This window comes from Cibotium barometz, chromosome 44 (genome assembly GCF_041138505.1).
Source record: "Cibotium barometz isolate CiBa-2024 chromosome 44, ASM4113850v1, whole genome shotgun sequence".
In the NCBI taxonomy this organism is placed as follows: Eukaryota; Viridiplantae; Streptophyta; class Polypodiopsida; order Cyatheales; family Cibotiaceae; genus Cibotium; species Cibotium barometz.
The window spans coordinates 14,505,437-14,577,525 of record NC_141089.1 but is presented as its reverse complement, the minus strand read 5'-3'; the positions used below and the strand labels follow the sequence as shown (position 1 = coordinate 14,577,525).

General features: G+C 38.4%; 1 protein-coding gene across 3 annotated transcripts; it reads right to left on the bottom strand.

Moving 5' to 3' along the window:
- Nucleotides 1-45,831: 45,831 nt before the first annotated feature.
- LOC147612985 (S-type anion channel SLAH2-like) lies at nucleotides 45,832-50,906 on the bottom strand. Of its 3 annotated transcripts, XM_086782017.1 has the most exons (6): nucleotides 50,697-50,906; nucleotides 48,157-49,220; nucleotides 47,813-48,071; nucleotides 47,301-47,725; nucleotides 46,797-46,828; nucleotides 45,832-46,419 (listed from the first exon to the last, which is right to left on the bottom strand). In XM_086782017.1, the coding sequence occupies exons 2-6, from the start codon at nucleotides 49,207-49,209 to the stop codon at nucleotides 46,089-46,091; spliced, it is 2,100 nt and encodes a 699-aa protein (XP_086638143.1). In that variant the 5' UTR covers nucleotides 49,210-49,220; nucleotides 50,697-50,906; the 3' UTR covers nucleotides 45,832-46,088. The 3 variants fall into 3 exon arrangements, with proteins under 3 accessions (XP_086638143.1, XP_086638141.1, XP_086638142.1); XM_086782015.1 differs by having other exon boundaries at nucleotides 47,301-48,071; XM_086782016.1 differs by lacking the exon at nucleotides 50,697-50,906 and having other exon boundaries at nucleotides 47,301-48,071; nucleotides 48,157-49,698.
- Nucleotides 50,907-72,089: the final 21,183 nt, after the last annotated feature.

Sequence of the window (72,089 nt, the reverse complement as noted above, 5' to 3'; positions counted from 1 at the left end):
GAAGACCAAAACCTTGATATCCAAACACCGATTTTCACTTCTGAACTCATTGTTCTGAATCCCTAAAACAGGTGGGACTCCTGAGAAGTATTCTAGGAAAAGGGTCTTCCTTTTTTAAACAAAATCTTTCTTTTATTTTAGAGAGAGAATAATTATTTATAAGATAAAAAAGGAAGATTCTTACTCTTGTATACCTTGAAGGCTGGAGAGGAATCTTACATTCTATCCCACTTAAAAAAGTGCGAGATTTCCTCATCTCGCAAGGTAGAGGATAACTCTTTTTCTTAAGCTCCAATTTTATTCTGGGGTTCCTTATATTCTGGTTAACCCAACAGAATACTGGGATAAATATCCCTCATATAGAACTCATCATTAAATAATAATTCATTCAGATCATATCATTCATATCTTTAACATGATAATGGTCCATTAGACCAAAAAATTTTCTTTTGAACATTCCTCCCCCCAACCTTCGAGGTATACAGGAGTAAGAATCTGCTTTTCTGATCTTATAATTATTCCCTCTCTAAATAAAAGAAAGATTCTGTTTAAAAAGAGAAGACACTTTACCCAGAATACCTTCTCAGGAGCCCACCTATTTTAAAGATTCAGAACGATGAGTTCAGAAGTGAGAACCAGTGTTTTGGATGCCAAGGTTTTGACCATCAGTTAAAAGACTGCCTAACTCATACCATAAAAAGGACACAGGGAAGTCTAGAATCCAAATTAAGAGACAAACTCCTTCATACCAATCTAATCAGGACAAGATTGCTTAACTCCATTAACTAGGTCCGACCCATTGATTAGGGTCGAGATGACCAGTCAAATGCTTGGCGACTTAGAGAAACAGATGCAGGCAATTCATAAAGATATAAACGCTGCCCAGGATCGCCAGAGACAATATACAGATAAGAAGAGGACAGTCTGAGAATTCAAAGAAGTAGTTATAGTCTTCATTTGAATATGGACCAAAAGAATTTCTTTATCTCTAGGGGAGTATAAGTAGTTATCCCCCAGCTATTGTGGATCAAAGAAAGTGACTTAACCTAAGAACTTCTTTTATCTCCTCATCTCAAAGTTCTTAATACCTTCTATAGAAATATGTGCCAAACCCAAATCATGAAAAGACGGTAAAACTTTAGTGGCAAGATACCGTTGGCTTCTAGGTTACGCTAACTCCTTCCTTTATATAAGTCGTAACTTTTACTTATCGCTCACAGTAATCTTACTTCCATCGATCTCCCTTCTTCTGGCTTGGCAATAGGAATTAGTTTTATCCATGATGATTTCTCACCTTCAAGATGCAAGCGAGTCTGTGAAGAAGGATTTTTTAGAACAGTATGAGCGCTCACTTTTTCCTCACTTGGGAACTTCTGTAGCTCAGACCAAATGGCGGACCTATCAAGACATAACTAGGGTAACACCCTGGGGTCAGCAGCACTTTCGTAACAACGTTCGCTTGGCCATGGTTATTGAAGCTTTGGGTTTGTGTCCCTGATACTACTGCATCATGAGATCAAGACATCTTGGGTTTTCTGAGCGGGTCTTCTTACTGGCGTGTTTTCTTCCTCCTCAGAAGATATGCCTTTATCCCATTTTTGGCTTGCCTCTCAGAGGTCCTTTTGTTAGATCACCTCATACCACTGAGATAGGTGTGGCAATAACCAACAGAATTATTCCCATAGATGAGTTACCTTATACGTGCGCAGCTTGTGAGTGCTATTTTTGTGATCATATGATGGACGGGCTTATGGAAGTGTGAAGAGTTCTTCTATCCTTACTGTATATGTTCCAAGAATGAATAAAGTTTAAATCTTGTTCTTGTCTTGACCCTTACTCTCTTTGAGACTTTTTTAATTAGTGGTTGATCTTAATTAAATTTTTCTCTAAGTCTCATGTTCGTGCATTTTGCGAAATTATCCCAAGTTTGCGAGATGAGGACATCTCGCGTTTTTCAAGTGGGAGAGAATGTAAGATTCCTCCCCAGCCTCTCAAAATGTCCAGCATATTCCCCTGTAATCAATTCCCTCTTCAGAAATATAAGAGATCTTGTCTCTAACTGTTTTGGCATAGAGAGAGAAAATATTCTAGAGAGAGAATATTTAGATTTTTAATATTTTTAGATAGAAAATTATCTCATCTTATTAAAATAAGTTCCCCTAAAACAAAAATTCAAAAAGAACTTTCCAATGTGCAATTGGAATTAATTGAAAATGGGTATAAAGGACCTTAGCCTAAGGGTCTAGATTTTCAGAAATTTTTGGATTATGGTCCAATTAAGGTTTCTATGGGCCAATAGCATCAATCCATGTGTAGGAAGGAGATAAATCCAATTTGTAAAAGAAGATACCCAAAAATGAGTAAATGCTCACATAAGATGAAGAGTTGAAAATGTAGAAGGTTTATTAGTAAAAAACTATGAGCAATATAAAAAATATGAGATATTTTGGGTATCCAAAAATGAGTAAATGCTCACATAAGATGAAGAGTTGAAAATGTACAAGGTTTATTAGTAAAGAAACTATGAGTAATATTTAAAATATGAGATATTTTGGGTATAATGATTCCATTTTGACACATATGTAAGGAAGGGGAGTTCTTTAAAGGAGGTGCATACTTCACATAAGATGAAGAGTTGAAAATGTACAAGGTTTATTAGTAAAAAACTATAAGCAATATTAAAAATATGAGATATTTTGGGTATAATGATTCCATTTTGACACATATGTAAGGAAGGGACGTTTTTTAAAGGAGGTGCATATTTCACATGCTTGAATGAGTTTTAAACTCATAAAAATTGAGATATTTCATCTCTCCTCTCTCCTAATTCAAGTCTAGTTACAAAAAGTTAGCTCAACTGACCTAAAAATGGTCAAAAATTGACCAAACTGAGTTGGAAAATTCTAGAATCAGTTTGTTTGGTTAGGAACTCACTTTTTCCTATAAATAGAGGCCTTCCCCTTTGTTGAAACTCAACAATGTTTAATGCATTGTTACTCTACTTCACCTAAGCCAAGAACTGTGAATTCATAAAAATTCACTAGTTTTTGACACTTCCTTCTTTCTTCAATCCCCATTGGTGGCTCCATCAACATACTAAACCAATTGATTGGTTCGGGGCCTCTACCGTGAACAAAGAATCAAGCAATTTGTAAGGTAATTAGTGAATTTTGATCATTTTCTATAATTTCTCAATGTTTCTCTCTTCTCAACCCCTCTCAAGCTTGAGAAGCTTAATTGGAATGGTTTTTAAATGCTATTGAGGTTAATTGATTAATGATAGTTAAGAATTACATAAATTTCTATTTATGCTTAATTCAAAAGGTTTTTATGTAAATGCTCTCTCACTCAAGAAATGGTCATACTCATGACCCATTCTCAATCCAAATGAAGCTTTTCATAAAGCTTTTCCTTAATCCAAGATTAAGCTATGCTTGAGGCCAAATTAATAGCTTTTTTCTATGCTTTTAGTTTATGTATATTGATGATTCAATCCATTATGGATTAATGATCCAATTAGAGATCATTCTAATTAGTTCATTAATGATAAGCTTTATCCCTTACAAAAATTGAGATTTATCAGTCATAGTAGCGGAGCTATGGCAAAATTTTAATAAAAATTACGCATAAAATAATTTCATTCAAAGCATAAAAAGAGGACTTCCTACCATATTCTAGGAATTATCATCCTAAATTAATTGGAAGAATTTCATTATAATCATGGAGAAATTAAATTTTTATATTATGTATAAAGGATAAGTATTTATATCAAAAGTGTTACTTTTATCATTTTTATTTTCATGCATAGAAGTATGCATAATGGATAAATTTTTATATCAAAAGTGTTACTTTTATCATTTTTATTTTCATGCATAGAAGTATGCATAATGGATAAATTTTTATATCAAAAGTGTTACTTTTATCATTTTTATTTTCATGCATAGGAGTATGCATAATGGATAAATTTTTATATCAAAAGTGTTACTTTTATCATTTTTATTTTCATGCATAGGAGTATGCATAATGGATAAATTTTTATATCAAAAGTGTTACTTTTATCATTTTTATTTTCATGCATAGGAGTATGCATAATGGATAAATTTTTATATCAAAAGTGTTACTTTTATCATTTTTATTTTCATGCATAGAAGTATGCATAATGGATAAATTTTTATATCAAAAGTGTTACTTTTATCGTTTTTATTTTCATGCATAGAAGTATGCATACTGGATAAATTTCTATATCAAAAGTGTTACTTTTATCATTTTTATTTTCATGCATAGAAGTATGCATAATGGATAAATTTTTATATCAAAAGTGTTACTTTTATCATATTTGGATTTCATGCATAGAGGTATGCATAAAAGTTGATTATTTTATTATAAAAGTGTGACTTTTATCAAATTTGAAATTCATGCATAGAGGTATGCATAAAAGTTGATTATTTTATTTTAAAAGTGTGACTTTTATCATTTTTGAATTTCATGCATAGAGGTATACATAAAAGTTGATTATTTTATTGTAAAAGTGTTACTTTTATCATATTGGATTTCATGTATAGAGGTATGCATAAAAGATATTCTTTTTATACTAAAAGTGTGATTTTCATCATAAATGGATTTTATGCATAACTTAGATGCATAAGAGAAATTCTTTTATTCTAAAAATGTAATTCCTACCAAATTAAATTTATGCATAGGAAGATGCATAAAAGATTGAATTTTAAATTCAAAGTGTCATTCTCATCTAAATTGAATTTATGCATATAGGAAGATACATAAAAGAATGGAATTTCAATTCAAAAGTGTTATTCTCATCCAAATTGAATTTATGCATAGGAAGATGCATAAAAGATGGATTTTTAATTCAAAAGTGTCAATTCTCATCTAAATTGAGTTTATGCATAGGAAGATACATAAGAGATGGAATTTTAATTCAAAAGTATCATTTTTATTTAAAATGAATTTATGCATAGGAAGATGCATAAAAGATTGATTTTTTATTTCGAAAATGTTAGTCTCCTTAAATGGAATTTATGCATAAATAAATGTGTAGAGAAATCTTATATCAAATACAAGAATTCTCTTGTATTCTATAAAAAGATATGAAATGTGATAAGACGTGATAAGAGGTGTATGAGATGTGATAATATGTGATAAGATGCTTATGGGAAGTGATAAGATGTGATAAGAGGTGTATGAGATGTGATAAGATGTGTATGAGATGTGATAGGATATGATAAGATGTATATGGAATGTGTAGGGCGAGAATGGATGTAATATGGATGTATGGATGTAGGTACGGATATGTATGTATGAATGTGAATGTGGATGTGGATGTGTATGTATGAATGTGAATGTGGATGTGGATGTGGATGTATAGATATGAATGTGGATGTGGATGTATGGATGTATGGATGTAGATACGGATGTGGATGTATAGATATGGATGTGGATGTGGATGTATGGATGTAGATACGGATGTGGATGTATGTATGTGGAAGTGGATGTATGATTGAGGATGTGAAAATGGATGTGTATGTAGAATAATGAATGTGAATGTGTATGGGAAATAATGTGTCGTCGATATGAGTGAATGGATGATGATGAATACATATGAATGGGATGTGGAATAAGTAATGTGGACTAAGGAGGATAAAATGGAAAGACCAGAGTTTGATATAGAAACTTTATTTTGTGAAGTGTTTGTAAATGAATGTTTTATGTCAAGAATGCTAGGGAAGCATTTTGACCGTCTTGTAGATTAAGGTCAAGGAGACCTAACTGATAAAGTTGCAACTGCTGACGGAGAGTCAATGGAGGACGTCGCACGTAGCAAGGTCGGCCGAGGTCTTGATCAATTTAAATGGTGAGCTTCCGGTACGGTGGATTAGGGACCAAGGAAGCGGCCTATGAGTGAAGCGCTAGGTCACCTGCGAAGGATCCTAGAGAGTGCTGACCATACGGTGCTTGGGCTCTAGGTCACCGAAGATACCCACACGTGTGTCGTGGAAGATATTGGAACAAGGAGTAAGAGTTATTTTCTGAAACCGGGCATGGATCTAGTTGATTGACCTTGCTGGTCCTCAAACGGATGAGTCCATGGCTCTTTTATATGGATGTGTGGGCTGATCTTGCTAATCTTCCACGGAGATTCCATTCTGTTATATGAATATATTACCGGTTACTATGAGCTAGGAACTATGGAAAAGGCCCCTGAGTGAACAGGTGGTGAGTGTTCTGGTTGCCAATGATGCCATAAGTAAACTGATGAATGAATGACGGGAAATAAGGATTCAACCAGATACTTTGGGGATTGTCATCAGTGACATAATGGTTTCATTAAAGGATTATTTGAAAGTTAGTTGATGCTGAGAAAAAGGTAATTTCATATTGGGTGTGTAAGTGGTGTGACTAGTTCTATGTTTTGCATAAACTTCCGGCTAGGGGGCCTAGGAACTCTTTTCCCTGATACACCCGGGACAAAACCTAACCAAATTCTTAATTGGATCCCATCACTACAGTGGTTGGGCGGTTGGCTAACCCATGGGACTCGATGGGGTTAGGCTAGACTGATGGAGATGGATCCGTAAATCAAGATTTAATTTCTATATTTACGATAGATGAAGTAAATCCCAGATAGTAATTGTTCTATGGATAGGAATCAACGGCTGTGCGTCTTGATGGGGAAAAAGCGTTGATCCCAATGATCCAAGTGCAAGTTTCTTCCTTGATCTGACCAAGTACCGTTAGAGGTGCAGTCGGATCAGTTTGATCAGTAATGATCTTGACTACGTTAGAGTAAAGAGTTATCCTGGTGGAATCGCCTGTGCTTTCCGGGTAAAGGAAGTTTTTCGGGTTTCGGTTTTGGATAAACTGACGGATTAGTCTTTTGTCCGGATATCTGAGGGCGAGGCCCCGAGCGTGAGACCCCTGCCCCGCGCACGATGTGCTACTTCCACTGCTAGTACCCCGAATCCGTAGCGTGGTGGAGACCACTTACAACTAATGCAAAACATTAGTTCTATGTACCTTTAACATGCATCCTCGTGCATACTCCCATTCTTCCGCCGTGATATGCAGCCCCTCGTCGTTCTCTGCTCTTTCCATTTCCTCACGCAACCAATCAACATGGATATCATTCGGAAGTGTTGCTAGATGCTTAGGGTACGCCTTACGAGAGCCATGTTGCCTCCGAAAGGGAGCTCTTTCTGCTTGCCTTTTTGTCTTTGCATCCTCATAACTTGTAACCCATCTGCTCATCACATCACTATTAAGGATGCAAGTGAAATTGAGATCATCCATCAATGTTCTGTCAATTACTTTACTCTGTCCTCTTCCTTGAGGCACAATAGAGGTCATCCTCAAGTCCTCTTCATTGCTCCATAGTCGTGGCAAAGAGCTGTCCACCTGACCAAGAAATTCTGAAATATATACAAGAGACTCTTGTATCAACCAACCCTCGGCCATGCTTCCTTCAGGCCTTGCACTTTGCCTCACAAAGTCTTTTAAGGCCTTCATGAAGCGCTCTAGGAAGAACATCCAACGTGCATGCACAGTGCCACATAAAGCGATTTCGTCCACTAAATGCACAATGAGATGTAGTTGACTTGTGAGAATGGTTCGCGGAAAAGTCTCCTCTACCAAACAAACCACCTCCACTGCCATAACACGCGCATCATCCAACGTGGCTGGATCAATTGCTTTGGAACTAACATATCTGAAAAATAAAAAAATAGTACGTTATACCTCATGCACGTTCATTTTGCAAGATATAATGAAGGGTAATCTGACCTGGGTTTTACATACCTCACAAGCTCGCCTATCTTATAAATACATTTTTTCAAACTCTTATTTGCACAATGGTCGATGCTAGTAGGTAGTATGAACTGCGCACATAAGAGCACATGTATGTATGGTTTATGGCATTACAAAATTTAATTTCAACGTACAAGACTTGGAAAACACTTACTTGGAGCATCTTGTGCCAATCATGGGACTTCAACCCATATAGTTGCTCAACGCCTCTTTTCTTAGTGGTTGTAAAGGCTCCCTTCAATGATCTCATGCATCCAGTGGGAGTACGCAAAGTGGTGATGGCCTGCTTTACCTGCTTCTCCTCTTTCTTTGATATAATCCATGGTGCAGGCGGAAGACGAACGTGCCCACCCTCCTCTTGTGGCCAAGCTTGACGCATACGTCCTGCGACCTGCAAGTCCTCACATACGCTAACATTGTCTTGTTTACCAATAACATGTTCCCAAATACCAGATCCCACATTCTTGAAGATGTGCATGGGATCAAGAAGATGGTTGATCTTAAGATGGGTCCAATATGGTAGTCGAAAAAAAATGGAGTACCTACACAAGGGATTGCTCTATGTGACCTTTAATCCAATTAGAGACTACACAAAATAAGATTGAAAAACATTACTATACCTGTTCATGCCATCTGGAGGAAGAATATTTGTAGACTCTTCCATCTTTTGCACGAAGTGTTTGTGGAGGAATGTTACTCTTACTAGCAACATATTTAGGATGATCTGAGGGGAGAAATCGATGATGATTATTGAATATAGTCTTACACAAACCGTCAGCATACTCATGTACTAACGAAGGGCCACAAACAGGACATGCATGTTTACCCGATGTTTTCAAACCTATTAAAATATAAATAAAAGTTAGAATAATAAAGTCAATATTTATAATTAATATAGCCAATAGTATTAGAGTAGGGAGGTAATTAGAATTCTTACCAGAACAATCGTTGTATCCTGGAAAGTCATGCATTGTCCACATCAACATTGCTTTTAAGTCAAAGTGTCGAGAGGAGGGAGGCCTACTAATGTCCACCACCGCAACACCTCTCCATAGTTCCTCCAACTCATCAATAAACGGTTCGAGATAAACATCCATATGCTTGACTTTATGTTTCCCTGGAATTAGAAGGGATAACATAAGATGTCCCTTCTTGATCGCCATTGATGGTGGAAGGTTGTAATTCACCAACACAACTGGCCACACGCTGTATGTGGTGCTTTTGAAACCAAATGGATTCACTCTATCCATACCTAGGCCAAGTCTCAAGTTTCTGGGCTCTGTTTTAAAGCTGGGCTACTCATCTTCAATATGCTTCCAAGCAGGAGTGTCTGCGGGAATTCTCCACATGCCATCATCCGCCGATCGATGTGAGGAATGCCATGACATGAGCTCTGCTATGGATTTGCACTTGAACATGTGTTTGATGCGAGGAATTATAGGAAAGTGTCGCAAGACTTTACGAGGTACATCAAAACTCTTCACATCTGTTCTATACCTTGCTTCACCACAAGTGGGACAATGTCGAGCCTCCTTATGCGTCCCACGAAAGAGAATGCAATCATTGACGCATGCATGTATGTGATCATAATCCAATCCTCCAAGAGATGTCACATAGCGCCTCGCTATGTCTCTTGAGGGTGGGTAGTCTATTTTCCTTTGGAAGCATGTTTGATAATAGCCTGCATCCAATATCATCAATTAGTCCTAAATCCTAAACCTTAAACCACTAATTCAAATTTGCAAGTTAGAATGCTTACTTCAATAATGCGTCAAGACTTGCATTGCTCCATCCATAACATGTTTGTATATTGAGTAGTTAAAGTGAAGCACGTAAAATAGAGAATGTGCACCCTTCAAAAACCGGTGTCGATGAAGCCTTGTAAAGATGCTCTTGTTCCATATCATCGTCGTCCATACCTTTGGGATCATCCTTAAAAAGATTCCACACCATATCATCAAACACTTCCTCTTCCATAACTTCGTGGGGTGTAGGGCTATTGTCATCCCTTTTCCACTCATCTCTGACAATAGATCCCGAAGCTCCAGCATCATCTCGTTCGACGCTTTGCGTGCTCTCGCCGTGCGTAGGGCACCATGTTAGGGTGTGGTACTGCATCCTGCTTCAATTAGAGTTTATATATTACAACTCCATTAATTTAATTTGGATACCGTGAGTCATTTCAATTTACATCTACTCACCTCTAAACCTGTTTGATTCCATTCTCCATACATGGAGATGTGATTCAAGGTAATTCGACGTGCTCGTACAATACATCCTTGACATCGATTACACATACATTTGATCCGTTGTCCCAACCACACATCGCGATTACGATGACGCATTGTCTCATCTTCCCCAGAATTGCTTGAGGAGGTTGATGATATCCTATGTACAAACCAGAAAACACAAAATCATAATATGTTTTTAATGAAAGTATAAAAATCGCGTGTATTAACACGGCTATTTCCTAAAAATTGCATGTATTAACGCGGCTATTTCCTTAAAATCGTGTGTATTAACGCGGGTACTTCTTGAAAATCACGTGTATAAACGCGGCTAGATCTTTAAAATCGCGTGTATAAACGCGGCTAATTTATCATACACGCAAAAATACACGCGTTTTTACATGCGACGGCCTATTTAAACTAAAAATAACCCGCCTTCCCCAAATAAACATTTTGAACTAACATATCTGCTCTCTTTCGTTTTCGCCTCTTTCAACAGACACTAAACCTAAGTGCAAGGAGTGAGCAAAGAAGGAGCACACAAACACGGGTGAAGGAAACCGACCAAGAAAGAAGACTCACTTTTTCAGAGGTGAGTCAGTTTGTCCTTTGCCTTGTCTCCTTCCTCAGATTTGTTTATGCTATTTTCTCTTTGCTTTTTGGGTTTGTCTCCGTCCTTTTGCTTGTCTGGTTGCGATTTTGGGTGAACAATTCTGATAGGGGCGACAGTGGGCCTTTTATAAGGACACATTTTCGGAGGTCGGTATATCTGTGTATATCCTGTCTACACAGACTGTTCACGCGGATATACACGCATTTTATGACGGGTGTATACACGCGTTTTTCGATGGGTGTATACACGCGTTTCTAGACGGTGTATACACGGGTTTCTGGATGGGTGTATACACGAGACTGTGTTTCCTGTTTCTATGGTTTGCAGGCTGATAGGTGACTTGGATGATGATATTTGTGTGAGTCAAGAGACTGCCCTTGATGTACATGAGGATTATTTTTTCAAATTCTTTATGGATATTCCAGGTTCTTCATCCGATCCATTTGCGTACAGCAATTGGCTGATGGAGATGCTAAATCATTTTGGGCGCCATCCTGGTCCAGTTGAGCTTACAGAGTACATGTATGCCCATCCCCCTCCTTCCATGCCTGGTGTCTATACCCCTACCGCGAGTGTCACGTAAGGGCTCACAGCCACCGTCACGTAGACAATCCCCCAGTCATGACTCCACCCCGCAGCAGTAGGAAGAGTGGGAGTGGAGGATGCGGCGGGTGCTTTGGTGGGGGAGGTAGTAGGGCACGCGGTGAGAGAGGAGATAGAGGGAGAAGAGTTAGAGGAGACAGTTCGGCGGAAGAGGAGGAGATGAGAGAGGTGGAGGGAGTGATCTGCTATGATGTGACGGATAGGGGCAGGATAGTGATGGATGCGAGGGGGAAAGAGGTAATGGAGTACATGCGTGGGGTAGTATCAAACTTGTATAGAAATTATTTTATTAAATTTAAAGATCAAAATAGCCGATTAGTTGGGGAGGTGATAGAGGCTGTACATAGTCGGTACCCCAATCCCCCACATGCTACATTCTCGGATGTATGGGGAAGGACGCGAATAAGGGAGATCTTAAGTAATAAAAGATCTCACCTTAAAAAACTCGCGTACGATGATGGGCTAAATGTAGCTGCGGGTGGCTATCCTGCCGAGAAACCTGCCACCACCACTGCGCACAAACGCGAGTGAAAGGAGGCAAAGAAACGAGCAGAGGGTGGCGTGAAGAGCAGGCAGCATGTGGAGGCACGACGGATCCAGATGGAGACCATTGGATCTTCGCATTTCGGATCTGGCGGCGTCGAGTCATGGGAGGCAGAGTTCGTAAGTATCTTGCCACTTTATTTGATTGTTTACTTAATTCATTGATTCTATGATTGTTTTAATCTTACAAATTGTGTTGATTATGATACAGCGACGGGGCGGCGGGGTGGAAGCCCACAACCCACGATACTGCGTATGCTTGCCGGCATAGCAGACGTGACACGTGGGCCATCTTCAAAGCCAAGGGACGTATTACGGACGTGTAGTTTGAGATGGCCATGAGACCATACGGTCGACAGGTACTTGAAAACTCTAAACGAATGATTTTGGTTTATTGAATTACATATATATATATACTTATATACTATATATTACTTGAACAGGCACAAGCTGCTGATGATCCACCCGCTGCCACTAGAGAGGGTGGACATGAGCACTACTCATCGGACATTCCGACCGATGTGAGCTCATTTGAGCATGGAGGGAGCACCAAGTCATCATCTGGGTCTGAGTAGTACTCAGACTTATAGTATCACATTCCATATTAAGGATGTGGTTGTATATATTTTTTTGTAAACTGAAGCCATGGGCTACTTCGACATATGGACTCCCTTGTATATATGTGTGAAATTTTGATAGTAATATTGAATCGTGAATCGATAGTATTGCATTCATGTCTATCTTGAATCGTGTATTGAATCGTGAATCCATAGTATTGCATTCATGTCTATCTTGAATCGTGTATTGACAATGTATGCATTCATGTCGTTCTTGTCTTAATCTTCCTCATGGATATGTTCTTCGTGGATGGTCTAATGCACAAAAAAAATAATCCAGAGAGTGTTATTAGGTGCTGGAATGCTGGAACAGCAACAGCATTCAGATACCAAATAGCACTCTCTGGATTATTTTGTTGCTCTCTGTTCGCGTGTATAAACGCGTCAAAAATGCAAAAAGTCGCGTGTATATACGCGGACAATCTGTAAAACACGCGTGTATAAACGCGTCAAATCTGAGAAATACGCGTGTATAAGTGCATCTAAAGTCACAAAACGCATGTATAGACGCTTGTATCAGCGCGTCTATACAGTCCTATACACGCGCTTTTACACGCATGTCTCTGGCCGCGATGATACACGCGCTGATACACGGGCCCGCTACTTTTTTTCACGTCATTTTTAGCGGCTAGGAGTACGGGTATGAGCCCGATCCCTTGTAGTGAGTGAAGATATGTCGGTGCCCAGCTACCAAACCCGCTAGTGATGTAAATGTTGAACGGTCATGCAAGTGACTCGTGAGTGTCAACTCATATTAAGCTTGACATCTCAACAGCTATACATAAATCCCTTAATTATAAAGGATTCATACAATATGCCCTCTATGCATAAGCCATTCTCGATAGACGCTTAAGCCATAATACACATGCAGAATGCATTAAGGATCTATGCACAAAGGCTTCATGCAAAGATCCATAGTGTGAAAGCAAGAATTGGTGTCATTTTTGTGTGGTTTTAAGCATTAAAAAACAAGAACCTAATCAAAGGTATGGAAGTTATAAGTATAAAGTGAGTTTAAAGTATAAAGCAAGTTTACAATATTTACATAAAAACTACATTTAAAAAATCCTTTGTTTATTCACGTTTCAAGTTATGATTAGGAGTGGTGGGTAAGGCGAGTCGAAGTGTGGTGGGTAAGACAAGTCGGAGTGGTGGGTTGTAATTGAATTGCTAGTCAAATGAATTGATTTTCTTTGTATAGTTTGGACCCTTGTGTGCAATCGCTCTACATTCCTTGTCTCCTTGCCTATCCTCACCATACTTGGCCAGCTGTGTAGGCTTGTCTCTAATCAGCCCAACTGTGTAGGCATGTCTCTACTTTGTGTAGCCTCCATCTACTTCATCCCCTTCTGAAGGAGAAATCTTGTATCTACTTTATCCCCTTCCCTACAAGCAAGCTTGTATCTGTTTTATCCCCTTCCGAGCTAGTAAAACAAGTAGCTAGGTGCCATGCTAGAGACACCACCTCATATAAAGGTGAGGGTAAGGTGGGGTTTGAGCCACCAATCGAAGGTTGGTTGATGCTTCACATACTTTGTAAACACATATATTACAATGTTGTAAAGCACCAATAGACTCTGCAAAAACATATGTATCATACTCCATGTGCTGTGAATGTATTATGTTGTGCTTGATAGAGCATGTGCTTTAAGCTCTATTGTGCCTGATATAATTATCTGTATGCTTTCGAGAACAAGATGAGAGTGCATGAAGCATCTACATTATGATATAAAGCATTTTATGTGTCTTATTTGCTTTTTATAAAATGAATTTTAGTTTATAGCATGTGTTTAAAATGTTTTATGCTTCCTACCCACAACTAATGTGCTTGAAAGCACAGGTGTATGGTATAAAACACTCATGTGGAACTTGTGTTTTTTCTATTTGTGCATCTTTCTTGTATACAGTTATGATGTAAAGCATAATACGTGCTCTTAAATCATGACAATATTGTGTGGTTGATCTTTTTCTTGGGTCCACAAACTACCTACAGAGTATCATGAGTCTTATACTTATACTAGCTATTTATTATCGTAATTAAACTTGTAAATACCTAAATTACAAAGAAGAGGTAGACTTTTCAAGTATTTGTTTGCTTCTAAAGGACATGGTTGAACACGGGAACCTTTGTGATCCTCATGCACTCCCTCCAATTTACTGAGTTGGTACATGATACATGGTAACAATAGGTGGCTATGAAGCCTATATTGGTTGTGGGTTCACTTTTTATACAGGAGTGTTGCAATGCTTCTCTCTACCTTGTGGTCATGTCTGCCACTACCTATGCTTTGTGTTATTGTGCTCTCGGTTTGTTGAGTGTAGAAGGCATGGGATTCGAAAAAGGTTTCAGCAATATCTACCAAATTTCCTACCGATTGGGTCCTACTTTCCTACGGTCTAGAAGGTGCCCTAGACCCTATGGCACTGTCTATATGACGTCCCCGACCGCAAGTGCATAAGGTCAAATTTTTAGTTTTTTTTTAAAAAAAATCCAAAATTTTTCAAGTTGGTTCAAACTTTGCCAGAACCCATTTTGACCCCCCTCGAACACGTTAGGCCAAAAAAATAGCATATTTTTAGGATAAAAAATCGCCTAAAATTTACCAGTTTCCCATACTGAACTCACTATGGGAAAATGGTTCCGGGACCAAAATTTTGATGATGGGTGTTTTCTAACTCCTCTCGGAAAGTAAGAAAACCTCCCAATTTTTTGCGACAAAAAATGAAAATTTTTCCAGACTCTTTTTTTTTGCACCTCTTTATCCTGTGCACTGGCAGTCTTTATGGTGCGGCAGGCTATGCTGAGATCCAAGAAAGTTCCTACTACTTCAAAGAATGTAGTCCAAAATTTCGATGTGAATTTGGGATCTCGGTCACTTACTATCCTCCTGGGTAAACTATGCAATCTGAAGATCTCCTTAAGGAAAACTTTGGCAACATCCACTGTAGAGTATGTTTCTTTCACTGGAATCAGATGGGTAACTTTGGTTAGCCTGTCAAACTACCACAAAAATGGAGTTGTAACCTGATTGCACTGAAGGTAATCTAGTGACAAAGTCCATACTGATGCATTCCCGCTTCATCTATGGAACGTCTAGAGGCTGCAATTTCCCTGGCATCTTGACTCTCTCTGCCCGCCTTGACTCTTTGGCACATTAAGCATTTTCTTACATGATCAAGTACATCCTTTTTGAGTCCTGGCCAGAAGAAGCTTTTCTTCACAGACATATAGGTTTTTATAGACCCTGGATGTCCAGCTATCAAGCTATCATGGGCTTCTCTTAGAATTCTTCCCTTTATTCCCGCATCATTGGGGATACATATCCGATTATTATAATACATGCATCCTTCATCCAGTTTGTATCCAAGAACTCGACTCATTTCTTGAGGAGTCTTGCTTTCCTGCATCAGAAGGGTAGCAATAGGGGCAAAGAATTTGTCCTGCATGATTTTCTCCTTTACTTCATTGATCAATGGATTTGACACCACTGTATTTGCAAGCAAGGAGGCTTTTCTGCTGAGCGCATCTGCAACCACATTTTCTTTCCCCAATCGATACTTTATTTCGAAATCAAATTCCTATAGGGTCTGCATCCATCTCCTTTGACACTTGTTGAGATCCCTTTGGGTGAAGATCCACTTCAAACTTTGATGATCTATCATCAAGGTGAATCTTTGTCCCAAAAGATAATGTCTCCACCACAACTTCAGAGCATACACTACGGAGAGTAACTCCAAGTCATGGATGGCATAACTCCTCTCATGTGTTCTGAGTTTTTTGGATTCATAGGCCACTACATGACTTCCTGAATTAGAGCACTGCCTAAGGCAAATCCACTAGCATCAGTAATACCTCAAAGGGATTGGTAAAATCTGGCAATTTAAGCATAGGGTTGGTTACTAAGGCTGCCTTCAGCTTATCAAAGGCACTCTGACACATTGCAGTCCATTGGAAAAGTGTACTTTTCTTGAGAAGGTTAGTTAAAGGGGATGCTATCTGAGCATACCTAGGTATAAAGATCTTATACCATCCGGTTAACCCTAGGAATCCTTTGAATTTCTTTACTGACTTGGGTTCTGGCCATTCAACTACTCCCTAGATCTTTGCGGGGTCAGGAGAAATCCCATCCTTTGACACTACCTGGTCAACAGAGAAGGAACACTTGCTCTTCTTTGCAAAGAGTTAGTGTTTCCTTAGGATTTCCAGGACTTTACGCACATGGTCTTCATGGTCTACAACATTCTTTGAGTATACTAAGATTGGCATCAAAGAAGACAAGAACAAAATCATCCAAGTATTCTCTGAGAATATCTTGCATAAGATGATTGAATGTCGTCGGGGCATTAGTTAATCCAAACGGCATGACTGTGAACTCATAATGCCCAAGCGAGTATTGAATGTTGTCTTTGGGATGTCTTGCTCCTTGATTATGATCTGGTAGTACCCGGATTTGGCATCTATCTTTGTAAACATTTGGGTACCGCTTAACCGATCCAGAAGTTCATTAATCCTAGGAATAGGATACTTATTCTTAATTGTTAATTGATTCCGTCCTCTGTAGTCAATATAGAGTCTTAACATTCCATATTTCTTCTTTTGAAAGAGAATGGGCGCTCCCCAAGGTGAGACACTGTGGGGTGTGACGAATCCCTACTCTAACAGTTGTCTTAACTGCTCCTTCAGTTCTATGGCTTCAGGGACTGGCATTTTGTATGCACATTGAGCTACTGGTGGCTGAGCTCTGAGGGTTAATTCAATCTCATGATCTACTTCACGAGATGGAGGAATCTCAGTCAGCTCTTCAGGAAATACATCTGCATACTCACTTAACCACTCTGGTTCTTTAGCCTTGCATTTTATGTCTACCGAATTCATTTTAACGACATACACAGCTTGCCTTTTTCTGAGCCCTTTTAATAATTTGGAAGCCTTGACTAATTGCAGCACTAGGGATCCGAAAATTCCAATTCCTTGAACTTTATTCTCGTGAAGGTCTAGGAAAGAGATGGTTCCTTTGTGAAAATGAATGTCAGCCTGATTCTTTTGGAGCCAATCCATTCCAAGTATTCCATCATATATTCCCAGGGGTAGGACTCTGAATTAGCACTCTGTTACGTTCCCATATAAGCTAAACTGAATACGGTCAGTCTCAAGGTGAGTGAAAAGAATCTTCCCACTAGCTAATTCCACTTGTATAGGCTCCCTGATTTTTGATTTAGGACTAATTTACGCAGACATCCTGGGGAAATAAAAGAATGAGTACTGCCTGAATCAATCAAAAGCTTGAATTTCTTACCCTGGTACTCTGCTAGAGTTTGGAGGACTGCGAATTGACGGGTATTCCCTTGATGCTCAATTGCTACATAGATATGTCCTTTCTCTTCCTCCACTTCCTCAGCTATGGTGACTGCTATGGCTGCTACTACAGTCTGAGGTGGAACTCTCTCTCTTTGGTTATTCCAATTTTGGGAGGGAGTTTGGAGACTACTTTGCATGGAGGCTGCAGGCTGAGTTGGCACTCTTCTGGGGTTACCTTGATTTTGGCGCTGGGGACCCTGATTGGACTGATATGAAGGAGTCTGTCTCAAAATTTTGGGACCTTGGTTCCTTGGCGGCCCACAGAAGGAGATGGGCAATCCTTGAGCTGGTGCCCAAGTCCCTGACATCTGAAGCATATAATCTCCCTTTAAAGGTCTTCCCTTTGCATTCTGGAGAGAGCCGGAGTTCCTGAGAATGTACTTCGGGGAAAAATGAGATGTGGATATGGGTAGATGCGAACTCGTGGATGAGATCTGATGAGGATAAATTGAGAAAAGATGTGATGAGATGAAAGTTATGTGATTGGATGAGAATAGGAATACTTATGAAAATTATGTGATTGGATAAGAATAGGAATACTTATGAAAATAATGTGATTGGATGAGAATAGGAATACTTATGAAAATAATGTGATTGGATGAGAATAGGAATACTTATGAAATGGTTGTGGAATTAATTAATGTGGTTTGATGTGGAGCAATGTGGAAAGACGAGAGTTCGTTATAGAAACTATATTTTTGAAATGTTTTTAAATGAATGTTTTATGTCAAGAATGCTAGAGAAGCATTTTGACCATCTTGTGAATGAGGTCGTGGAGACCTAATTTCATAAATTTACAACAAATGGAGAGTCTTTGGAGGACGTCTCGCGTAGCAAGGTTGGCCAAGGTCTTGACCAGCCTCGGTTCGATTAAAATGGTGAGCTTCCAGTACGGTGGATGAGGGACCAAGGAAGCGGCCTATGAGTGAAGCGCTAGGTCACGTGCGAAGGATCCTAGAGGGTGCTGACCATATGGTGCTCAGGCTCTAGGTCACCGACGACGATACCCACACATGCATCGTGGAAGATATTGGAACAAGGAGTAAGAGTTATTTTCTAAATTCGGGCATGAATCTGGTTAATTGACCTTGCTGGTCCTCACAACGGATGAGTCCATGGTTTTTTTATATGGATCTGTTGGTTGATCTTGCTGATCTTCAATGAAGATTCCATTTTGATATGTGAATATTGCCGAGTACTATGAGCTAGGAACCATCAAAAAGACCCCTAAGTAGAGAGGTGGTGAGCATTCTGGTTTGCCAATGATGCCATAGGTACATTGAGGAAGGAATGATTGGAAATCAGAATTCAACCAAAAATTTTTGGAGGATTATGATCAGTGACTATGATTTCATTAAATGATTTTTTTAAAGACAATTGAATCTCTGAAAAAGGTAATTTCATATTGGATGTGAAAGTGGTGTGACTAGTTTTTTGGGTCATCCCTTAACTTGATCCACTGGGTCGTGTTAACAGTAGCAATTTTGTCAGCACAATCCACTAATCTCATAGTGATTTGCTGAAGTCATTATCGTCATTCTAGTTATGAACATCATTTGCAGGGACTCATTCCATTCATCCTCATTGTCGTCTTGTTCGGCTTATTACATTTCAACCAAAATTCAGGAATCATCATTTTTCAATCAAAATCCAAATCAATTCATCAGTTCTCAACCAGAATTTTAAAATCATATCAACCACATTCGAGTTCATCATCTGAATAGCATTTTTGCTTATAATTTCAAGATCTTAGATTTACTCGTATATACTTCCAGTAAAGAGCTACAGCTATACCCTTGGTATATACGGGTAGTCACGGTCCTTGGAATTATAAGGTAAATACCATCATGTCTAGGCCTCAAGCAAGTCAGGGATTCCATATAATTGCGGTACTTCCATCTGAAGGCTCAATTACCAATTTATGAATTTCAGTCTGAATAACAATTTGTATGATTTTATCACACAATTTCAAGCTTTTACTACTACTTCATCAATTTTTAACATTTTTGGCTTCTCAGTTGATCCACTTTAGCCAATTTTGCTCTAATACCAGCTGTAAGATCCCTGTCCCCACCGCACGACGAATTCAGGGGGTGCTAGTTAGCAAGCGAAATTTGCACGGGATAGGGTCCCACACTCAGAGCCTCGCCCACGGTTATCGAGACAAGAGACTAATCCATCGGTTCTTCCAAAACCGAACCCGAAAAAACTTCCCTTGCCCAAAAAGCTCGGGCGATTCCTCCAGGATAAAAAAGATTCTGAAGAGATATTTAGAGGAAATGATGCATTTCTGACACCTCAGTGTGGGGAATTCCCCTCATGAAGGAGGCACCTATTGCACATGTGTGGATGAGTTTTAAACTCACAAATAATGAGATATTTTCATCTCTCCTCTCTCCTGTTTTAACTAGATCCAAAAAGTAAGCTAAACTGACCTAAAAATGGTCAAAAAAGTGACCAAACTGATCTGGAAAATTCTAGAATCAGTTTGCTTGGTTAGAGGTTCACTTTTTCCTATAAATAGAAGCCTCCCCCTTTGTAAAAGCTTAATGGTGTTTATGCACTGTTACTCTACTTCTGTCTTGAGCCATTTAACAATGATTAACCACCAAGAAAAGTCTCAAAGAGAGCAAGACTCAAGACAAGAACAAGATTTCAACTTTATTCATTCTTCGAACATATACAGTAAAGATAGAAGAACTCTTTACACTTCCATAAGCCCGTCCATCATATGGTCACAAAAGCAGCACTCACAAGCTGCACACGTATAAGGTAACTCATCTATGGGAATAATTCAGCTGGTTATTGCAGCACCTATCTCAGTGGTATGAGGTGATCTAACAAAAGGACCTCTAAGAGGCAAGCTAAAAATGGGATAAAGGCATATCTTCTGGTGAGGAAGAAGGCACGCTAGTAAGAAGACCCGCTCAGAAAACCCAAGATGTCTTGATCTCATGATGCAGTAGTATCAGGGACACAAACCCAAAGCTTCAATAACCATGGCCAAGCGAACGTTGTTACGAAAGTGCTGCTGACCCCAGGGTGTTACCCTAGTTATGTCTTGATAGGTCCGCCATTTGGTCTGAGCTACAGAAGTTCTCAAGTGAGGAAAAAGTGAGCGCTCATACAGTTCTATAAAATCCTTCTTCACAGACTCGCTTGCATCTTGAAGGTGAGAAATCATCATGGATAAAACCAATTCGTGCTGCCAAGCCATAAAGGAGATTAAGAAAGAAGGTGACAAGTAAGCGTTACGACTTATATAAAGGAAGGAGCTAGCGTAACCTAGAAGCCAACGGGGTATCTTGCCACTGAAGTTTTACCGTCTTTCCATGATTTGGTTTTGGCACATATTCCTATAGAAGGCTAACATGAGATACATTATGAACTTTGAGATGAGGAGATAAAAGAAGCTCGTAGGCTAAGTCACCTACTTTCTTTGAATTCAGATAAGGCCCACAATATCTGGGGGATAATTTCTTAAACTTCCTAAGAGATAAAGAACTTCTTTTGGGCCGTACTCGAATGAAGACCAAAACCTTGATATCCAAACACCGATTTTCACTTCTGAACTCATTGTTCTGAATCCCTAAAACAGGTGGGACTCCTGAGAAGTATTCTAGGAAAAGGGTCTTCCTTTTTTAAACAAAATCTTTCTTTTATTTTAGAGAGAGAATAATTATAAGATAAAAAAGGGAGATTCTTACTCTTGTATACCTTGAAGGCTGGAGAGGAATCTTACATTCTATCCCACTTAAAAAAGTGCGAGATTTCCTCATCTCGCAAGGTAGAGGATAACTCTTTTTCTTAAGCTCCAATTTTATTCTGGGGTTCCTTATATTCTGGTTAACCCAACAGAATACTGGGATAAATATCCCTCATATAGAACTCATCATTAAATAATAATTCATTCAGATCATATCATTCATATCTTTAACATGATAATGGTCCATTAGACCAAAAAATTTTCTTTTGAACATTCCTCCCCCCAACCTTCGAGGTATACAGGAGTAAGAATCTGCTTTTCTGATCTTATAATTATTCCCTCTCTAAATAAAAGAAAGATTCTGTTTAAAAAGAGAAGACACTTTACCCAGAATACCTTCTCAGGAGCCCACCTATTTTAAAGATTCAGAACGATGAGTTCAGAAGTGAGAACCAGTGTTTTGGATGCCAAGGTTTTGACCATCAGTTAAAAGACTGCCTAACTCATACCATAAAAAGGACACAGGGAAGTCTAGAATCCAAATTAAGAGACAAACTCCTTCATACCAATCTAATCAGGACAAGATTGCTTAACTCCATTAACTAGGTCCGACCCATTGATTAGGGTCGAGATGACCAGTCAAATGCTTGGCGACTTAGAGAAACAGATGCAGGCAATTCATAAAGATATAAACGCTGCCCAGGATCGCCAGAGACAATATACAGATAAGAAGAGGACAGTCTGAGAATTCAAAGAAGTAGTTATAGTCTTCATTTGAATATGGACCAAAAGAATTTCTTTATCTCTAGGGGAGTATAAGTAGTTATCCCCCAGCTATTGTGGATCAAAGAAAGTGACTTAACCTAAGAACTTCTTTTATCTCCTCATCTCAAAGTTCTTAATACCTTCTATAGAAATATGTGCCAAACCCAAATCATGAAAAGACGGTAAAACTTTAGTGGCAAGATACCGTTGGCTTCTAGGTTACGCTAACTCCTTCCTTTATATAAGTCGTAACTTTTACTTATCGCTCACAGTAATCTTACTTCCATCGATCTCCCTTCTTCTGGCTTGGCAATAGGAATTAGTTTTATCCATGATGATTTCTCACCTTCAAGATGCAAGCGAGTCTGTGAAGAAGGATTTTTTAGAACAGTATGAGCGCTCACTTTTTCCTCACTTGGGAACTTCTGTAGCTCAGACCAAATGGCGGACCTATCAAGACATAACTAGGGTAACACCCTGGGGTCAGCAGCACTTTCGTAACAACGTTCGCTTGGCCATGGTTATTGAAGCTTTGGGTTTGTGTCCCTGATACTACTGCATCATGAGATCAAGACATCTTGGGTTTTCTGAGCGGGTCTTCTTACTGGCGTGTTTTCTTCCTCCTCAGAAGATATGCCTTTATCCCATTTTTGGCTTGCCTCTCAGAGGTCCTTTTGTTAGATCACCTCATACCACTGAGATAGGTGTGGCAATAACCAACAGAATTATTCCCATAGATGAGTTACCTTATACGTGCGCAGCTTGTGAGTGCTATTTTTGTGATCATATGATGGACGGGCTTATGGAAGTGTGAAGAGTTCTTCTATCCTTACTGTATATGTTCCAAGAATGAATAAAGTTTAAATCTTGTTCTTGTCTTGACCCTTACTCTCTTTGAGACTTTTTTAATTAGTGGTTGATCTTAATTAAACTTTTCTCTAAGTCTCATGTTCGTGCATTTTGGAAATTATCCCAAGTTTGCGAGATGAGGACATCTCGCGTTTTTCAAGTGGGAGAGAATGTAAGATTCCTCCCCATCCTCTCAAAATGTCCAGCATATTCCCCTGTAATCAATTCCCTCTTCAGAAATATAAGAGATCTTGTCTCTAACTGTTTTGGCATAGAGAGAGAAAATATTCTAGAGAGAGAATATTTAGATTTTTAATATTTTTAGATAGAAAATTATCTCATCTTATTAAAATAAGTTCCCCTAAAACAAAAATTCAAAAAGAACTTTCCAATGTGCAATTGGAATTAATTGGAAATGGGTATAAAGGACCTTAGCCTAAGGGTCTAGATTTTCAGGAATTTTTGGATTATGGTCCAATTAAGGTTTCTATGGGCCAATAGCATCAATCCATGTGTAGGAAGGAGATAAATCCAATTTGTAAAAGAAGATACCCAAAAATGAGTAAATGCTCACATAAGATGAAGAGTTGAAAATGTAGAAGGTTTATTAGTAAAAAACTATGAGCAATATAAAAAATATGAGATATTTTGGGTATCCAAAAATGAGTAAATGCTCACATAAGATGAAGAGTTGAAAATGTACAAGGTTTATTAGTAAAGAAACTATGAGTAATATTTAAAATATGAGATATTTTGGGTATAATGATTCCATTTTGACACATATGTAAGGAAGGGGAGTTCTTTAAAGGAGGTGCATACTTCACATAAGATGAAGAGTTGAAAATGTACAAGGTTTATTAGTAAAAAACTATAAGCAATATTAAAAATATGAGATATTTTGGGTATAATGATTCCATTTTGGGTATAATGATTCCATTTTGACACATATGTAAGGAAGGGAAGTTTTTTAAAGGAGGTGCATATTTCACATGCTTGAATGAGTTTTAAACTCATAAAAATTGAGATATTTCATCTCTCCTCTCTCCTAATTCAAGTCTAGTTACAAAAAGTTAGCTCAACTGACCTAAAAATGGTCAAAAATTGACCAAACTGAGTTGGAAAATTCTAGAATCAGTTTGTTTGGTTAGGAACTCACTTTTTCCTATAAATAGAGGCCTTCCCCTTTGTTGAAACTCAACAATGTTTAATGCATTGTTACTCTACTTCACCTAAGCCAAGAACTGTGAATTCATAAAAATTCACTAGTTTTTGACACTTCCCTCTTTCTTCAATCCCCATTGGTGGCTCCATCAACATACTAAACCAATTGATTGGTTGGGGGCCTCTACCGTGAACAAAGAATCAAGCAATTTGTAAGGTAATTAGTGAATTTTGATCATTTTCTATAATTTCTCAATGTTTCTCTCTTCTCAACCCCTCTCAAGCTTGAGAAGCTTAATTGGAATGGTTTTTAAATGCTATTGAGGTTAATTGATTAATGATAGTTAAGAATTACATAAATTTCTATTTATGCCTAATTCAAAAGGTTTTTATGTAAATGCTGTCTCACTCAAGAAATGGTCATACTCATGACCCATTCTCAATCCAAATGAAGCTTTTCATAAAGCTTTTCCTTAATCCAAGATTAAGCTATGCTTGAGGCCAAATTAATGGCTTTTTTCTATGCTTTTAGTTTATGTATATTGATGATTCAATCCATTATGGATTAATGATCCAATTAGAGATCATTCTAATTATTTCATTAATGATAAGCTTTATCCATTACAAAAATTGAGATTTATCAGTCATAGTAGCGGAGCTATGGCAAAATTTTAATAAAAATTACGCATAAAATAATTTCATTCAAAGCATAAAAAGAGGACTTCCTACCATATTCTAGGAATTATCATCCTAGATTAATTGGAAGAATTTCATTATAATCATGGAGAAATTAAATTTTTATATTATGTATAAAGGATAAGTATTTATATGAAAAGTGATACTTTTATCATTTTTATTTTCATGCATAGAAGTATGCATAATGGATAAATTTTTATATGAAAAGTGTTACTTTTATCATTTTTATTTTCATGCATAGAAGTATGCATAATGGATAAATTTTTATATCAAAAGTGTTACTTTTATCATTTTTATTTTCATGCATAGGAGTATGCATAATGGATAAATTTTTATATCAAAAGTGTTACTTTTATCATTTTTATTTTCATGCATAGGAGTATGCATAATGGATAAATTTTTATATCAAAAGTGTTACTTTTATCATTTTTATTTTCATGCATAGAAGTATGCATAATGGATAAATTTTTATATCAAAAGTGTTACTTTTATCATTTTTATTTTCATGCATAGAAGTATGCATAATGGATAAATTTTTATATCAAAAGTGTTACTTTTATCGTTTTTATTTTCATGCATAGAAGTATGCATACTGGATAAATTTCTATATCAAAAGTGTTACTTTTATCATTTTTATTTTCATGCATAGAAGTATGCATAATGGATAAATTTTTATATCAAAAGTGTTACTTTTATCATATTTGGATTTCATGCATAGAGGTATGCATAAAAGCTGATTATTTTATTATAAAAGTGTGACTTTTATCAAATTTGAAATTCATGCATAGAGGTATGCATAAAAGTTGATTATTTTATTATAAAAGTGTGACTTTTATCATTTTTGAATTTCATGCATAGAGGTATACATAAAAGTTGATTATTTTATTGTAAAAGTGTTACTTTTATCATATTGGATTTCATGTATAGAGGTATGCATAAAAGATATTCTTTTTATACTAAAAGTGTGATTTTCATCATAAATGGATTTTATGCATAACTTAGATGCATAAGAGAAATTCTTTTATTCTAAAAATGTAATTCCTACCAAATTAAATTTATGCATATGAAGATGCATAAAAGATTGAATTTTAAATTCAAAGTGTCATTCTCATCTAAATTGAATTTATGCGTATAGGAAGATGCATAAAAGAATGGAATTTCAATTCAAAAGTGTTATTCTCATCCAAATTGAATTTATGCATAGGAAGATGCATAAAAGATGGATTTTTAATTCAAAAGTGTCAATTCTCATCTAAATTGAGTTTATGCATAGAAAGATACATAAGAGATGGAATTTTAATTCAAAAGTGTCACTTTTATTTACAATGAATTTATACATAGGAAGATGCATAAAAGATTGATTTTTTATTTCGAAAATGTTAGTCTCCTTAAATGGAATTTATGCATAAATAAATGTGTAGAGAAATCTTATATCAAATACAAGAATTCTCTTGTATTCTATAAAAAGATATGAAATGTGATAAGACGTGATAAGAGGTGTATGAGATGTGATAATATGTGATAAGATGCTTATGGGAAGTGATAAGATGTGATAAGAGGTGTATGAGATATGATAAGATGTGTATGAGATGTGATAGGATATGATAAGATGTATATGGAATGTGTAGGGCGAGAATGGATGTAATATGGATGTATGGATGTAGGTACGGATATGTATGTATGAATGTGAATGTGGATGTGGATGTGTATGTATGAATGTGAATGTGGATGTGGATGTGGATGTATAGATATGAATGTGGATGTGGATGTATGGATGTATGGATGTAGATACGGATGTGGATGTATAGATATGGATGTGGATGTGGATGTATGGATGTAGATACGGATGTGGATGTATGTATGTGGAAGTGGATGTATGATTGAGGATGTGAAAATGGATGTGTATGTAGAATAATGAATGTGAATGTGTATGGGAAATAATGTGTCGTCGATATGAGTGAATGGATGATGATGAATACATATGAATGGGATGTGGAATAAGTAATGTGGACTAAGGAGGATAAAATGGAAAGACCAGAGTTTGATATAGAAACTTTATTTTGTGAAGTGTTTGTAAATGAATGTTTTATGTCAAGAATGCTAGGGAAGCATTTTGACCGTCTTGTAGATTAAGGTCAAGGAGACCTAACTGATAAAGTTGCAACTGTTGACGGAGAGTCAATGGAGGACGTCGCACGTAGCAAGGTCGGCCGAGGTCTTGATCAATTTAAATGGTGAGCTTCCGGTACGGTGGATTAGGGACCAAGGAAGCGGCCTATGAGTGAAGCGCTAGGTCACCTGCGAAGGATCCTAGAGAGTGCTGACCATACGGTGCTCGGGCTCTAGGTCACCGAAGATACCCACACGTGTGTCGTGGAAGATATTGGAACAAGGAGTAAGAGTTATTTTCTGAAACCGGGCATGGATCTAGTTGATTGACCTTGCTGGTCCTCAAACGGATGAGTCCATGGCTCTTTTATATGGATGTGTGGGCTGATCTTGCTAATCTTCCACGGAGATTCCATTCTGTTATATGAATATATTACCGGTTACTATGAGCTAGGAACTATGGAAAAGGCCCCTGAGTGAACAGGTGGTGAGTGTTCTGGTTGCCAATGATGCCATAAGTAAACTGATGAATGAATGACGGGAAATAAGGATTCAACCAGATACTTTGGGGATTGTCATCAGTGACATAATGGTTTCATTAAAGGATTGTTTGAAAGTTAGTTGATGCTGAGAAAAAGGTAATTTCATATTGGGTGTGTAAGTGGTGTGACTAGTTCTATGTTTTGCATAAACTTCCGGCTAGGGGGCCTAGGAACTCTTTTCCCTGATACACCCGGGACAAAACCTAACCAAATTCTTAATTGGATCCCATCACTACAGTGGTTGGGCGGTTGGCTAACCCATGGGACTCGATGGGGTTAGGCTAGACTAATGGAGATGGATCCGTAAATCAAGATTTAATTTCTATATTTACGATAGATGAAGTAAATCCCAGATAGTAATTGTTCTATGGATAGGAATCAACGGCTGTGCGTCTTGATGGGGAAAAAGCGTTGATCCCAATGATCCAAGTGCAAGTTTCTTCCTTGATCTGACCAAGTACCGTTAGAGGTGCAGTCGGATCAGTTTGATCAGTAATGATCTTGACTACGTTAGAGTAAAGAGTTATCCTGGTGGAATCGCCTGTGCTTTCCGGGTAAAGGAAGTTTTTCGGGTTTCGGTTTTGGATAAACTGACGGATTAGTCTTTTGTCCGGATATCTGAGGGCGAGGCCCCGAGTGTGAGACCCCTGCCCCGCGCACGATGTGCTACTTCCACTGCTAGTACCCCGAATCCGTAGCGTGGTGGAGACCACTTACAACTAATGCAAAACATTAGTTCTATGTACCTTTAACATGCATCCTCGTGCATACTCCCATTCTTCCGCCGTGATATGCAGCCCCTCGTCGTTCTCTGCTCTTTCCATTTCCTCACGCAACCAATCAACATGGATATCATTCGGAAGTGTTGCTAGATGCTTAGGGTACGCCTTACGAGAGCCATGTTGCCTCCGAAAGGGAGCTCTTTCTGCTTGCCTTTTTGTCTTTGCATCCTCATAACTTGTAACCCATCTGCTCATCACATCACTATTAAGGATGCAAGTGAAATTGAGATCATCCATCAATGTTCTGTCAATTACTTTACTCTGTCCTCTTCCTTGAGGCACAATAGAGGTCATCCTCAAGTCCTCTTCATTGCTCCATAGTCGTGGCAAAGAGCTGTCCACCTGACCAAGAAATTCTGAAATATATACAAGAGACTCTTGTATCAACCAACCCTCGGCCATGCTTCCTTCAGGCCTTGCACTTTGCCTCACAAAGTCTTTTAAGGCCTTCATGAAGCGCTCTAGGAAGAACATCCAACGTGCATGCACAGTGCCACATAAAGCGATTTCGTCCACTAAATGCACAATGAGATGTAGTTGACTTGTGAGAATGGTTCGCGGAAAAGTCTCCTCTACCAAACAAACCACCTCCACTGCCATAACACGCGCATCATCCAACGTGGCTGGATCAATTGCTTTGGAACTAACATATCTGAAAAATAAAAAAATAGTACGTTATACCTCATGCACGTTCATTTTGCAAGATATAATGAAGGGTAATCTGACATGGGTTTTACATACCTCACAAGCTCGCCTATCTTATAAATACATTTTTTCAAACTCTTATTTGCACAATGGTCGATGCTAGTAGGTAGTATGAACTGCGCACATAAGAGCACATGTATGTATGGTTTATGGCATTACAAAATTTAATTTCAACGTACAAGACTTGGAAAACACTTAATTGGAGCATCTTATGCCAATCGTGGGACTTCAACCCATATAGTTGCTCAACGCCTCTTTTCTTAGTGGTTGTAAAGGCTCCCTTCAATGATCTCATGCATCCAGTGGGAGTACGCAAAGTGGTGATGGCCTGCTTTACCTGCTTCTCCTCTTTCTTTGATATAATCCATGGTGCAGGCGGAAGACGAACGTGCCCACCCTCCTCTTGTGGCCAAGCTTGACGCATACGTCCTGCGACCTGCAAGTCCTCACATACGCTAACATTGTCTTGTTTACCAATAACATGTTCCCAAATACCAGATCCCACATTCTTGAAGATGTGCATGGGATCAAGAAGATGGTTGATCTTAAGATGGGTCCAATATGGTAGTCGAAAAAAAATGGAGTACCTACACAAGGGATTGCTCTATGTGACCTTTAATCCAATTAGAGACTACACAAAATAAGATTGAAAAACATTACTATACCTGTTCATGCCATCTGGAGGAAGAATAGTTGTAGACTCTTCCATCTTTTGCACGAAGTGTTTGTGGAGGAATGTTACTCTTACTAGCAACATATTTAGGATGATCTGAGGGGAGAAATCGATGATGATTATTGAATATAGTCTTACACAAACCGTCAGCATACTCATGTACTAACGAAGGGCCACAAACAGGACATGCATGTTTACCCGATGTTTTCAAACCTATTAAAATATAAATAAAAGTTAGAATAATAAAGTCAATATTTATAATTAATATAGCCAATAGTATTAGAGTAGGGAGGTAATTACAATTCTTACCAGAACAATCGTTGTATCCTGGAAAGTCATGCATTGTCCACATCAACACTGCTTTTAAGTCAAAGTGTCGAGAGGAGGGAGGCCTACTAATGTCCACCACCGCAACACCTCTCCATAGTTCCTCCAACTCATCAATAAACGGTTCGAGATAAACATCCATATGCTTGACTTTATGTTTCCCTGGAATTAGAAGGGATAACATAAGATGTCCCTTCTTGATCGCCATTGATGGTGGAAGGTTGTAATTCACCAACACAACTGGCCACACGCTGTATGTGGTGCTTTTGAAACCAAATGGATTCACTCTATCCATACCTAGGCCAAGTCTCAAGTTTCTGGGCTCTGTTTTAAAGCTGGGCCACTCATCTTCAATATGCTTCCAAGCAGGAGTGTCTGCGGGAATTCTCCACATGCCATCATCCGCCGATCGATGTGAGGAATGCCATGACATGAGCTCTGCTATGGATTTGCACTTGAACATGTGTTTGATGCGAGGAATTATAGGAAAGTGTCGCAAGACTTTACGAGGTACATCAAAACTCTTCACATCTGTTCTATACCTTGCTTCACCACAAGTGGGACAATGTCGAGCCTCCTTATGCGTCCCACGAAAGAGAATGCAATCATTGACGCATGCATGTATGCGATCATAATCCAATCCTCCAAGAGATGTCACATAGCGCCTCGCTATGTCTCTTGAGGGTGGGTAGTCTATTTTCCTTTGGAAGCATGTTTGATAATAGCCTGCATCCAATATCATCAATTAGTCCTAAATCCTAAACCTTAAACCACTAATTCAAATTTGCAAGTTAGAATGCTTACTTCAATAATGCGTCAAGACTTGCATTGCTCCATCCATAAACTGTTTGTATATTGAGTAGTTAAAGTGAAGCACGTAAAATAGAGAATGTGCACCCTTCAAAAACCGGTGTCGATGAAGCCTTGTAAAGATGCTCTTGTTCCATATCATCGTCGTCCATACCTTTGGGATCATCCTTAAAAAGATTCCGCACCATATCATCAAACACTTCCTCTTCCATAACTTCGTGGGGTGTAGGGCTATTGTCATCCCTTTTCCACTCATCTCTGACAATAGATCCCGAAGCTCCAGCATCATCTCGTTCGACGCTTTGCGTGCTCTCGCCGTGCGTAGGGCACCATGTTAGGGTGTGGTACTGCATCCTGCTTCAATTAGAGTTTATATATTACAACTCCATTAATTTAATTTGGATACCGTGAGTCATTTCAATTTACATCTACTCACCTCTAAACCTGTTTGATTCCATTCTCCATACATGGAGATGTGATTCAAGGTAATTCGACGTGCTCGTACAATACATCCTTGACATCGATTACACATACATTTGATCCGTTGTCCCAACCACACATCGCGATTACGATGACGCATTGTCTCATCTTCCCCAGAATTGCTTGAGGAGGTTGATGATATCCTATGTACAAACCAGAAAACACAAAATCATAATATGTTTTTAATGAAAGTATAAAAATCGCGTGTATTAACACGGCTATTTCCTAAAAATTGCATGTATTAACGCGGCTATTTCCTTAAAATCGTGTGTATTAACGCGGGTACTTCTTGAAAATCACGTGTATAAACGCGGCTAGATCTTTAAAATCGCGTGTATAAACGCGGCTAATTTATCATACACGCAAAAATACACGCGTTTTTACATGCGACGGCCTATTTAAACTAAAAATAACCCGCCTTCCCCAAATAAACATTTTGAACTAACATATCTGCTCTCTTTCGTTTTCGCCTCTTTCAACAGACACTAAACCTAAGTGCAAGGAGTGAGCAAAGAAGGAGCACACAAACACGGGTGAAGGAAACCGACCAAGAAAGAAGACTCACTTTTTCAGAGGTGAGTCAGTTTGTCCTTTGCCTTGTCTCCTTCCTCAGATTTGTTTATGCTATTTTCTCTTTGCTTTTTGGGTTTGTCTCCGTCCTTTTGCTTGTCTGGTTGCGATTTTGGGTGAACAATTCTGATAGGGGCGACAGTGGGCCTTTTATAAGGACACATTTTTGGAGGTCGGTATATCTGTGTATATCCTGTCTACACAGACTGTTCACGCGGATATACACGCATTTTATGACGGGTGTATACACGCGTTTTTGGATGGGTGTATACACGCGTTTCTGGACGGTGTATACACGGGTTTCTGGATGGGTGTATACACGAGACTATGTTTCCTGTTTCTATGGTTTGCAGGCTGATAGGTGACTTGGATGATGATATTTGTGTGAGTCAAGAGACTGCCCTTGATGTACATGAGGATTATTTTTTCAAATTCTTTATGGATATTCCAGGTTCTTCATCCGATCCATTTGCGTACAGCAATTGGCTGATGGAGATGCTAAATCATTTTGGGCGCCATCCTGGTCCAGTTGAGCTTACAGAGTACATGTATGCCCATCCCCCTCCTTCCATGCCTGGTGTCTATACCCCTACCGCGAGTGTCACGTAAGGGCTCACAGCCACCGTCACGTAGACAATCCCCCAGTCATGACTCCACCCCGCAGCAGTAGGAAGAGTGGGAGTGGAGGATGCGGCGGGTGCTTTGGTGGGGGAGGTAGTAGGGCACGCGGTGAGAGAGGAGATAGAGGGAGAAGAGTTAGAGGAGACAGTTCGGCGGAAGAGGAGGAGATGAGAGAGGTGGAGGGAGTGATCTGCTATGATGTGACGGATAGGGACAGGATAGTGATGGATGCGAGGGGGAAAGAGGTAATGGAGTACATGCGTGGGGTAGTATCAAACTTGTATAGAAATTATTTTATTAAATTTAAAGATCAAAATAGCCGATTAGTTGGGGAGGTGATAGAGGCTGTACATAGTCGATACCCCAATCCCCCACATGCTACATTCTCGGATGTATGGGGAAGGACGCGAATAAGGGAGATCTTAAGTAATAAAAGATCTCACCTTAAAAAACTCGCGTACGATGATGGGCTAAATGTAGCTGCGGGTGGCTATCCTGCCGAGAACCCTGCCACCACCACCACTGCGCACAAACGCGAGTGAAAGGAGGCAAAGAAACGAGCAGAGGGTGGCGTGAAGAGCAGGCAGCATGTGGAGGCACGACGGATCCAGATGGAGACCATTGGATCTTCGCATTTCGGATCTGGCGGCGTCGAGTCATGGGAGGCAGAGTTCGTAAGTATCTTGCCACTTTATTTGATTGTTTACTTAATTCATTGATTCTATGATTGTTTTAATCTTACAAATTGTGTTGATTATGATACAGCGACGGGGCGGCGGGGTGGAAGCCCACAACCCACGATACTGCGTATGCTTGCCGGCATAGCAGACGTGACACGTGGGCCATCTTCAAAGCCAAGGGACGTATTACGGACGTGTAGTTTGAGATGGCCATGAGACCATACGGTCGACAGGTACTTGAAAACTCTAAACGAATGATTTTGGTTTATTGAATTACATATATATATATACTTATATACTATATATTACTTGAACAGGCACAAGCTGCTGATGATCCACCCGCTGCCACTAGAGAGGGTGGACGTGAGCACTACTCATCGGACATTCCGACCGATGTGAGCTCATTTGAGCATGGAGGGAGCACCGAGTCATCATCTGGGTCTGAGTAGTACTCAGACTTATAGTATCACATTCCATATTAAGGATGTGGTTGTATATATTTTTTTGTAAACTGAAGCCATGGGCTACTTCGACATATGGACTCCCTTGTATATATGTGTGAAATTTTGATAGTAATATTGAATCGTGAATCGATAGTATTGCATTCATGTCTATCTTGAATCGTGTATTGAATCGTGAATCGATAGTATTGCATTCATGTCTATCTTGAATCGTGTATTGACAATGTATGCATTCATGTCGTTCTTGTCTTAATCTTCCTCATGGATATGTTCTTCGTGGATGGTCTAATGCACAAAAAAAATAATCCAGAGAGTGTTATTAGGTGCTGGAATGCTGGAACAGCAACAGCATTCAGATACCAAATAGCACTCTCTGGATTATTTTGTTGCTCTCTGTTCGCGTGTATAAACGCGTCAAAAATGCAAAAAGTCGCGTGTATATACGCGGACAATCTGTAAAACACGCGTGTATAAACGCGTCAAATCTGAGAAATACGCGTGTATAAGCGCATCTAAAGTCACAAAACGCATGTATAGACGCTTGTATCAGCGCGTCTATACAGTCCTATACACGCGCTTTTACACGCATGTCTCTGGCCGCGATGATACACGCGCTGATACACGGGCCCGTTACTTTTTTTCACGTCATTTTTAGCGGCTAGGAGTACGGGTATGAGCCCGATCCCTTGTAGTGAGTGAAGATATGTCGGTGCCCAGCTACCAAACCCGCTAGTGATGTAAATGTTGAACGGTCATGCAAGTGACTCGTGAGTGTCAACTCATATTAAGCTTGACATCTCAACAGCTATACATAAATCCCTTAATTATAAAGGATTCATACAATATGCCCTCTATGCATAAGCCATTCTCGATAGACGCTTAAGCCATAATACACATGCAGAATGCATTAAGGATCTATGCACAAAGGCTTCATGCAAAGATCCATAGTGTGAAAGCAAGAATTGGTGTCATTTTTGTGTGGTTTTAAGCATTAAAAAACAAGAACCTAATCAAAGGTATGGAAGTTATAAGTATAAAGTGAGTTTAAAGTATAAAGCAAGTTTACAATATTTACATAAAAACTACATTTAAAAAATCCTTTGTTTATTCACGTTTCAAGTTATGATTAGGAGTGGTGGGTAAGGCGAGTCGAAGTGTGGTGGGTAAGACAAGTCGGAGTGGTGGGTTGTAATTGAATTGCTAGTCAAATGAATTGATTTTCTTTGTATAGTTTGGACCCTTGTGTGCAATCGCTCTACATTCCTTGTCTCCTTGCCTATCCTCACCATACTTGGCCAGCTGTGTAGGCTTGTCTCTAATCAGCCCAACTGTGTAGGCATGTCTCTACTTTGTGTAGCCTCCATCTACTTCATCCCCTTCTGAAGGAGAAATCTTGTATCTACTTTATCCCCTTCCCTACAAGCAAGCTTGTATCTGTTTTATCCCCTTCCGAGCTAGTAAAACAAGTAGCTAGGTGCCATGCTAGAGACACCACCTCATATAAAGGTGAGGGTAAGGTGGGGTTTGAGCCACCAATCGAAGGTTGGTTGATGCTTCACATACTTTGTAAACACATATATTACAATGTTGTAAAGCACCAATAGACTCTGCAAAAACATATGTATCATACTCCATGTGCTGTGAATGTATTATGTTGTGCTTGATAGAGCATGTGCTTTAAGCTCTATTGTGCCTGATATAATTATCTGTATGCTTTAGAGAACAAGATGAGAGTGCATGAAGCATCTACATTATGATATAAAGCATTTTATGTGTCTTATTTGCTTTTTATAAAATGAATTTTAGTTTATAGCATGTGTTTAAAATGTTTTATGCTTCCTACCCACAACTAATGTGCTTGAAAGCACAGGTGTATGGTATAAAACACTCATGTGGAACTTGTGTTTTTTCTATTTGTGCATCTTTCTTGTATACAGTTATGATGTAAAGCATAATACGTGCTCTTAAATCATGACAATATTGTGTGGTTGATCTTTTTCTTGGGTCCACAAACTACCTACAGAGTATCATGAGTCTTATACTTATACTAGCTATTTATTATCGTAATTAAACTTGTAAATAGCTAAATTACAAAGAAGAGGTAGACTTTTCAAGTATTTGTTTGCTTCTAAAGGACATGGTTGAACACGGGAACCTTTGTGATCCTCATGCACTCCCTCCAATTTACTGAGTTGGTACATGATACATGGTAACAATAGGTGGCTATGAAGCCTATATTGGTTGTGGGTTCACTTTTTATACAGGAGTGTTGCAATACTTCTCTCTACCTTGTGGTCATGTCTGCCACTACCTATGCTTTGTGTTATTGTGCTCTCGGTTTGTTGAGTGTAGAAGGCATGGGATTCGAAAAAGGTTTCAGCAATATCTACCAAATTTCCTACCGATTGGGTCCTACTTTCCTACGGAGGTACTCTAGAAGGTGCCCTAGACCCTATGGCACTGTCTATATGACGTCCCCGACCGCAAGTGCATAAGGTCAAATTTTTAAGTTTTTTTTTAAAAAAAATCCAAAATTTTTCAAGTTGGTTCAAACTTTGCCAGAACCCATTTTGACCCCCCTCGAACACGTTAGGCCAAAAAAATAGCATATTTTTAGGATAAAAAATCGCCTAAAATTTACCAGTTTCCCATACTGAACTCACTATGGGAAAATGGTTCCGGGACCAAAATTTTGATGATGGGTGTTTTCTAACTCCTCTCGGAAAGTTAGAAAACCTCCCAATTTTTTGCGACAAAAAATGAAAATTTTTCCAGACTCTTTTTTTTTTGCACCTCTTTATCCTGTGCACTGGCAGTCTTTATGGTGCGGCAGGCTATGCTGAGATCCAAGAAAGTTCCTACTACTTCAAAGAATGTAGTCCAAAATTTCGATGTGAATTTGGGATCTCGGTCACTTACTATCCTCCTGGGTAAACTATGCAATCTGAAGATCTCCTTAAGGAAAACTTTGGCAACATCCACTGTAGAGTATGTTTCTTTCACTGGAATCAGATGGGTAACTTTGGTTAGCCTGTCAAACTACCACAAAAATGGAGTTGTAACCTGATTGCACTGAAGGTAATCTAGTGACAAAGTCCATACTGATGCATTCCCGCTTCATCTATGGAACGTCTAGAGGCTGCAATTTCCCTGGCATCTTGACTCTCTCTGCCCGCCTTGACTCTTTGGCACATTAAGCATTTTCTTACATGATCAAGTACATCCTTTTTGAGTCCTGGCCAGAAGAAGCAAGTTTCTTCACAGACATATAGGTTTTTATAAACCCTGGATGTCCAGCTATCAGGCTATCATGGGCTTCTCTTAGAATTCTTCCCTTTATTCCCGCATCATTGGGGATACATATCCGATTATTATAATACATGCATCCTTCATCCAGTTTGTATCCAAGAACTCGACTCATTTCTTGAGGAGTCTTGCTTTCCTGCATCAGAAGGGTAGCAATAGGGGCAAAGAATTTGTCCTGCATGATTTTCTCCTTTGCTTCATTGATCAATGGATTTGACACCACTGTATTTGCAAGCAAGGAGGCTTTTCTGCCGAGCGCATCTGCAACCACATTTTCTTTCCCCAATCGATACTTTATTTCAAAATCAAATTCCTATAGGGTCTGCATCCATCTCCTTTGACACTTGTTGAGATCCCTTTGGGTGAAGATCCACTTCAAACTTTGATGATCTATCATCAAGGTGAATCTTTGTCCCAAAAGATAATGTCTCCACCACAACTTCAGAGCATACACTACGGAGAGTAACTCCAAGTCATGGATGGCATAACTCCTCTCATGTGTTCTGAGTTTTTTGGATTCATAGGCCACTACATGACTTCCTGAATTAGAGCACTGCCTAAGACAAATCCACTAGCATCAGTAATACCTCAAAGGGATTGGTAAAATCTGGCAATTTAAGCATAGGGTTGGTTACTAAGGCTGCCTTCAGCTTATCAAAGGCACTCTGACACATTGCAGTCCATTGGAAAAGTGTACTTTTCTTGAGAAGGTTAGTTAAAGGGGATGCTATCTGAGCATACCTAGGTATAAAGATCTTATACCATCCGGTTAACCCTAGGAATCCTTTGAATTTCTTTACTGACTTGGGTTCTGGCCATTCAACTACTGCCTAGATCTTTGCGGGGTCAGGAGAAATCCCATCCTTTGACACTACCTGGTCAACAGAGAAGGAACACTTGCTCTTCTTTGCAAAGAGTTAGTGTTTCCTTAGGATTTCCAGGACTTTACGCACATGGTCTTCATGGTCTACAACATTCTTTGAGTATACTAAGATATCATCAAAGAAGACAAGAACAAAATCATCCAAGTATTCTCTGAGAATATCTTGCATAAGATGATTGAATGTCGTCGGGGCATTAGTTAATCCAAACGGCATGACTGTGAACTCATAATGCCCAAGCGAGTATTGAATGTTGTCTTTGGGATGTCTTGCTCCTTGATTATGATCTGGTAGTACCCGGATTTGGCATCTATCTTTGTAAACATTTGGGTACCGCTTAACCGATCCAGAAGTTCATTAATCCTAGGAATAGGATACTTATTCTTAATTGTTAATTGATTCCGTCCTCTGTAGTCAATACAGAGTCTTAACATTCCATATTTCTTCTTTTGAAAGAGAATGGGCGCTCCCCAAGGTGAGACACTGTGGGGTGTGACGAATCCCTACTCTAACAGTTGTCTTAACTGCTCCTTCAGTTCTATGGCTTCAGGGACTGGCATTTTGTATGCACATTGAGCTACTGGTGGCTGAGCTCTGAGGGTTAATTCAATCTCATGATCTACTTCACGAGATGGAGGAATCTCAGTCAGCTCTTCAGGAAATACATCTGCATACTCACTTAACCACTCTGGTTCTTTAGCCTTGCATTTTATGTCTACCGAATTCATTTTAACGACATACACAGCTTGCCTTTTTCTGAGCCCTTTTAATAATTTGGAAGCCTTGACTAATTGCAGCACTAGGGATCCGAAAATTCCAATTCCTTGAACTTTATTTTCGTGAAGGTCTAGGAAAGAGATGGTTCCTTTGTGAAAATGAATATCAGCCTGATTCTTTTGGAGCCAATCCATTCCAAGTATTCCATCATATATTCCCAGGGGTAGGACTCTGAATTAGCACTCTGTTACGTTCCCATATAAGCTAAACTAAATACGGTCAGTCTCAAGGTGAGTGAAAAGAATCTTCCCACTAGCTAATTCCACTTGCATAGGCTCCCTGATTTTTGATTTAGGACTAATTTACGCAGACATCCTGGGGAAATAAAAGAATGAGTACTGCCTGAATCAATCAAAAGCTTGAATTTCTTACCCTGGTACTCTGCTAGAGTTTGGAGGACTGCGAATTGACGGGTATTCCCTTGATGCTCAATTGCTACATAGATATGTCCTTTCTCTTCCTCCACTTCCTCAGCTATGGTGACTGCTATGGCTGCTACTACAGTCTGAGGTGGAACTCTCTCTCTTTGGTTATTCCAATTTTGGGAGGGAGTTTGGAGACTACTTTGCATGGAGGCTGCAGGCTGAGTTGGCACTCTTCTGGGGTTACCTTGATTTTCGCGCTGGGGACCCTGATTGGACTGATATGAAGGAGTCTGTCTCGAAATTTTGGGACCTTGGGTTCCTTGGCGGCCCACAGAAGGAGATGGGCAATCCTTGAGCTGGTGCCCAAGTCCCTGACATCTGAAGCATATAATCTCCCTTTAAAGGTCTTCCCTTTGCATTCTGGAGAGAGCCGGAGTTCCTGAGAATGTACTTCGGGGAAAAATGAGATGTGGATATGGGTAGATGCGAACTCGTGGATGAGATCTGCTGATGAGGATAAATTGAGAAAAGATGTGATGAGATGAAAGTTATGTGATTGGATGAGAATAGGAATACTTATGAAAATTATGTGATTGGATAAGAATAGGAATACTTATGAAAATAATGTGATTGGATGAGAATAGGAATACTTATGAAAATAATGTGATTGGATGAGAATAGGAATACTTATGAAATGGTTGTGGAATTAATTAATGTGGTTTGATGTGGAGCAATGTGGAAAGACGAGAGTTCGTTATAGAAACTATATTTTTGAAATGTTTTTAAATGAATGTTTTATGTCAAGAATGCTAGAGAAGCATTTTGACCATCTTGTGAATGAGGTCGTGGAGACCTAATTTCATAAATTTACAACAAATGGAGAGTCTTTGGAGGACGTCTCGCGTAGCAAGGTTGGCCAAGGTCTTGACCAGCCTCGGTTCGATTAAAATGGTGAGCTTCCAGTACGGTGGATGAGGGACCAAGGAAGCGGCCTATGAGTGAAGCGCTAGGTCACGTGCGAAGGATCCTAGAGGGTGCTGACCATATGGTGCTCAGGCTCTAGGTCACCGACGACGATACCCACACATGCATCGTGGAAGATATTGGAACAAGGAGTAAGAGTTATTTTCTAAATTCGGGCATGAATCTGGTTAATTGACCTTGCTGGTCCTCACAACGGATGAGTCCATGGTTTTTTTATATGGATCTGTTGGTTGATCTTGCTGATCTTCAATGAAGATTCCATTTTGATATGTGAATATTGCCGAGTACTATGAGCTAGGAACCATCAAAAAGACCCCTAAGTAGAGAGGTGGTGAGCATTCTGGTTTGCCAATGATGCCATAGGTACATTGAGGAAGGAATGATTGGAAATCAGAATTCAACCAAAAATTTTTGGAGGATTATGATCAGTGACTATGATTTCATTAAATGATTTTTTTAAAGACAATTGAATCTCTGAAAAAGGTAATTTCATATTGGATGTGAAAGTGGTGTGACTAGTTTTTTGGGTCATCCCTTAACTTGATCCACTGGGTCGTGTTAACAGTAGCAATTTTGTCAGCACAATCCACTAATCTCATAGTGATTTGCTGAAGTCATTATCGTCATTCTAGTTATGAACATCATTTGCAGGGACTCATTCCATTCATCCTCATTGTCGTCTTGTTCGGCTTATTACATTTCAACCAAAATTCAGGAATCTCTAAATTGAAACTTACAACATTACTATTGGATTTTTAGATGGTTGTTTCATACCTATCTAGGATCCCCGAACTTATGAGTGCATTCACATTAAGGCACATGTGGTTGGTCATATTGGCAAATCCATGTGACATGTAAGAATGAGATGATGATCCTTAAACTTGATGAGACTAGAGGTTGTGAGGAAGCTTGTAATTTATCATCTTCCCCAACCCCATAACGTTAGAGCTCATCGTCGATTGTTTAGGCTCATTAGTCAGTTTATCCCTCGTTAAAGGATTATGGTCCCTAGGTGCTGATCCTATCTAAATATCATGACATGTATGTATATGCATATGAATGCACCATGTGAGAAAGAGTTTAAGCTTGTACATCACACCTCTACCCCATTGTATTAAAAAAATGAATAAGGATATGTTTCGGTTTGATAAATATTTTATCCTTAAACCTTGGACTAGTAAGAGGAAATCAGATAATTAAAAATGTTTCCTGTGAAATTTGAGGAGCCATGACGATTAAGAACAATGATAATCATAATGAAAATCTTGAAGAGGAGCCATGAGAACAATGATAATCATAAAATGAAGATCTTGAAGAGAAGATAGCTAGACAAATAGAGTGGTACCTAAGTATTCTATGAAGAACTCTTTGAAGGCTAATAATGGTCATATATATAGTAGTGCCAAAATTCGGATGAGCAGTATAACTCTTGTGTGATTGTGAAAAACCAATTTGGGACATTGAAATTTTAACCCAAAACATAATCATTTGTCATGAGCTAAAAGATGCTACTGTGGTAGACTATTGGGTTGTAAACATAGACAATGCCTCAAAGGACGTTGAATTTTGTCAAGAAGTCTTGGATCTCAGATAGCTTCTACCTACTCACAAGGATACTTATACCAAGGGAACCTTGTTGATTTCTAAAAAGCTATAGTAGGTCAAATTCTTATACATATAATTAACTAATCGAAATCTTTTTAGAAACTTGTACACATATTATATTTACTATTTCGAGTATGTCTTTTCATGAATATAACCTTTTATAAAATCAAAACATGGATATTTGACTTGTGTACATAAATGAAATTTCTATAAGAGAGATTGAAAAGATGAAGCCTTATATAAAAATGACAACTTTGGGGTTTTTCTTGAATTATGTCATTACTCTATAAATTAACTTTAGAGAAAGTTCTAAAGCCTATTGCCTTTTCCATGAATAACTACTTTAATGGGAAACTCTCACATCACCTTGTTGAGAGGACTAACTTAATGCTTAATAATATGAGGAAATGTGGAAAGTTAATAGAGCTTACCACTTTCTAAGAAATTCTCTTAAGGAAAAACAAGAGAATAGGAAAGTAATCCTAGTGCTGGTAAGATGAAAATTGTAATATTGTTCTCAAGTGAATTGTATTTAGTTCATACATATGAATTCGATTACAATAACAAATAAGAATGTCTTTCATTTAGAGCCTAAAATGAGGGAACTTGGGGTTCAGTAAGTGAATAATTATAAATAAATCAATTAACCATATACGATGTCAGTAGAATTTATCCAAAACCAATTATTTTTCTTAGGACATAATGAATCATTGAGGTAGATAGCTACAATACCTTTAGAGGAAGAACTTGATATGAATGTAAGGGATGCGGTTCACACGTTTGAACTTGATCCTTTCTTCAAAGTTGAAGGAAAAGACTTTGGAGAAATAGTAGAGACTTGGATTGATTTTATGGAAAAATACTTTGAGGTATAGCTAGATAAAGTAAAAGGAGTAAGATGGCACTTACTTAACTCAAGGTCCTTGTAATAGCTCGTATAGAATGGAAGAATTACTATGAGTCCAATCAGCTTGAGCAGGGATAGTTAAGATGGGGTGACATGAAAGTATACCTCCACCAACTATGGAAGTGTTGGAGCTATCATCCATATCCACACTAGTTGATCTTGATATCTTAACACTTCCCCCATGGATCAATGCTACCCTATATGGCAAAGATCTTAGCTGCACTCAATGACTATGTTAGTGATACCTATGACAAACTATGGCAGTGGTAGAGCTATCATCCTTGCATGTTATCCATATCTTAAATAGTTGAGCTCGATATCTCAACACTTCCCTCGGGTCGGTGTGCTGCCCCTATATGGCAAAGATCATGGCTCCACTCAATGACTATGTTAGTGATACCTTTGAGAGACGAGAGTTACTGGTCTCTTGACAATCAAGGAATTCCTTGGTGTGAATTCCTTAGTGCAGCGAGTATATTAAAATAGAGATGAAATTGAAAGGAAATCTTCACTTTTACTCCATTGCAACAACAAAGCAACTAAAATGTAGTTACCTTTTGCAAGGGGGCTTCTACATAGCAAGAAATTTTGGGAACATGTCTTGCAAATGTACAACAACCCAAAGGACATGGTACTCGACATATATGTTAGAGTGGGTGACCTCACTCAAGTGGCTTGCACTATAGGGTGACACATAGTTTGTGTGGATCCAACAAATGATTATGATGTACTTTCCCTGTTATTGCCATTGTGTCCATGCATCAGGTATCTAGAGTTTTAACTATTTAATTTTAAATATATATACATGTAAGGTTATCATGATAGTCAAAGCTCCACATGGAAGGAAATATTTTGTAACCTACATACATATCCATTTTTGTAAATTATGTCTATTGGATAAAATATGTCCCGAAATACTCATTCCATCTTTCTTCTTTTTGGAAAATGTAATTCCTAAATCTACTTGAAAATGGGAAGGTTTCACTTTTACTTGGGGATTCATCCAAAGTCTACAAAGCCTCTTGTGTAAACCAATTCAGACATTTGTGCAAACTGATATGTTTACTTGTTTTTACAAACATGTGGTTATTGATGATCTTAGCATAGTACAAAATTTACATTCAAGAAATGACTCAAAAAGGTTTGAATCACATCGTTACTGCACTCTATAATATTGAATCAACACTTCTAGCCAATTGTGTGTGAAAGAGAGAGAGAGAGAGAGAGAGAGAGAGAGAGAGAGAGATGATTGTATTAACATCCATAAAGGCCACATACGGCCTATGGAACCAAAAAGCAATACTTCTTGCAAGAGAGAGAGAGAGAGAGAGAGAGAGAGAGAGAAGAAGAAGTTCCCTCCAAGCTCCCTCGAGGAAGCTTCCTCCTAATATGCACTCAAGCTCTATCACCATAATCCAAGAATATAGATGTACCAAGAATATAGATCTACAACCTCTAACCCCATAATCCAAGAATATAGATCTCTGTGTGTCCTCTCTAAGGGGTCTCAGAGTCGATAATAAACTCTCCAATTGCCCTCAAAATATGTCTAACTTTAAACAAATATAATGTCGAACTCATCTCTTAATTGCATACTTATGTTTGTTTATTTATTTACCGTATAATCTTGAAAGCCATGATAGTATGAATTTTGGCTTGATTTTGTTCCTTGGATTTGTTCGTTGTCCTTTTAATCCTTTATAAATTTGAGCAAACTTAATCTTTTTAAATCTCTAAGATCATTAAGAGAGAAATTACAAAGAACATAGATGGATAGAGATATATATATATATATATATATATATAGAGAGAGAGAGAGAGAGAGATCGATCTAATTTCTCTCAAAGAACATCATATATACAGAGAGAGAGGTATTAACGTCGGTAGAATGCAACACGAGGCATATACAACCAACAGTGGGACTTGAACTCGGGTGGATCATGGCCTTTATAAGGGCCCTCGCACTAGCCAATCTGCCCCACTTGTGGGTGGCACAAGGAAAGAGAGATGTGTATGTACATATTAGAAAGATATTCTCTTTTTCATATCTCACTTTATTAGTATGTACTATGTACATATTTATAAGATTATCTTTTCATCTTTAAGATAAGATACACCTAGAAGTTAGTACAAAACATGTTATGAGTGTACCAGGCAAGCGTAAGTCCCTCTCAGAGAATGAGAGAGAGAGAGAGAGGACACTTGCCTGCTCCACAGCCCAATTAGAGAGAGAGAGAGAGAGAGAGAGAGAGAGGGAAAGAGCCTATGCACTCTAATTAGCTTTGGATGATGAAGCTTCATCTTATGAGCAGAGGCCGGTATGGAATAAAATCAGTTATAGACTCCAGCTCGTATAAACCTCTCAAACTTTCAATGCTGCAAACTTGCAACAAAAGTGCTTTGCTTTTTATAGAATGCTATAATCAGCCTCAGATGTAGCAGGTAAAACAGGAGTACCCATCATGGTCCTCTACCCTCTTACTGAAACAAAAGATGGAGAAAAGTACAGTGCTACATGTCATAGCACATGCCCATCAAAGGGGCAGGCACATGATGACATGAAGGAAAGAAATACCTTTTTGTAAAAGAAGTAATGAACTTTGGGCCAACACTATTCCCCAGATTTGAGATCCGTGGCATAGCACTAGAGGGACGAGCTAAAAGGTATCACAACTATGCCCATTTTTTTACTAGACTGTGCCAATGGCAGTTTGGTGTCTAAACCCTAATCCCTAAACCCTAAAGGAGCCCAACTATTGGTTGAGGAACTCCCTAAACTCTAGATCCAAAACCCTAAAGAGACCCAATTAGTGGTCCAGGGAAACAATTATGTTTGCTTCCATGACAACCAAGCTTGCGAGGATTTCAGGAGCACCACACCCAAGCTTGCCCCCCCACGAAAAGGCACAGGAATGCATGACCAGAGATTGATCAGCCTAAGGGTGAACCATGGAGCATAAGATTTTTATCACAATATGAACTGTGAAACGAATGCAATATATCACTGCTGTTGATGATATACATGTACTTTTACATTGCAGAACCAATCTGGTTCATGCCAATTCAAAAAAATACTAGTCCAAATTGCCATCAACCACTGCAATGGCTGGATTTGGTCCCCAATTATGTTTGCTTCCATGACAACCAAGCTTGCGAGGATTTCAGGAGCACCACACCCAAGCTTGCCCCAGACGAAAAGGCACAGGAATGCATGACCAGAGATTGATCAGCACTGCTATTGATGATATACATGTACTTTTACATTGCAGAACCAATCTGGTTCATGTACTTTTACATTGCAGAACCAATCTGGTTCATGCCAATTCAAAAAAATACTAGTCCAAATTGCCATCAACCACTGCAATGGCTGGATTTGGTCCAATGTAAATACTTCAAAGACGCCCTTTGATTGCTTTTTTAAGAGATGTGGATGCAATCTTTTCGACGTGCCAGGCTTCATAAATCACACCCATGCAGATTTGATTCGATTGCTTGGAAAAAGATCAGTTTTTGCTGAAAGCAGATGTGACCCCATTCTCCGTACTTCATTCATAAAGGATTTGCCTACATGCCAGGTTTTGCTCTTGCCACATGAAGCACTTTCTAGGGTAGCCTCTTAACTCCTTAATCTTCCGCTTTACTTGATGGTTCTCGTTTGTGATTGCGATAGCCACATCGTTAGGGAACATGGTGCACCAAAAGAAGATGTGAAGGATGGTGAAGAGACACAATGAGAGAACAGTAACAGATGAGATCAATGAAAGCACCACTGCCAGACTCTGTGTAATGGGATGCTTGACTTTGAGAGAATAATGGACTGTAGCAATGGCAGATGCAGTCATAGGGAAGGTGTAAGCCCACCATGCCACTGAGAACCTGAAAACAAACACGCGAAGTCCCATGAGAATGTTGGAAAACATGAAAACCTTTGCAAGAATACTGAAGAGCTTCCTTTAGTAAGCGTGATGTGGCAATCCTTTGCAAGAAAATTCTGCATGCTTGTTGACCTATCATATGTAAATTTTTTGATAAGTTTGGATAATGGTTGCACACACAGGCATGCAACATCTCTTGATCAAGCAATATGCACATGAAAAAGCTGTGTATTCAGTAAAGGTAACATGTTGGCAGTGAAGTAATTTCTTGATGAATGCCTGTTCTTCTACAGCTTGCCCTTCTTCCACTGAGATGCTTCGTATTAGAATATTGCATGTTAAAGAGAAAAGCATTGCAAGGTTCGGGTTAGAGCTTACCTAAAGCCACGAAAGAAGTTCACCCGCACCACCTACACAATAAACAAGAGTAATCATGAGCATATAGTTTCAAAAGCTTGAATTATAACCACTTCATTTAACAATCAAACATGCACATGCTCTCTCTCCCTGTGTGTGTGTGTGTGTGAGAGAGAGAGACGAATCGAAACGCTCTCTTCCTTGACACACACTAGAAGAGAAAGAGCAATGCTCTTTCCACCTTCATTAATGAGGTACTCCGGCATTGAGAGACACTTTTTAGCCCTCTCTCATTTGTCCACCGGTATGCCTATGCTCCAATCTTTGTCTTTGTATTTTGACATGGCTTGGTTCACACATAATATAATCTCTCTCTCTCTCTCTCTCTCTCTCTCTCTCTCATACACACACATTGTTTGTTCATTCGTAGGCACATACATAGACACACTAACTATAGATGTACGCATGCACATGATACATATATGCAAATAAACATACATGAAATCTCAATAAATCTTAGCTTACCAGAGATGAATAAAGGAACAAGCCCACAAAGTAAGCAATTCTTGATACTAAGTCAAAGTCACCCACAATCTTGGACCAAGCTACACTCGCAGTGCTTGGTGCTGCAACAAACAGAAAAAATATCGGGTGAAGTTCCTTGGGAAGTACAGCTGCAGTTGGTAATCTCTGGTACAATGTCACAAATAGCACCAAGTAATGTGCAAGACCCACAGCCCAGAAAAAAATGGCGAACTCTCTCCAACCAACAGTTGCAGCCAAGAGAGCCCCCACAAAATTTCCCACAAGGGATAGGTGTGTGGAGGGATTTGCGACCTTGGAGAGTCTCCGTTCGCCTCCCGATAGCCATTGCCCATAGATCTTGAGCTCTAGTGCAAAGATAGGTACCATGAAGAACACCCACAAGATGGGGTGTATGGATCTGGTGACTGCAGGAGGAACCCCCAATGTCAAGAACATGCATGCTATCCATGGGGCAAAGAAGAAATTGATACGAACTGGATGATAAAACTCACGGCGTACGGCTTCAAAGTAGAAGAGACACTTCAAGGAATATGTTGTGAACACTGTGAGAAATGTCATCAGTGCCAAACACCATAGTGTCAGATTGATAAACTTTGGGACATGCATGAAGTGCATGGAAGCTGCAGTTGCCAGAGTTTTCCATAGTATTGTCTGGCTACCAAGGCCTAGGCAGATACCAAAGCATCCAATCGGGAACCGCAAGAGGAAAGGCCATTTTTTATCAACTGGGAGCACAGTGTCTTCAGAATCCTGCATGCTCCAAACATAAATGTTAATATAAGAATCGAAAGTCCTGATTGATCAATTACAGATAAAACATGATAGAAATGCTTACCCTCAGGATGTCCAGCTCTGGTCCTTGGAGTGCATGGAAATACCTCCCCACATTGACCTCAGACCCGAGTCTAACCTGCTGTTCTGGATGGGGTTTTCGAGAGAAGGGCCTCTCAAGCGCTGTAGCCTTAGTCTTGAATAAGGAATATCTCTCATCACCATCACCATCATTCTGTTGCAAGGTGAAGCCGCCAGGCCTCTCAAGCGCTGTAGCCTTAGTCTTGAATAAGGAATATCTCTCATCACCATCACCATCATTCTGTTGCAAGGTGAAGCCGCCAGGGTGCCTGTGGAATTCCTGCAACACATGATGAGGAGCTTCCACACCCGTCATTGGGTTGGGCTGTGAATGAAACTTCTTCTTCTTCTGCGCTCTTGGGTTTTGTTTTTTCCCATAGAGTCCTGTATTGGGTGATTCTGTCTTCAACTCAGGAGTGATCTTGTGTCGTCCAAAGGTAAATTTTGGGGGAAAGCTACGTTTGGGCACTTCTTTCTTTGGGAAACTCACAGCTTCTGAGTAAATTAGGATTTCTGGCTCAGAGAATCTCTCAGAGTGGCAAACTCTGAGGGAGGTGAGGTTACAATTGGGCACTTTACTGCTTGGGATTTCTGCATGGTTTAGGGGTTCTCCTACATGGATTACGGTTTCTGGGTCACATAATCTCTCAGAATGACATGCTCTGAGACAGTTCTCCAGCTGGGTTTGGTCAATGAGCTCTTGTTTTTGCATAGCCCTAATTCTATCAAGTTTGGGGCTCCAGACCCCTTTCCCAACATCTGCAAAGATGAAGTTGGGAACGGAGGCAGCCCTTTTGAGCTCGAAGCTGTCCTGCAAGGGCACTTCTGCGATGACAGAGTAGCTACCGCTTGAGAGAAGCCTCGATAAAGGGGGCAAGGGTTCATCGAAAGAGATTGATCTATCAAAGGATAATGCCCTGTAAATATCTTGTCGGCTTCTTGGGTGCACAACCTCCGCTCCACGCAATCCCTGCTGTGAGAAGCTTGATCCAATCGTAGAGTCTCCCCCTTCGAACACAGTTGTTGCCATTTCCATTCAATACCCACCTGTACAAAGCATGGCATGTATCCATCAGTCATTTTCTCCCAAATTACAAAAGAACGGGGAAGAAGGCCGGGGTGGGGTGGGGTGGGGTGGGGTTCTTGCATAACGAATGTATAAAACTCAAGAAACTAGCAAACTTTTTGAGTCCAGAAACTGTCCATCCATGATAACCCATCATGTAGAATACTTCATTGAATGTTGGATGCATAAATACTTCCGAGATGTGGTGGAGCTAAGCTAATCTGTCTATGAGAAGGACTTAAATAATGAGATTAAGAAAGATTAGGGATGTTGAGAAGTAGGATTAAGGATGATAAGAAGTAGGGTCAAGGATGGGCTCTATTCTTATGCCACGTGGGCAAGCCAATGCAAGGGAGAGATAGGCAGCAGGCAGGCTCCTACAAATAGCTATGCCAGTAGCAAAAAATTTAAGAGAGAACAAATCAAAATCAATCTTGCTTGTGAATAATAAAATGGAAGAAGTAGAAGGGCAAAATGCTCACATTGCCCAATGCCCACAGCTTAAATATTTATGTATTTAACATGTTGGGAGCAAAAAGGGGGGCAAAATTGACCCGTCCATAGGGGTCTGAAGTATCTAGCATTGCCTAATACTTTTGTTTTCTTGCACCCATCAAAGAGGATATAAATATGATATCACAGAAAAAGAAATGATGATACAAGATGATGGAACCAAACAAAAAAGAGGGAATAGGAGAACAGTACTTCAGTGAATATGAAGCTTAACAAATGTACAACCCTGACATTCCCCTTTCAAGTACAAGCCAGGTACAGCTCATTAACCACCAGGGAGGAGCAATTGAGGCAACTTGCAAGCTTATAAATATTGTTAATGTTACAAAATCAGTTTTAACATAAATTATGATAAGCATAAAAAATCGCTAAGATTAAGAGAATGATTAGCGAGGTCCAACCCACATGCAGGTTTTGCAATACACTGTTTTGGAAGAAGTTGGTAGGAGAACTCAACCCATGCGCAGGTCGGTGCCTAACTGTTTAATTTAATTAAAGGTAGTTATAATGGGCAGAAACCATATGCAGGTATATACATAAGGCAGTACTGCGTAGACCTCATATTTTATGCAGGCATTTTATAAGGATTTGAATGGCTTTGGTATAAATTATTCGCCAAGTACCTGTGCAGCACTCGGAAAGCCCATGGAGCTATGCTATATTCTTCTCAGTCATGCAATGCATTGGGTTTTTCTCGTATCATTCAGTACGTAAATTGGCCAATATATTGTGGGCTATCCCATCATCGACTTCGGTGAAGAAGAATTTAACAAGGCCAACATACGTTTATAATATAGGATCAAAGGTTAATATTCTATGCTGCAATCAATATGACAGAGCTAAAATAGATATGTGGAGATGAATACTTAGGCTAATTAATCCTGGGTAACAAGCAGCTGGGGAAAATTAATAAACAGGCGAAGGGGGGATATAGAGTGTAATACCGGTGGAAAGATATTGAAGCTTGAAGAAGGAAAACTCGGAAGAGAACCAGTTGCTGCTAATGGTGGGAGGTTAGTTGCTGAGACAGGAGATTAGGGTGACGCAGGGAGGAGGTCGGCATGCGTATGATTATAGTGCTGGCGACGCAAGCTGGTGATTTCCCTGCAGGGATGGAGAGGAGGACTGGGCAGCGCATGAGCTCTGTAAGGAATGAGGCTCACACCGAAGGCATTGTAATTTGTAAAAGGAGATCAAGGGGGCTTATATAGGGTACGGGTAGCGCAAAGCAATAACACCACGCTCGCCTGGAAACCTACAGTATAGCATGGCCGCCGGCAATGTCCCACAACCGAAGTACCTTCACACTCGACAAAACATAATCCCCATCTTTGTCTTCACACGTTGGTCTTATTAAAACACCTTTCTTCTTACAATAACCATTAATTTAATGTCCCTACCCTTCTAGGTGTCCACGTCATGACCTACTTTCCTTTGCAGTTTTCCACCTTTTCGCTCCTTACCGCCCCCCTCGCCCTCCCCCTTGTAGGTACCTGTCCACGCGACACACGCACCCCACTTTTCCTTCCTATTTTCCTCCTTTTTCTTTTTGGATAATAATAACGTAACCTTCTCAACAGAGACTGGGATTAGTAGTAATGTGGTGATGGTCTTCTCATCATCATCATCAACAACACCCCTCAAAACTCCTTTCCCCATCCTCAAAATGCAAGCCAAACTCCCATGCCCACCCTAAAAAGAGTGATGATAACACACATTGTGCACCCTCACACATTGGCCCGATTGTTTCATGATAACACGGAAAAGAAGTTCTACATCTACAACCTTCTCACGTCATAACATCGAGCAAGGGTATATTCTTTTAAAAGTCCTTATCTAGGTTAACCACCCTTACACAATTGCAACACAACCTCTCTAAAGGTCTCATGCCCCTTTTTCCACCAAACATCCCTCCACTAGATGTTGCTCAATCCTTTTCCTCTTCACAAATAAATGTGGACATATCCATGAGAAATTTTGCATTGTCCTTGTATCTCATATTTGGTGGACATATCCATAGAAACTGTGTATTGTCATCATTCAACCTTTTTATAGTACGATTCAATAAATTAGGTGGGCCTCGAGGTTATGGCAAATGTTCAATCCCTACAAAACGCACCTACAAAGAACACTTTGCGTATGGTCCATGCTATGCATGGTATGACCAAGCTAGATAAATTTTCTAAGTCATTTGTTACCCAACTGGTTTGCCAATACTACTTGTCCTTAGATTGTGTGAAATTAGTTGACCCCAAACACCCTTTTTCATGACCCCGGAACTCGAAGGATTGTTGGTGCTTGTGAAACTGCCCTTGCCATAAAAAATGTTCCTTTCTTTCATTAAGACATAGATCAGGAGTAGAATCTTAGATTTTAAAAATCTACCATGAGAACCAAATTTTATAGTAGGATTCAATAAATTATGTGGGCCTCGAGGTTATGGCAAATGTTCAATCCGTACAAAATGCACCTACAAAGCACACTTTGCGTATGGTCCATGCTATGCATGGTATGTCCAAGCTAGATGAATTTTCAAAGTCATTTGTTACCCAACTCATTTGGTGGCCCTCCAATACTACTTGTCCTTAGATTGTGTGAAATCATTTGACCCCAAACACCCTTTTTCATGACCCCGGACCTCGAAGGATTGTTGGTGCTTGTGAAACTTCCCTTGCCATAAAAATGACCCTTTCTTTCATTAAGACACACATCAAGAGTAGAATCTTAGATTTTGAAAATGTGCCCATGAAAGCCAAATTTTATAGTAGGATTTAATAAATTAGGTGGGCCTCGAGGTTATGGCAAATGTTCAATCCCTACAAAATGCACCTACAAAGCACACTTTGCGTATGGTTCATGCTAGATAAATTTTCAAAGTCATTTGTTACCCAATTGGTTCGGTGGCCCTCTCTAATACTACTAGTCCTTAGATTGTGTGAAATCAATTGACCCCAAACACCTTTTTTCATGACCCCTAAGCTCGAATGATTTTTGGTGCTTTTGAAACTTCCCTTGCCATAAAAAATGTCCCTTTCTTTCATTAAGACACAGTTTAAGTTATATAAAACATGTTTAAAGATGATATTTTATTGCAAATTCACTAAAATGGTATTTTTAATAAAAGCTCTCTTAGTGGTATCTTTTAGCATGCAAAATTCTATCAAGATCACTTGTTCTCTACTAATTTTGTAGTATGTATGCATGGAAAATTATTGTTGTCTTAAAGCCTAAATGGGACTCCAAAATGGCATGTTGTGCTTATTTTTCTTTCTCATGTTTGAGAATGTTCTTCAACAAAGTGTAAGAGATGTTGCAAGACAACAATATATTACAAGTGATAACTCTTAAGGTGATGAAAGGTGAAGTTTTTATAAAGAATTGTTGGTGAAAGGTGAAGTTTTTATAAAACTATTGATATAAGGATTAAAATTGGTTCTTATGGAACATTGCAAAATCTAAGATTCTTCTCTAGATCCGTGTCTTAATGAAAGAAAGGGACATTCTTTATGGCAAGAGAAGTTTCACAAGCACCAACAATCCTTCGCGGTCCGGGGTCATGAAAAAGGGTGTTTGGGGTCAACTGATTTCACATAATATATGGACAAGAATTTATCTAGCTTGGACATACCATGCATAGCATGGACCACATGCAAAGTGTGCTTTGTAGGTGCATTTTTTAGGGATTGAACATTTGCCATAACCTCAAGGGGGGCACCTAATTTATTGAAAACATGGGCTTGCATTAGAGCATGCAAGAATATCCTAGGTCCATTCTTAGATGCCCAAGGTCACTCCAACATGGGCTTGCATTAGAGCATGCAAGAATCTCCTAGGTCCATTCTTAGATGCCCAAGGTCACTCCAACATGGGCTTGCATTAGAGCATGCAAGAATCTCCCTAGTGCCATTCCTATTCCTATTTCTGCATTAGAAGAATGTCCCTAGAGGTCATGTTGAAATGGCCTTGGGGCATCATAGAATAGCCCTTATGCATGAGAATAATGGTCTATTCTTGGAATGGTTGTGCATGAGAAGAATGGCCCTAGGGCCATTCTTGTTTAGGTGAGCACCGCTCTATGGGCTATTTTTAGATGACCTAGGGCCATTCCTACATGACCTTGAGTATGTAAGAATGTCCCTCTATGACCATTCTTGCAATTGTTGTGCATGAGAAGAATGGCCCTAGGGCCATTTTTTTATGCCCAAGGCCACTCTAACAGGGCAATCAGGCCATTAGAGCATGTAAGAATGTCCCTCTATGACCATTCTTGCAATTGTTGTGCATGAGAAGAATGGCCCTAGGGCCATTTTTTTATGCCCAAGGCCACTCTAACAGGGCAATCAGGCCATTAGAGCATGCAAGGATGGCCTTGGGGTCATGCATGGAAAGAATGCACCTAGAGCAAGGTTATCATAGTTTAAATTTTGTGCAAGTTAGAGAATTAAATTGGCTACCACGTCTTTCTGTTTGCGAGCTGTTTACTTGTAGTTACCTTTTGTGCATCCTTTTAGTTTATTGAGATTTGCATGATGAACTGGATGCTACCAAGTCGTTGCAAAGCTCTAATGCAGTAGAATTGAAGCCATTCTGCTACGACAGCAAATATATCAAAAGTTTTATCTAGGAGCTTTATTACTTTTAAGTAGATATATATTTCTTTGAGAAAATATTTACTTAAAAATTACATATTTTTTTACTATGCCTATGGGTACACCATTGTCTAGGCCATATCATGCTTAAAAATGTTATCAATAGAGTTATTTTGCGTAGGAGCCTCTTATGATCCATATGAAATAACTATAACATCAAGCACCGCGGATACTAGCACGAATGAAATTGCCATTGAAGTTGTGGAGAAGTCAATTCCACTTGAGAAGGATATTTGTTCAATACAAAACACATCTAGAGAGCAATGTTGATTGTGGTATTGGATTTAAATGGATTACTCTTGAAGAGTTGCTTCCAATCATGTTCTCTAAACCAATCCATTATGTATGCTCCAAATAGATACCTTATACTTCGTCTAGGGTGTATATCACTTTTGCAGAATGTTTTAGAAAAAATCAATGTTGGTATTTGGTCAACTTCAACACAGGAGAATGTTCTCCAGATGGTTAGAGATTTTCAAGAGAAAACTGGGAGAATACTTCCTTTCTTTGCTATTTGGAGTCAAAATGCATGTTATAGTTTTGAGAAGAGAAAAGTGTTCAGGCCAAATAACCCAAGTGTTGATAAAATGTTTAAACCACTTGCAAGAATGTCAAAAGACTTTCAATGTGATCCAGGGAGGACAATTATTATTGATGACTCTCCATATAAAGCTTGTATTGCTTCCTCAAATAACTGCATCTTTCCAAACAAGTTTGATTTAGATAAGAAAGATGACAATGTTCTCATGGGAGAGCTACTACCATACTTAATGCTTCTTGATGATGCAGAAGATATATGTATTGTCGTTAAAAATAATTGATATGGTCACCTCCCAGCATCGAATGGCCATGATTTATATAACCTTGTTGGTGATGTTATTGACAAATGGCAAGAGTATAATGTGATTTGGTCACAAAGAAGGTCCAACACTGGTAAACTTCCTCTTGCAAGTCAATTACACGACTCTTCTAAGGTGAAGGACATAGGTGGAAAGAGAGGTGATAAAGGAGAATCGATTGGTGCAAGAAGCATGCAAAGCCTTAGTGGTAGCTCATCTCACATCATGGGAGAAGAGATAAAGGATATTCTAATCAAAGAAGGTCCTCAAATTTCAAGCATGAAGCCATCAAAATTGATTTCTCTAGCTACTAAAAGATTGGATTGCAAAGGAGGGAGTAACTTGAGGTCTCAGTCGGCAAAGGCATTTATCAATAAATTGCTAAATGATCATGGTCTTATAAATATTAGTATAAGTAGAGCAAAGGTATTATCCTATCTAAAATTTCTCACTATATTACATATATATTTAGAAACTGTGTACTGTAACATTCTAACTTTCATCATAACCTTTTGTGTGGAGGTTTTTCTAGGTTGTAGAATTTCCAAAAGATCTATTCATGTAATATAATGGATCAAGAACTTTGAATCAAGATATAACTTGGAAGTTTAGAAAGATTCACAAAGATGTACATTTTATTCTCTTGATGAATCTATTCAAGTTTTGTGGAGATATCTCTATTCTCTTGATGTACATGTTTATTCTCTCTTTATTTACGTTTTGATGGATTATTTCAGTCTTTAGGGTCTTGAACTTTGTTGCATTTTTTCAAGTGTTAGCCTATAGTGGGAGTGCATCCTATTCTAAGGAGCCTCCTTTATTGCAATTTTCTCATATTTTGTCAGACAATTTCTTCGTCAGAGTGCACCCTACTTCTTCGTCAGAGTGCACCCTCTTGAGGCTTGTTCATAAGTGTGTTCACAACATAAAGTTTATATACCACTTGTTTCTTATAATGTACCTAAAAGCAATTCTACAATCTATTATTTAGTATCTTCTCTTTTGTCCTTCTATAATTTAAAGCCCCTCGCTAAAGGTTTTATTAGCACCTTGTACTAATAGCTTTGCACAAGGAGTTTTGAATGGCCCTAGGACCATTCTATAACATGCACCTAGGGCCATTCTTTTATGGTAAATATGGCCACCGTTTTTCCTTGAAGGTCTCAAAGAGCATGCATGAGTGGCCATGGGGCATCTTCATGCACAACAAGAGCAAGAATGGCCAAGTCTTTCTTGTATGACCCCAAGTCCTCAAGGTCACGTTGGAGATGTGGCCTTGGGGCATCCAAGAATGGACCTCAGGCCATTCTAGCATTGGCTTGGTGGATCACCCAACTTTCATGCATCCTTCTAGGCATCGAAAAATGAACTAAGGGCCATTCTTGGATCATCCAACTTTCTTGCATTCTCCTCAACATCAAAGATGGCCTTAGGGCCATTCTTTTCATGCACAACAGGTGTTAGAATGGCCATGGGGCCTTTATTTTTCATGGAAAATAAGGCCCTTGTTTAGCCTTAAAGGCCTCAAAGAGCATTCAATAGTGGCCTTGGGGCATCCAAAAATGGACCTAGGGCCATTCTTTTCATGTAGAACAAGTGCAAGAATGGCCCTAGGGTCATTTTTGCGCGACCACAAGTACTCAAGTTCTTTGTTTCTAAGTTTTCTCAAGGTCTAGATTAGCAGGCCTTATAGGAATATTATATTATGGTAATATATTGTTGTGTAAGAAGGGGTATAGAATGATCCTAGGGCCATCCTACTATACACACTTTTGTAGTATTTCTCTTTGAAATGGCCCCAAGATCACTATACCACTTGTAAGCCCTTGTTTGAGCCTATACATAAAGGGTTTTTATTCTTTCCTTGTCTTGTAATGAATAAAGGAGTTTGGCTAATTATGTGTGTTCCTATTTCAGATGATAGCATAGGAGCAACCTTGGCAAATCAAAATGTTTGTGAGCCATCAAATCCGTTGATGCTATGTTGGCATGTTTCATTATCTCTGGTACCACGTTGATGAGATGCCATATTGGACTAAGCATGTGAATAGTTCAAAAGAAAGTAATGAATTGTACCACGCTGTGCATTTGGATGTAGAAAATTTCTTAGACTTTTGCTTTAAATGGTTCGAGGTTTGGATTTGGAGTAGATGCAAATTATGATATTCTTCGCATCCTAAATTTATGTCTTCCAAAACATCATATGAAATTCAAGTGTATGTGCTGAGCCAAGAGATCTGCCAAGACACTAGGATGTTCTTTAAAAGCCCTATGTTCTTTGGCTATGAGCATGCCTACCACAAGAACCTACCAGCAATCTGGACATATTTTCAAGACTTGGATGGAGACAACACTTTGATTTTTGATGACACACCGTATCGAATTATGTGGAACATGCCAGGTTCCTATCTTATATTTCCAAAGCTGTGGAATCAGACACCAAAGGAACTCCAAGGCTTCTTAAAAACCACAACTATCCATTGGTTGTGTCAATGGCCAAAAGTCCCATCATGACATATAAAATCTCAATGGGTATCCCTTCACTTGTATAATAGAAATGTAATTTAATTGTGTACTCTCCTATGAGACAATGTACATTTCTCACCAAAAATAAAAATTTAATGCTATTTGCTAGAGCCTCACGTCTTATGTATCTTGTTTATTGGCCTTCCTCTTTTCTCTATTATTCATATAGAAGTCTCAAATTTGATTGATTACAAATGCAAGTTATTTGAATCATTCTAGTTTATACCAATTCAAGTGTCAAGATCAGTAACTATCATGCATGGCCTATTGTTATTTGAATCATTCTAGTTTATACCAATTTAAGTGTCAAGATTAGTAGCCATCATGCATGGCGTATCGTTTGTTGGTGTCTCCTTTCACATTATTTTATATTTTCATATTTTTCTCATCTTGTACCACTCCCATTATAAACAATCAGAGGTACAAAATGGTCCTAGGGCCATTCCTCTATTAATACATGTTTTTTTTTCATAAATTTAAGAGAGTCTTGAGCAAGCATGCACTCATATTTACCTCTTCTAATGCCAGATAAGGCACATAGTCTAAGGGACCTATGTAGCAGCGTCTAGAGTAAAACTTATTCTATTATTTTCGAACTAAAACTTTACTTATTATTTGAAGGTACACATTAGCGCTAGAATGGTTGATTGCCAACACAGACTCCCATATAACTTCAATGTGTTGCATATAGGGTTTATTCTACTTTTATTTCAAAGCACCAAATTACAGGAGTTTCTCTTTACTCTACAGCCTTAGAATGGCCCTAGGACCATTCTTTTATTTTGTTCTTGGACTATTAAAATAACAGTGTGGCACATGGGGGATCCTAATTTCATAGTATATATCATATATTTCCTAGCAAGTTTGCATAGTCTTTTAATATTTTTTCATATAGAAAGCACACAAAAATGAAAAACACGACCAACCTGGGAATGAGATTTTTCCCACTTTATCTAATATGGTGTTATCAGGGAGTGCACTACTAAGAAACCCTATGTATCACATGTGCATTCAAGGGGTATTAAAAAAAACCCCTTACCTGTGAATTTTCCATGAATAAAATGATCCCTTTTTCTTTGTGGACCTATGGGTTTTTTTCAAAATTGATTAAAAAAACCCTTCTTGCAAGTGTATTTCAATTAATTTACCTAACCCCTTCATTTCAACTCATGTGTTATATTTTTAGGTGAACCCCCCGAGAATAAAAGTTGGCCATGTAATGTGCGTAGGCTAGAATATCTGCATAAGGCACCCTAGACATTTTTTGGGTTGCCAAATGTAAACAAAGTGACTTTATATATAAACCATTTTGAAATAACAAGGTTGGTTGCAATCACATTGTGCAAATTGGGTTTTGTCTACTTTTTTGTCTTCATGTTTGCATGCTTTCTTGCATATTGTGCATGTGAGTAGGGATTGCATTAACCTCTTAACTATGGTGTGTTATCTCTTTTCATTTTGCTAGTTCAAGAGAGAGATTTATCAAGATAATATAGGTTGAGAGGGCCTAAAGATAACTCTACTTCTTCTATTGCACTCTACATATTTATTTGTTGGGGTTGGGAGTGTGACAACATTGACCAATCCGATCAAGCAGTTTCTACAATCATGTCATTGCCATAAATGTTAAATCCCTATTCTAATCCATGAACTGATTCATTAGTATACCATATACCAATATACTTCAAATTATATTTATATAATAATATATTTATATACTAATATATAAACACATACAAATATACCTTATGGATTCACACACATATTGAAAGTACATCACATTGATCCACATGTAGCAATATTAACCTTAATCAACAATTTGATTGAGTCAATGCCAGTCAAAGTTAAATAAGAGGAATGGATGTGATGGTATCATTTATGTAAGAAGGACCTACATGATACATGAAGATGCAAAGATGATTAGTGTATCGATGAGAATCATCTAATTAATGGACGGGCACTTGAGACAAGTAAACAGTGCAAAAGTTCTAATAAAAGCTTAAAGACAACAATTCAAGGTGGATTGCAATTTGCAAGGCCACAACAACTAAAGATGGGTTTTAAATGCCCAAAGATTGAAACCTAATGACATGGTGATGAGAAGCCATTTTTGGTTTATTACAGCTTCATTTGTAACATTAGGCACTCATGATAGCCCAACCAATCCATTACCCATTTATTAGTTCACACACCACTCAATCAACTGACCACTTCATGCATAACTCCACGAAACCACTAAACAACCCACTTACCACTTTTGCACACAACATTGCCACTTAAAACCACTAAACAACCCACTCACCACTTCTGCACACAACATTGCCACTTATAAAACTCACCAAACTACTTATCACTTTAGAACTACCACTCACCAAAACATTTACAACTTTGGAACTACTGCATGTCAAATCATCATCCCCTTACCATTTTTGCACACAACATTACCACTTACAACTCACCAAACCACTTATCCCTTTAGAACTACCACTCACCAAAACATTTACCACTTTAGAACTGTTGCATGCCAAATCATCATCCCCTTATTTCACTTGGGTTATCAAGTGTGGAACAAGAACAGAACATGGATCTTAAATCCTATATTTTCCTATGAAAATGAGTTCTTGGGAAAAGATACTTTAAGCAATCAAAATAACCATTAGATTGGTCCATGTAGAATGAGAAGAGTGAGAAGAATGGGAGTGGAGGTAGGTAGGCAAAATTATGGTGTTGTCACCAACAACCCCCTTTAGTCTAGTGCTAGCTCATCTAGGTGATAGCTAGAAGAAGGAAGAGGGGGAGAGAAGAGAAAGAAAGTCCACTAGGTTAACTTAAGCCTTGTCTAGCCACAATGGTAGAGTAGGTGCAGATGCTAGTGACCACAGATGGTAGAGTAGGTGCAGATGTGACTAGTGACCACAAACATCAAGAAAGACAATTATATGCTTGTAAAACGATTGGTTTAACAAAGTTTTGGTATTGTTGTTGTTATGGAATAGCTCCATTGTGGCTAAGGCCATTCAAGTACTAGACTAACTAAAAATCAAGGAGGTAATTACTCTAAACATAGGCAACAAACAACCCTCACATTGGAGCAAAGTAATGCATAAAGTTGAGGTCTAATGTGATACTTAGATTGACACTAAGTATAGAATAAAACCTATAACCACCACCAACAAGAACTTTCAAAGCTAAAATATGACCAACCTAAGCCATTGTTAATAGATTTCTCATTAAACCAATATTGAAAGAATCTAATTTGTAACAAGTTTTATGGGCATAATTAGAGCCACAAAATCACACATTGAATCTAAAGAAAAATCTTTTATGGCACAATTAGAGCCACAATCACACACCAAATCTGAAGAAAAATATATCAGCATACAATAAAGCCACAATCACACACCAAATCTAAAGAAAAATATATCAGCATACAATAAAGCCACTATTAACCATCACTAACATGTGGAGAAATATTTTGTGAGGGGAAATTTGGTGATGCTTGTTGCAAGAGGGATTAGAGCCCTAGCTAGAACCTCATGGTTGGTGTAAATATGGTGGGAAAGATTAGGTATAGCCATCCTCTGAGATTTTTATGGTTTGATGCTTGATAGTAGATGATTGAAATGCATTTAGAGAGTCTTGAAAACAAGATATGATGATGCATGGATGTATACATTTGACATCTACATGGATTCTGTTCATATGGTAGCATGGGTTTGTTGGGAGTACAAGTCTGAGAGAGCATGGTTGTGAATAGTCATAGCATGTTTATCATGTAGGGATGTTGAGATAAGTGGGTGTATGATGATGTTAAGGATAAACTATGATGATGCATGGATGTATACATTTGACATCTACATGGAGTCGTTTTATATGGTAGCATGGGTTTGTTGGGAGTAAAAATCTGAGAGAGCATGGTTGTGAATAGTCATACCATGTTTATCATGTAGGGATGTTGAGATAAGTGGGTGTATGATGATGTTAAGAATAAGTTGTGATGATGCATCGATGTATACATCTAACATCTACATGGAGTCTTTTCATACGGCAGCATGGGTTTGTTGGGGGACTACAAGTCTGAGAGAGCATGGTTGTGAATAGTCATAGCATGTTCATAGCATGTTTATAAATGGTAGAAATAAAAGGATCAATTCGAGAATTTAGTTAATTTAAGGCCAATTTGGTAATTTGGTACGGCCAAAATGGGAATTTTGAAAAATACTAGGGTCAAATTGGGAATCTTGGTATAATATAGGGTAGAACACTGATTTTGCAAAGGGATTTCTTATAACTTTTTGAAGAACGTGATAAATCTTTTTCGCGGAAGTCTTCTCAAATTAGGACATTATTTGCAAAGGGCATTTTGGGACTTGTTTTGATTGGTTAGAATGTGGAAAAGGTGTGTGTTTTGGTTTTTTTTGAGAAAATGTGCGGAAAGTTTAAAATTCTCACACGACGGACCGTGGACGGGTGACGGCGGATGATTTGAACGTTGAAGTCCCTGTTGAAACCTCTGGTTCCTCTAAGCTCTAACAATCACACATACACACGCACGCACGTAAACAACACGCACGCACACACGCAAACAAGCAAGGCAGTCAAGCTTTTTGCCCAGACGCGCAGGTTTGCAGGAGTGCATGGTGCTTTTTTTTCCCTGATTCTTTCAACTCTGTGAAGACTAATCCCACATCAGGAGACGTCGCCGGCGGCCGGACGACATCTCACAACTCAAGTTTGCCACTACTACCCACTCATCAATTGCCGCTAAACATTAACGTTTTACGTTACCACAAAATGTCTCTCTGTAACACAGGAACCCTGTCGCCCTTGCTCTAGGTTGACAATGGCGGCGGGGCCTCGGCACTGCGTTCACAATCATTAGCAATCGGCACATTGACAAAAATAAGAAAACTTTTTTAGGAGCCCACTTTAATACTTTAGAATGCTGGGATCACCATCCCTGATATTAACCCATACGTTTGCATCGTTCTAATTCTTTTTTTGCACGTGAAATGTGAGAGTGTGAGCTCTCGAGCGGCTACTAATTGTTTTTAGTATACTAATCATGCGCAATTTAAGGTTTTGCGTATTTAGGCTTTGATGCTGTGGCTTTGTGACGTTGTTTAGAATCATCTCTCAAGCTGATTATTTTCACGATTTGTATTAAGGTTAGGACATTTACCTTGTGTATGGTTTGATCATGATTATGTAGCATTGTTTACGTTCATGGAGAGACTAATTATGCTCAAAATAAGATTTGAAACAATTTGATGATGTGGCACTATGACGTGGATGTTCTATATACTCATCTCTTAAATTACATTTACATGATCCCATATCAAATGTATTTTAGTGATTTAGTCTATGCATATGTATATGCATGCACTACAAGAGAGGTGTGTGTGTAGGGGGGGGATTTGGGGGGGGGGTGTTTGTAACGACAACCTTAGCAATGTAATCAACAAAAAAGGTACATTATTGTGGACAAGATTATGTGGGTCATCGCTATGCAACGTCATGTAATGATTTTGTATTTAAATAAAACAACAAAGGCAAGGTAAAGTATTTGAATAAAACAACAAAGCCGAGATTAGATGTTTATTATACAAAAAATGCAAAATTCAAGTTATTTGAATAAAACAAAAAAGGTGAGTTAAAGTATTTGAATTATACAAAGGTGATGATGACTAGAGTTAAAGATACATGTCTTTAATATATTCTTTTACAAAATTATTAATTTTTCCTCCAAAAGATGTGCCTTTCCTTTGAAAAGTCACTTAAATTTTCCCTTTCATTGGGTAGACAATTTTTTTGCTCAACCCTGCTTGAGATAGTTATTTTTTTTTATACACTTCTCTCACAAGTTAAATGGCCCTTGAAATGTTGGAAATATATGTTTCTGAATCCTTATCAACCTAGAAAACATCTGATGGAGACCAAACCTTGAAAAGGTGTGGACTAGAATCCACCATAAACCCTTGCAAGGTTTAATCTCCATCCGATGTCATTCATGTAATTCACCAATGTTCGAGTGATCAAGCATAAGGAAAACACGTATTGTGGTGATCTTTGAACTTGTAGGATTTTCGCAACATCTTTGGGTCACTTAAAGAGGTCTTTGATTCTTGAGGATTGCTAGCTATGTTAGCACTATAATTAAATTCTTCCTTTGATGAATGTACACTAAAGCATGAACCACACCTTTGTCGCTCTTCTAGCATCTCATAGTTTATCTTCATAGTAACATTATGTTGTAAAATCCTTTCTGCTTGATTCAATTGACTAAGCTGATAAGACGATGTAAGTTTACTACAAACTAGTATGATTTCGATGTTGGAATATCCAGTGTCCACACTAACCTACATTTCCTTGTGACTTTTGTCCACCAAGTACACACTGTGACTTTTGTCCACACTGTGTTGTGTTCAAATGGCAAAGGAACGCCTAGGTGCAAGAGTATTGAGTGCATAACAAGATTTTGCGCCTCTCTAGGGTTGGGCTATGTTGGAAATGTATGTGTACGGATTCCTATCCACACGGGTGATGCCAGATGGGCATCACCCAACATTGTAAGGGTGTGGGTTGACCTACCACATACCCCTTCAAGGTTTGATCTCCATTTGATATTGTTCGTGTGGTTCACCATCTCCAAACACTTTTTTGGAGCAATGTGCATCTTAAAGGTGCTTGGAGGGGATGCTCGACCCCCCAAGCGACATCCGATGGGCACCAAACCTTGCAAGGGTATGGGACGAGACATTTTATATACCCTGAAAGGTTTTTGTCCCTATTCAAGTGGTCAACTGTTAGGAAAACATGTAACAAAAAACACATATAATGGTGATTTTGCACCTCTAGGGCTAGCTTGTGTTGGAAACGTACGATGTTAATTGATGCATATCCACAAGGGTGATGCTCGATGGAACCAAAAATTATTAGAGTGTGGGTGAAAAACCACCACACAGCGATGAAAGGTTTTGTCTCCATTTGACGTTGTGATGATCTTGGGTGATGGCCTCTATAACACCACTAGCAAGCAGACACACAAGATTTAATGATCCTTGCTTGAGGACTTGTAAAACTAGTACTTTGATTCTCCACCCAACCATATCCCAAACAGTCCCTAAACTCATGGTTTTATAGGCCTACGTGGTGCATGACCTTCTAACTTCAGCCCGTTGACCTTTCAATGGCTAGACCTTGCCTTTTCCTTGTCCAATGCCTGTTTAACTACCCCTAGAAGGGGGGTGCCTACTTTGGTGTCCCTTGGCAGCATTCCATTGTCCACCATCTATTCACTTTTTACTTAATGCCTATTAACCAGTGTTTAGGTATTTTCTATTTGAAATCCCCTCAAACTTATTTATATGCAACCTCTTACATGTAAATAATCTTTCCTAGTCTTACGTTTGAATGTTTTGTGTGAGTATCATAACATTTCCTCCCCCTTCAAAGAAACATTTTCATCCTCAAAAACAAAATCAAGTGACATTTTCTTTAATGTAGCCACTATTTACCAAGTTGATTCTTCTTTTGGTCTATCTTTCCACTTTACTAAACATTCTTTAAAAATAAGAATGTCTAGTTTTCTTTTCTCCATATAATTCAAGAATCTTTTCAAGCTCATGTGGAAGAATAGGTGGTTCTATAAAATCAACTATTTCTTCTTTTCTAATGATGTTATCATTTTTCCATCTTGCGTTTCAATCTACTAACATGAAACATAGGATGTACTTTGGATCCTTCACGTAAATCTACCTTGTAAGCTACACTTCCAAATTTTTTAAGTATTGTATAAGGACCATAACACCTTGGACTTAACTTTGGAACTTTTCCACTTTTTAAAGTTAATTTTGACTCTTCAGAAACCTTTAAACTAAATCACCTTCCTCAAAATTAATTGGTCTTCTTTTACCTTTCTCATAACTCATAGAACGATCCTACACTTTCTTAACATTGCAAGGTTTAACATGTCTTGCATGTCTTTGCAAAAGTCTTTTACACTTTGCAATTTTTCTTTTTGTAACCCAGCTGCTATGGGTGCTCTAGGTCAAAATCCATACATTAGCATGAATGGACTAAAACCGGTAGTAGAATGTTTAACACTATTATAAAAAAATTCTAATAATGGAAGATATTCATCCCAATTATTTTGCTTATGATTAACATATGCTCGAAGCATATCTTCTAGGACTTTATTAACCCTTTATGTCTATCCCCATCGCTTTGTGTATATTCAAACGTACTCATACTAAGTTTCCAACTTTTTGAACGTTTCTTTCCAAAAATGGCTTGTAAACTTTGTATCTTGGTCGCCTACTATATCTGCTAGCAATCCATACAACCTATATAGATAATGGATAAACATTCTAGCTAATTCTGGTGTTTTTACTTATTTTTAAGTTGATACAAATTGTACCAACTTGGTTAACCTATCCACTACTACCTACACTTAATCATTCCCTCTACTTGTTCGGGGTAGTCCCACTATGAAATCCATAGAAATACTTTCCCACTTACCCTCAGGTATTTGTAGTGATTGTAATATTCCATCTACTTTTAGGTACTCCCCTTTATTGATTTGGCACTTAGGGCATTTTATAACATAATTTTGGACTTTTCACAATGGTTTTTAAATTGAGGCATTTCATAACACAAAAGGAAATGTTATATTTCATCATGATAAAGCTTTTGGAGCTCAATACTATATATCAAAGGAGAAGATGGTACATTGTGCTCTCCTTGCAATGTAATTAAATTTCCTTTATGTTCAAATGTTAGTGTATTATGCAAATAGCTTCTCAAAAGTGTTTTCCCCAATGAAAATAATTCAAGTGTGTACTATTTTTCCTTTAGGCTTATCATTACCATTCCGAGTAAGTTCTTGTCCCCCTTGGGACTTAGGAAAATTCCTTTTATCATGTCCCACCTCAAGACAAGAGAAACAAAGTTTTTCTTTAACTGCTCTCTCAAAATATTTCTTTTTTAGAAACTTACTAGGATTGGATTTTTGCTTTTTTGGAGGTTCTTTCTTTTTAAAGAAAAACCCTTTCTTTTTTGAGAGCCAAAATTTTCTTCACGAGGTTATATCAAAAAAATTATCATTTTCTTTACGATTACCATTACCCATGGTATCGTCAAATATTTTTGTAAATTTTTTAACCTTTTTAGGCTTCTAATGAAGCCTCTTACTTTCTATTCTCTTAAGCGTTAAGAAAATTTCTCTATAGCAAGCTATATATTGAGTGAGATTTAAATTCTTTTGTTTGATAGAACAATTATCCCACTCCTCCCAATTTTGGTCTTCTTTATTTTCAGGAAGATATTCATTTAAGAATAATTCCTTGAATGAATCCAAAGAATTAGGTACTTGTCTAGCTTTTGCGAAACTCATCCAACCAATTATAAGCTTTGTCTTATAAGGATAAGCTACTTCAATAGGGCGGTTATGATCAGGCACATTTCTTAAAAGATGCAAATCTTGCCATTTTTGTAGAAAAATATGGACTACATATTTATTTCTCTCCTCTTCTCCACTAAAAGTAGGTGTGCCTTAAATCTTTGAATGTACATTGGTCTCTAGTTTTGGGACCCTTTTCAATTACGGTTTCATTCAACCCTTTTTCTAGAGTTTTTTCCCTTCCCTCTCAGGAATATTTTTAGATATTTCTTTTACTCCCAATCCTTCCCCTCCCATCAAGGAGCTAAGAAGATCCATCATTTTCTCAAGTTTATTTTCTATATTAGAGATTCTTTCTTTCATTTCCTTCATTTCTATATCCTCATAATCATTAAGGTCTAGATCTTACATGACTATTTCATTTGGTTTTGTTATATCCTCTTCCACATGAGGTAAGAGGACATGGGGTTTTCCCCCTTCTCACCAATTTATCCTTTCCACCTTGAGAAGCCATTTACTCTAAAACTAAGCAAAAATGGAAAATTTCTTAAAAAGAAAAAAACAATGCAACACAATGACCTTACTTGGTTGGGTAATTATGAATTGTCCCCAATGATGTGAAGCACAATTCTTTTAATTCCTCCTTGTTGATATTTGCTTGAGATGATACTTCAAGGTTTTCTTGCACTCCACTTTCTCCACGTAGAACTCCGAAGTATGGCCAATTTATCAGGCACTAGGTATGCCCAGGTTTTTAGGTAAGAGGTATGCCCAATCTATTAGGCAAGAGGTATTTTTTATGGAGAAGATGTGAGAAATATAGAGATTAACTTATAGTAATGAATAGAAAAGATATTAAGGAGAAGAGATTAGAGTTAGCAATGAGTAGCTCAATGGAAACATGGAAGAGAAAGAACTTGGCTCTAATACCAATGTAATTCTCCTTACATTATAAGCTTGAGGACTTGTAAGACTAGTACTTTGATTCTCCACCCAACCATATCACAAATAGTCAATGGTTATACAGGCCTAAGTGGTGCATGACCTTCCAACTTCAGCACCTTGACCTTTCAATGGCTAGACATTGCCTTTTCCTTGTCCAATGCCTCTTCAACTACCCCTAGAAGGGGGCACCTAATTTTGTGTCCCTTGGGCTTCCATTGTGCACCTTATATTCCCTTTTTTCTTTAACTTTAATGCCAGCTATTAACCTTGGGCTTCCATTGTGCACCTTATATTCCCTTTTTTCTTATACTTTAATGCTAGCTATTAACCATTGCTTAGATATTTCCTATTTGAAATGCCTTGAACCTTATTTATATGCAACCTTTCACATCATGTAAATAATCTTTCCTCTTCTTACCTTTCATTGTTTCTTGTCAGTCTCAAAAAATAAGAAGAAAATATATAGGGATCAGAACTAGGGGAATCCAAACCCTCAACTTCAAGGCACCTAACAACTCAGCTTATTCCCTCTGACTTTCTGCTTACTAAAACTAAACCAAACCAATAATTTTTGTTCATGTCAATGAACTGACTCAGATCCTTACACCTCTCTATCCTTCAAAGTTCATAGACACTCAAACACATAAAACCTCATAGGTATTCAACCAAAAAACATAGAATCTAACAATCACTGACCTAAAAACACCCTCTAGCCCAATCTAGTATGACCTACCCCCCACAGTCCTCATACTATTAGACTTAGAGTTTACATATAGTGAACCCCCCCCCCCTAATTGTTTTCCTTCAATCTAGATCAAACATATCTACCCTTTAGTTTCTTAAGCTACTTGATCCTAATGTAGAGCTGATCTTAATTGACTTTATTTCCCCCGATTGATTTTGTCTAACTCAGATCTAACACAACAATGTTCAGCCCGATTGATTTTGTCTAACTCAGATCTAACACAACAATGTTCAGCCCTTTACACATGTTTGACTCTCCTCCACCAACTAAATCAAATCAAGGAATCCCTCCTAAGTAAGAGCCAAAGATTTATCACTAAAACACAAATTGATTCAAATAACGAGTGAAATGAAACAAATCTAATTAGATCCCAACCCCTTCTTTTTGAGATTCAAAGCAACACACAACCAACTAAAAAATTTATCCCACACAAATGAAATATTTCAACCTCCTAGATAAAAATCACAAAAATTTATCCCACACAAATGAAATATTTCAACCTCTTAGATAAAAATCACAAATGAAACTATTAGTGTCGGATACAGAGATGATTCTTCCCCAACTTGGCCTTCAAAAATAGAATGAAAAGTGATAACAAAAAACCCATACTCATCTCTCTAAGATTTTGCACTCAAACACAAAAGAGGAAACCTTCACCATAAACACCTAAAGAAAACCTCTTTAAATCACTAGCTTACATACACTTCAAGTACACCTCAATATTAGGGATGAAACCAAGTTCCAACAGAGAGATCCTAGGGAATCCTCATCTTAGCTGATCCTTTGCCTCCTCAGCACCCTCTACTTTGGTTCAGCTTCAAAAATTCAAAATGCTCTATTTGTCTTGTCTTTTGACTCTAACTCAGGCCTCTAACCTTCTCTTAAACAATATTGTAGGAGCTCCAGCTTGATAGCTTCACCCTTCCCCATTGTTTTTTTACCCCTTTCCAAAAACAATCTTTTGATTCCCTCTTCTATAGAGAGCGATGTGTACTAAACATGAATTGGTGTGGTTTCCATTCTACAATCATACTTTTTCTGGCTCTCCCTAATAGCTAATTTGTCTCCTGTTGCCAAATGGACAAACTTTCTATTCATGAGTGGGATACATGTGACATTACAAAATCATTATGTGTATCATCAACAATAGGTCATGTCCATCATCTGTCACATGCATCCCCATACCTTCTACCATCTCCTACATCATAATTTTAGAAGAATTTGCAAATCGGTCCATCTTTTCTCTTCTTCCCTTCCTATACCATATTATGTTGCAACATAAGGTTAAGGGGAAGCATAACATTGATAGGCAAAACACAGTCTTCCCCATAAACCAGATGAAAAGGCGTGAACCCTGTAGCAACTTTCTCTGAAACTCTATAGGCTCATAGTTCTCTGTCTAAATATAGATCCCAATCTTGAGGGTGCTCCTTTATAAGCTTGAACAACAATCTCTGTACAACTTCATTAAATTTTTCTACCAAACCATTACATTGGGGATGGTAAAGAGTGGTGAACGTGTGTTTAATGTGCAACAATCTGACAAGATCTTTGACCACATGTGCTCTAGACTCTCTACCTTGATCTATTACCAACTCTAAAGGAACTCCAAATGTGCAGCAAATCATCTCATACAAAAACTGACTCACTTGTTTTGCATTGGCACTACTAGTTGCTCTAGCATCTGGCCACCTGGTCAAATAATCGATTGTAGTGGTGATGTAAAACTTGTTGTTCTTGGTTCCTAAAAAAGTTCCTATGGTCCATCTACTCCCCATTTTTCAAAAACCCCATAGCTCATCATATACTGCATGGGCTCTGGCATCAACACCCTTCTTTGCACAACTCCTACACCACGATGAGTGACGTCTCTATTCATACTTGACCACATCAATTGAGCTCCAAAATTTTTCCTTTTTGTGATGTCCACCCCATAATGTCCTCCACAACCTTCTTCATGACAATCTTTCAAACATTCCTGGATTTCATCATGGCACAATACCTTTCTCAGAATCCCATCAAATCCCTTGTGATAGAGCTCCTCCCCTATCAACACATACTTCATGGCTCTTCTAGCCAATGTTTGTCTACTATTGAAGTATGCAGATCCTTTCTTGAAAAACCAGTAAGAAAAACATATTCCTCCTCATGCAAAGACTCCCTTCCTTGATATAACTGCTCCTGAAACTTCACCCCATGTACATATGGAACAAACACTTGTTCAACCATCTCATGGGCTCTCATATTTTTAACTTTGGATATATGCCAAATTTGAACATCCGTAAAACTCCCAAGAAGCTTCCTTGGTTTGAAGAACCACTTTTTCATTTCATATTTATTTACTCTCCATGTTTCATGTACATGTGAGATATATAATACATGCCATGATTTTTCAAGATCTCCCATTGTTTTGTTGATATAATACACAGGTTTCATATAAGACTATTTTATTCCCTTTTGCATAAGAATTGCTCGAACTCCATTCTTACCAACACTAAGACTCTGATAAAAACCCAACTCCAATCTGGAGGCATCATAGTAGAAAAGGTGGAAAGAAAATCTTTGATATTCTCAAAGAGTACCTCTTTCAAAGTACTCCAAACAAAAGGATCTTGCTAGCCAATCTTCTACAGGGGACAAACAAACTCAACAAGCATACAGAAATACCTACATAAATACCTCCAATTTTAAATGAAACCTATTATCTCCTTGGTTGTCTTTGGACTGTCTAGGTGCAATAGATTATCCATATTGGAAGGATCAAGGGCTATCCCATTTTCACTTACTTCATGTCCAAGAAGCAACACCACCCTTTTACCTTGGTTCAGTTGAGCTCCATCCTCATTAAGCCTTTAAAATACCAAATCCAACTTCTTCACATGCCCCAACCTGTCACTATAAACACAAAAGTAATCCAAAAAACTGTGATAAAAGAACCCAAATAAGGACCAAGGATTCTATCCATCCAACTCTAAAATCTTGTATGAGCATTTAGAAGTCCAAAAGACATCACTCTATAACAAAACACTCCCTAAGGAGTAATAAAACTTGTCTTGTTTTGATCCTCTGGAGCTATCCTGATCTGAAAATAACGACTGAACCAATCACAAATAGAGTATCTCTCACTACTTGTTGCCACTTGATCCAAAATCTCATCCTAAAAAGGAAGAGGATAACTTTTAGTGGCTGCATTTAGCTATAAATAAAATCAGCTTGTAGAAGTTTGGTCACCT

Excerpts from the sequence above, each read along its gene's own strand:
- LOC147612985 (XM_086782015.1), bottom strand. The coding sequence starts at position 49,209 with ATGGAAATGGCAACAACTGTGTTCGAAGGGGGAGACTCTACGATTGGA. Across the intron at positions 46,829-47,300 it reads TGTTCCTTTATTCATCTCTG|GTGGTGCGGGTGAACTTCTT; the intron begins GTAAGCTAAGAT and ends TTTATTGTGTAG. Across the intron at positions 46,420-46,796 it reads AACTTCTTTCGTGGCTTTAG|GTTCTCAGTGGCATGGTGGG; the intron begins GTAAGCTCTAAC and ends GTTTGTTTTCAG.